The 62,773-nt window shown below is 37.6% G+C and overlaps 1 protein-coding gene across 1 annotated transcript; it reads right to left on the bottom strand.

Moving 5' to 3' along the window:
* Window positions 1–6,176: 6,176 nt before the first annotated feature.
* On the bottom strand, window positions 6,177–54,577 carry LOC121368381. The gene is made up of 9 exons (XM_041493076.1): window positions 54,505–54,577; window positions 27,483–28,045; window positions 27,205–27,255; window positions 24,687–24,814; window positions 23,724–24,011; window positions 16,574–16,672; window positions 13,522–13,557; window positions 12,475–12,537; window positions 6,177–8,398 (listed from the first exon to the last, which is right to left on the bottom strand). Exons 2-9 carry the CDS (start codon window positions 27,718–27,720, stop codon window positions 8,219–8,221), a joined length of 1,083 nt encoding a protein of 360 aa, XP_041349010.1. The 5' UTR covers window positions 27,721–28,045; window positions 54,505–54,577; the 3' UTR covers window positions 6,177–8,218.
* Between the last annotated feature and the right edge of the window lie 8,196 nt (window positions 54,578–62,773).

Genomic DNA, 62,773 nt, shown 5'->3' with positions numbered 1-62,773 from the left:
GTATCTAGCCTTTTTATACTCTTTCGTGTTAGTCTAAGTAGGTCAGGGGCCGGTCTAAGTAGGTCAGGGCCAGTAGGACGTTGCACACGGTACAGTAGTCCGTGACGTCATCAAGGTCAAGGCCAGTCTAAGTAGGTCAGGGCCACGGAAAGTAGGTCATGGGGCTATACAGGACGAGGTCCCGTGACGTCATCAAGGTCAAGGTCACGGAAAGTAGGTCATGGCGCCATTGGCGCCATACAGGCCCTGATACTACTCACCTGCATATTCCCAGATCTTACACAGTCGCCTTACAGACTAATTAAGCAAACTCCTATAACCTTAGTGAAACAGTCTAGTCTAATTCAACTGTTCGTTTCAATTCAACTTTACTCCATCAAACCAATCACATTGGTACATAATACATGTATACATTTTTAAATTGATATGCATACTGTAAATCGGGAAAATAACGCGTTTAAACTATATAAAAAAACCCACACCCAAGCGCATGTGATACACGTTTACAGTGTAAATATCGCATATATGATCGTAGTATGCGTAATAAGCCAGTACTCACGAATCGGAAATGAAACTCTAAATAATGTAAAAAAATAATACGGACAGGCTAACATAGTTGTCAAGTTTTTTCCTTCTTCTTCTACTATTAATTAATGACTAGAAATTCAGTGAGTGGCGACTTAGCGTTTATTGTTTTACTTTATAAACGGTTTTACTTCTAAAACGGTCTTAATTGTTAACAACTGAAGCTGTGAGCAAGATTATTCCAGTTTACAGTACATCAGTTACAAGCATAGATTCTCCATCATCACATAGTAGATAGATAATTTGTAATAAATCAATGTGAATATATGTTCTGTTCTTGTGGCTTAATAGTTAATAGCAGGTGAGTCCATTATTGCATACTAGGTAGAAGGTACAGGACTGGCAGTTCAGTCAACCATGACGTATGTTGTTATAAGGTGTGTAAGAAATGGGACGTGTAACAAATGGGAGGACACCCTCGGCAAACCCTCGCGTTTTTTTCAGCATTCTAACCTTCATAGGATAAAGCCGATATCATTCTTAAAGGAATGCTAAAGCAAGGCTTTTGGACTGGTATGCATATTCAACGATATATAATGTACATTATTCCTTAATATCAACAAATATAATAGTATAGTTAATTAATAAAACGGTTAAATGTGACCGCTATTATATATAACGGGCGCAGCTATTTTGTACCATCCCAGTGAATACGCCCTCTGGCGAGCTGGTGGTTATGTAATACCTAACGTGTCACGTCAGGAATTAGTCTTCGAATTGAAGAAACACAACATACCTGACTTTTGCGGATGCATCGCAATGTTCTGTAATAATATCCATCCCAGTAACACAGCAACGTGTATATGTGGTTTATTTTTCAATACAAAATAAACCACCATTGTCAAAGTGTTGAAATAACTGTATTATATTTTGTATATAAATTAACCCACGTACTGAAATAATAGTCGGAGTGTTTTCTTGGTTAATTGGTCTTTTCTTTCCGTGGCCTGTACCTGTGGTTCTTGATTGGCAGGTGTATATTTAGACGGTCCCTAGACACTGGGTGCCCAACTGTTTTCGCGACGCGAGTAGACGTGTCTACGTGCGCTCTCGAGTGGACATCGCGATTTGCCAGCCTCCAGGGGCGGTACCACCGACCTCCACTCCACGGACGCCGACTCCGGTGCAGCGGTCAATTATACCGACCGACTCCGGTGCAGCGGTCAATTATACCGACAGCTCCCGTTGAGTAGGCGCAGGGACATGTTGTTGTTGCGGCGGCGAAGCGGAAGGCGACATCACCGACCACCCAACCAGCCAAGACCAAGCCGCCGCCGGTAGCCCCGTCCCCTGACGACGCCGAATGGGTCCTTGCCATCAACGGACTTCGACGCCAACTGCACCAGTATATGCAGGGTGACACGCGGGATCCACAATGACTTCGGGGAGGATACCTCAACGCGGACTGGAGACCACTGGATGACGGCAGCAGCTACGAGCTACACAACAAGATCTTTAGTGGAATACGTGGAGTAGTCGTCACGCCCCGGAGGGACCAGACCTACAGACAGTGCATCTTGTTCGCCAAGATCGACAACAGATCCATACACAAGATGATCAGCTCAGTCTGCAGCCCCGGCTACTCCAGTGTAGTTCAGACACTACGTCAGCGAAAAGACCAACTGCCGACACTCCGGGAATCTCCAGCCTCCCCGAAGTAGAAACCAACCTAACGACCTTAACGAGGCCACTCACGTGGACATATATATCGGACTTTAAACTTTTAGACTTCGTTCAAAAGTTTATGTCGAAATTACTTTCTTTTTTTTAAATATTATTAAATAGTCCGATCCTCTCTTCTTTCTCTTATTTATTTTTGGACTGTCCTTCTAAAATGCTCCAAATTATATAAATATTCGACCGAGCAGTCAATTCTTTTTATTTATTTTTTAAATTCTATTAACATTTTTACTAATTGCTATTTTCAAAATTCTGCCCATTTTCAACTCCCCCCCCCCCCTCCCATCTTATCTAATTTCTTTTTGACCACCCGATCTAATCTAGCGACCAAATTTAATGAGTAGAATTTTCTTTATTAATTATATTAGAGATGCGCATCAAAATTTTAAAGGCTCACTATTTAATTTTTGGATGTAAATTTCAAAATTGTCCGCTTATTTTTTTTCTGTCCCGGGACAAGCCCCTGGCTATCCAGAGACAGGCCCCAGGACGGACCTGCTCGAAACTCTAGTGGTATATGAGCATGTAAAAATTATTCGCACTCGCGCACCCTAGACACTGTTTCTAGACACACTAAAAAGACGTGCCTCTTTTATTATCACAGGGTATTGTGTGATAACCTCAAATCGTAATGGACTTTACCAGCCATCCTGCTTTATTACTGTAAGTAATTCTGTAAAACCCTTGATTAAGTAGACTTTCCGGTCTAAAATCACAAACATGACCAATTGCGTAGTAACAAAGAAAAGAAAATTATCACTTGGTTATCGTGAGTGGTCGTTTTCGTTCGAACATATCCTACCAATAGCCTGAATAGGCCTAATAATATGTATTTTTTCTTTGGGTCTTTTAAAAGAAAAAAATACTATAATAACTCCATTTCGTTATATTGATGCAAATTGAAATATATTTAGTTAAATAGTTTATTATACTACCAAGTCATTTATGTGAAAGCGAAGCGCCTTGTCGTAAATTAGAGCGTTTGTTTACACTGTGCATAATAGAGAAGTTGGACCTAAGCTGACGTCACTTCGCCCCAAGCTATACCACCGGACGTCACAAAAACGAAACAAAATGGCTGCCCCCAGTTAGCAGGAATAATCATGTTTTTTAAAATTAATTCTAAAATTACGCGTTTTTCATTTGTTAAAGTGTCAGTATGTGTTGGTGGTCCGGGTATGCATCTTTCCAACACATAGTAGCCCATGAAGTGGCGACAGCGGGTTTTCTCCCTTAATATCTGTGTAGTCCTTAGCCATATGTCCGACATTTTATTTTACGGTTATATGGCGTCAGACATATGGTTACGGACAATACAGATATTATGAGAGGAAACCCACTGTCGCCACTTCATGGACTACTCTTTTCGATTAGCAGCAAGGGATCTTTTATATGCACTATCCCACAGAGAGGATAGTACATACCACGGCCTTTGATATACCAGTCGTGGGGCACTGGCTGAAACGAGAAATAGCGCAATGGGGCCACCGATGGGGATCGATCTCATACCGACTGCGCGTCGAGCTAGCGCTGTACCACTGGGCTACGCTCCGCCCCCTGTGTTGAGTGCGTCATTAAAACATTACAGTAAAATAACACAAGGAAAATATACACTTTTTTAATTGGTGGAGATCCGATGGTAAAATTTACCTCAGCCTACAGCCAAGCGAGTACATCAAGATCTACCTCAGCCTACAGCCAAGCGAGTACATCAAGATCTACCTCAGCCTACAGCCAGGTGAGTACATCAATATCTACCTCAGCCTACAGCCAAGCGAGTATATCAAGATCTACCTCAGCCTACAACCAAGCGACTACACCAAGATCTACTTCAGCCTACAGCCAAGCGAGTACATCAAGATCTACCTCAGCCTACAGCCAAGCGAGTACATCAAGATTTACCTAACCTTTACAACCAAACAAGTACAATAAAAATCTATCTGACCCTACAGCGAAGCGACTACAAGACAATCTACATGACTCTACAGCGAAGCGACTACAACACAATCTACATGACTCTACAGCCACGTAAAGTCAAGTACAACTAAACCGAGTATAATTGAACGAGTACAATCTTGCGAAAAAGAACTTTTTTCTAATCAATATGTAGAACTTATAGAGCAGCTGGAACAAACAGACATTCGTCAATGTTCGTGTCATCGAAAACCGAAAATCCGGACGACTAGGTTATCACGGAATTCTACAACACGGAACTTCCCAAGCGACAAGATCTGTCATAAAGGTAAGTGGATATTTAATACCTATCAATTTTTTATTGTTAATTATCAATCACAAGTAAATTAAAATTAAAATGTAAGCTTGACATTCATGTAGACTATTTCAACCACTGTATACGAACTTTATCTTAACAAAATTATTCTCTACACAAGAGGACGTGTCTTTCTTTGGACGGGGGAGAACCGTCATAGTGTAACATTTACAACTAGAGTCAAATGCAATTTATATATTTACCTATGCATGTACGATTCAATTAATTGTTATTCTGTCACCTGCCATTTGTACAACAACTTAGTCTTTAGTTAATTAGGGGATAGCAATCAGTTCAATTAGTGTGAAACTAAATTACAGAAATCAAGAACACTATGGAGTTTAATTGTTGCCCCCAGCTTAACATCTACGGATTATAAATTACGTATCTTATAATATATGTGTAACACAGGCTGTACTTTTTATCTTGGGCAATACAACAAGTCTGTGATTTGGTTCAAAGACGTTTATTCAAAACTGTTAGCCCCAATCTTGGATATGATGATCCAGACTATTTTAAAACCCTATTAATGAAACAAATATATTTTAAAGTACATATGCAATATTAATAATCATTATATATATATATATATATATATATATATATATATAATTTATATGTACTTCTGCTAAGTATTCATATATTCACATATACAGTTTAAAGGGACATTCCCGAATTTGCTGCATTGTAAGATGTTTCCGACTAATAAAGTATTTCTACGATTAAACTTACATATTAAATATATTTTCTTGTTTAGAATATCAGTGTCTGTATATTCAATGTGTTTCTGGTCGTCTTAATATTTGTAAGAAGCCCAAACTGAATTTTGTCTTTAAATAATTTCGTACGTACGAAAAAAATCTCTTTTTTTAGGAAATAAAATGAAATTTAACCTAGTACAAATATTAGAACGATCAGAAACACGTTTAATATACAGCCACTAATATTGTATGCAGAAAAATATATGTAATTACAATCGTCAAACAGGTCTTTGTTAGTCGATAACATCTTAAAAATTGCAGGAAACTGAGGAATGTCCCTTTAACTACTTACAATAATACAATATCAAAATATACCTCATATAGTAAATTTCACCAATCATAGAATGACATATTTACTAGTATTAGACATGGTTAAATAAATACAACATAACATTCAGTAAAGATTTTAATAAAATATTACCAACACAACATAACATCACATGATGTGCGTATATCATCACAAATAACATAAATACACATCATTTGATACATATTCAAGTTTATAAACTCTTTTGTAATATTAGTGTATTACAAATAACATACATAATAATAGATACATCGATAAAAAGCCTTTTTATAACTCAAATTGGCATCAAAAAGGTATTTCTCAGGTTAAAGATTTGTTTAACACACGTGGTAAAATTCATTCATTGTTAGAAATTCAAGATAACTTCGATACTGAATTGTCCTTTATAACTTATTATGGCATTGTTCTATCAATTAAAAAATACCTTAGACGACTAAAGATTGTTCAACCTGAGTCATCCTGCTTTCTGAATGATACCATTGTTATGAGGAAACTATTTTTAGTCAAACAAGGCTCTAAAACGTATTACTATATTTTAATATCTACAGTTAACAAAATAAGGACAAACGCAAAATGGGAAGAACTCTTTAATTCTGAAATCGGCTGGGCAACAATATATTCCAAACCTTTTAAGACAACCCAAAATACTAAGTTAAGGTGGTTCCATTGCAGATTATTGCATAGAATTATTACAACTAAAAAAATCACAAAGCTGAAACTAATCTTTGTACATTTTGTAAAAGCACTTTTTTCTGGGACTGCTTACCAGTCAAAACCTTTTGGAATTCTTTTTTACAATTCTTATTTGATAAATGTCCTTATATTCAATATTTATCTCTTGATGCCAAATTAATTCTACTAGGAGAAAATAATATTACAACAATTGACAAAATTTGTGATCTGTTTCTATTACTTGCTAAATTCTTTATCTATAAATTTAAAGTAACAGATATCTTACCAAGTATGAAACATTTTAAACATATTCTGAAATCTAGATATCCAACAGAAAGAAGTATTTATCACAGTAAAAGTTTACACAACAAATTTCAAACTAAATGGGCTATGTATCATAATACATAATACAATTAGTGCTGAACAAATTATGCAGTTTGTAATTATTATTTACTTTGGTGTTATATACATGTATATTAATATTTTACGACAGACAGCCATACCAGTCATAGTCAAATAATTCATATGTTTTATATAATAATAATACTTCATTTGTGAAGTCTTATGATGTCTGCACCTCATGAATCACTTGTGTGCGTGTCGGTGTGCGTATGCGTATGCGTATGCGTATACGTATGCGTAATTATATGTGTATATTTGAAGTTTGTTTATTGGTGGGATGGTGGGGGGAGGAGGGATGGTGGGTTTAGGTGGGGATGAGTGTATAAGTAGATACAATATAATAGAACATATCTCGCAGAACCCAATTTGTATAGTCAATTTTTTTAAAATTAATTTACATGTCATATCCAAAATTACAAACTATGAGAACTTGGGCTAAATAATATAAAATCTTTTTTCTATCTGTATCATTAATATTTAAACATACATGTATAACCTCGTGATAATAACAATTGTAAATACTGAATGAAAATTTCAATCTGTATACCTAAATGATAATGTTTAATTTTGTATTGTAACTCTGTCACTTCATCCCTGTGGTTGGGACAGATAACAAATGTAAACAGGGGTCTGAGAATAAATGTTTTAAAAACAAACAGTAATAGATACATACAACCTAATATATAGAGTCCATACGTTATCTTTGGGAGAAACGTTAGCCTGGTGCAAAACTGTGCAAACACTGTGCAATAACTTTAAAAAAAACCACTCAAGATCACCAATGACTCGTATCACAAACAGCAGCAGAATGAAACAGTTTGGGTGTTTGAAATAAAATAAAGACTCTTTTATCAAAAGCCAAGCTGGAACAACCAGTAAGAAGAAAGACACCTGTAGCTTGAGACACTATCAGCTTCTATCTCAGTACTGCAGAAACAATAGAAAGACACGCTATCATAGCCAGACTGGGAAGAAACAAAAGAGTAAACAAGTTAAAACATAAAGCTTCGATACTGAGTTGAAATTACATTTAGGCTCGTATTTAGATTTAGTTCACAATATTTTATGACAATAAAAGTGTTAAAAACCTAATTTTGGTGTTTGTTATGTTTATATTATTTTATGACAATAAAATGTTAAAATGTTAAAACCTAACTTTGTTGTTTGTATAAAAAAAACACAACTATATACACATTCTGCTAAATATGTATCTTATAAATATTTTCTATACACAAAAGAGAGACCCAATGAGGACAGCTCTGCTGTTCATACGCTTGAGGTTCTCAGTCGCAATGTCAGCTCTATCAGAAGACCTGTGTATCATTCACCCGAGAGCTGAGACCTATAGTATCTGTATTACTACGTTTTATGTTGGAAAAGAAAATACAACCTACAAGCTAACTTGTGACTTCTGTTATTCATTTAACATTCCGGTAAAACAACACAAGGACATCTACACTGTGTTAATACTGACGAATGCACAACTTCAAACACAATAGCTGCCGCATCCTAGCATCTCGTTTGTCAAATCCAGCTCTATAATCATATCATCTGTTCTGGCCACAAATCTTCTTCTATCATCTCACACAGACATTTTTTCCTCATCACGGTGGCATGACGTTCATGAATCGATTCGTCCAAGTCCTTCCACTGTAAAATTCGGTCGTAGTTGTTGCTTACAAACAGTCTTATGTGGTGGTCTGCCACACGTCTGGCAAGAGCCTGAAACAGTAATAAAAAGTAAAACATTTGTAAGTACGCACGCACGCGCGCACGCACGCGTGCGCGCGCACACACACACACACACACACACACAGCTTCCAGCAACCATCCAACCTCATCCATATAATACAGGCAAACAAACAACCCACAAAACACCAAATATGTTCTAATGGCCACCTCCGTTATAAATATACAAAATAGTGGTGATTTAATGGTTTAGTTTTTGGACTTAAAACTGGTACATACTGGATTCGCCTCCCGCTATCGGCTCCCAAAACGAGCGAGTTTAATGTTTCAAATGGGAGGTTTAACCACTATGAACTGGCCATCCACCTACTGTCCAGGCAGCTATATAGCTGAGGTGAGTGTCCAGAACAGCGTGCAAAGAGATTATTTTCTCTATTTGCAATTAATGGGCAACTGTTATGCAAAACATTAATTTAGGTTCACCAGCACAATATTTTACTTACAAACCATTAAACAAGAACGTCTCTTTTTTCTGTTGTTTAACAATCGAATGTACCGGTATACTGTATTGTGACGTTAATGAAAGTATGAACCACAGAACAATTTAGTGCATAAGTATGTAATGCCTTCTTAGTGTTGCTACCTTACTTACTTACTTACTTACTTACTTACGTACGTACTTATATGCCTATATTCAATTAAGGTTCAAGCACATGTTCATACCTCCATGAACGTCAAAAATAAAAACATTATCACGTTCAATTATTATAATTCCAAGTATATAACTATTTTGTCAATATAAAATACTACACGATATAATATAAACTAAACTTTCATCAATATTAAATACTATGAAATCGATCTTTTTACTGCTTTATTCATTGAAAATTAAAACATGGCACAAGGAAAAAACCCGTAAATCTATGACCGGGTAATTTAAATATCACAAAGGTTCACACACATATATATATATATATATATATATATATATATATATATATATATATATATATATATATATATATATATATTCGCGAAAAAAGTTCCTGTTCACCAAATAATTGCATATAGAATATAATTTACTTGAAATCTGGTCATAAAATGTTCAGTAAATGAACGTGTAACCACTCCCTTCGATATTCCAGCGGTGTCCTGTCAATTGCACGAGCTATTCATGCTTTGTGATCACAAGTTGCATTTCTAGCATTCTTGGTCACTGCTCCTGTTTCACGTCATTCTTTTTATCATTGGACTCTAAAACTATTGCATTGATTCTCATCAATCAGAAAACTATTTTTGTTGCTATCTGATCGTTGTCAGTGTGATGCCACGCCTCCCAGAAAATTAACGTCTTCAAACGATGGGTATGACTGAGGTTAGAATGGCACAAACACTGTTGCTAGTAAGTTTGGTGTTCATTGGTGTTCATCAGAACACTATGCAATATCTGCGGATATGTTCTCAACAGTTTAGGGGTACTAGGGATTTTTCATGCTTAGGGAGTCGACAAATGACGTCACGTCAGCAAATCGTCAATATTAAACAGGTAAACATATGGAATCATTTGGAAATGACACGTTTAACATCCCAATGCATCCGTAAGTTAAGGTCAATCAGTGGAAGGACTGTACGCAACTGATTAAGTGGTCATAAAGTACGACCATGACCATACATCAATACGTTGTTCTGTTACATCGTCACCGGCGGCGCACCAAGCATTGTGTAGACCTACTTCAGGTTCAGAAGGCAAGAGAGGATCACCGTACTTTTAAGAGATAAATATTTCATCTGTCTAAATCACAATATTTTTAAAAATTTAAAAGACTCACTGAAAGTTTAATGATGCACAGGAACATTTTTCAGTGAATATATATATATATAGATATAGATATAGATATTGAACCCCTTTAGAAACACACCACACAGTTAATCACCTAAAACAATGATTTATTGAAATTGTATCACTGGGATACTGTTTACCTCTGAACTTCATTCAATTGGTGAACACTATCATCGACACACATATGGGCAGAGATGAGTTTTTATACCAGACTGAACATCATAACCAAAAATGAATGGTTGAACATGCGATTGTCAAATGGATATCAATAGCGTGTGTGTCGTTCATTTGATGCAATACACGTTGTGCATCGATGCCTCATGGAGATAACCAAGTTCTGGAAGGAGGCTTGTGACAGTTGGTTCCATTCCTGCAATATGGCCGCATCAAGGTCACGGAGATTCTGGATTTGGCTGTAAAACTTCATCTCTCTACTTTATCGCATTCATCCGTCCTCTACAAATGTGCAGGAGGGTCCTGTGATCAAGAGTGAAGGTACCCCAAACCATCACTGCCACCACCCATCGATTAGTCTGGTGCACACATCAATCCGCATAACATTCTCTGCGACGTCTCCACACAAGATGACGACCATCAGCGTGATGCAGATGAAAGCGACTTTCACCACCGAATAGGACGTCTTTCCAATCATGTTGTAGATCTCACTGCAGTCGCTGTTGACGATGATGATTGGTCAGGATAGGGTTAATATAAGGACGTCGTGCACGAAGTCCTGCTGCAGCTAAACCGCAACTTTGTGGTGGATGCACACACTGGATCCCGTAGATTCTGTGTAACTGCAGCTGTATGGGTAGCTGGACGGAATCGATCACGCAAATGAAGGAGCCGGGTGTATCCATGTTGCGCTGGGGTCGTCAACTGTGGTTGCCCAAGGCGTTGACCATCTCGAGCTGATCCTGTTTGCCTGAACCTTCCATTTAACATTGTTATTGTGGAGTGATGACAATTGAATTGTCTGGCAACCGCTCGAATGGAAATTCCACCTTGTAGCAATCCTATTGTTTGACTGCGTTGGTTTTTTCTGACAATCGCGGCATCATTTACTCTGTTTTACGAATGTTTAGAGGGAAAATCATCACAGATCAGTGTTCAAATGATCTTTCATGACATATTGCTTCAAAAACATCTAAATTATTGTTCTCTCCTTGAGTACAGCAGGTACAAATAATGATTTTCATGATTTGCATGTGCACGTATTTGAGTTCACGCAAACTCTCAACGTTGTGTTCGGGCGCATTGTTTAACATGTTTATATTAAGTTTAAATTCATATTGTTACCAAAAATTGTAATGTTTAAAACATACGTAAGGAACTAGGTGGTGCGTTTCTAAAGGAGTTCAGTATACGCGCGCGTGCGTGCGTGCGTGCGTGCGTGCGTGCGTGCGTGTGTGTGTGTATGTGTGTTAATACTGGTAATACTTATATAGACACATGGAATGGCATTTTCGTATTTTAATTACTTTGTTGTTGTTATATACAGAGGATATACTGTACTCAGTTTGTTTTAGGAATGGTGGGGATTATCTTAAAATCTACTTTGTGGGTGGCTGCATATTATTTTAACAAGTTTATGTTCAGTGTGTGTGTTTTTGTTGGGGTTTTTTTGTTTTTTTTTAACCTCATATCATGTGATAAATCCTGAAACAGTCATAAAAATGCATAGAGAATAAGAAGTCAGTGACGAAATTCATCGACCTTATCCTGTGAGTGTAAGCATAAATCCTGAAACAGTCATAAAAATACATAGATAATAGGCCAGTGACAAAATTCATCGACCTTATCCTGTGAGTGTAAGCATTAACATTTTGTTTTAAAGGGACAGACCCTAGTTTCAACCCGTGAAAATTAACACTAAGTTTAGTTAATCTACAAACCTGTAACACATTTGGATAAAGTTACAACTGAGTGAAACATGAGGCTGTGACTTTGAAATGGTGAAATACCCTCTACAAATAGACTAAAACTGTTACTTGTCTGACGCACGTGCGTTTTTAAAAATATGAGAAATGCATTTTGTGATATTAAAAACACCAGGATGACCCAAAACACTTCGAATGTACGGAAATTGATAATCTAAACCATAAATTCTAAGTAAATTTGATTTCAGTTATCAAAAACGGCTATAATAGTCACAAATATGCCTTGGTATTTGAAAACTAGGGTATGTCCCTTTAAATGGTACTTGGATTATACAAACAATTATTTCAAGATAAAAAAATATATTAGTAATTGGACATGAAAATCAAACCTCTTTTTCGGAATTCTCTGCACTAGCATTGTACATTCTGAGAAAACAGTCTCTTAGATAAAGCTGGAAATATAAATATATCAAAATCAATATTAAGTATATGTGGTTTGATGTGATCCTTTCAAAATCCTTTCAAAATATTGTCTATGCAAGCGATGGAAGTGATGTTTATAGAAATAGAATATTTTTGATGTAATTTAATTTCATTACAGCTAAAATACTACAACTGTCCTGATTAGTTATTCATTTATAATAATTAGGGTACGGTTTAGAGTTAAAAGTAGGGTTACGGTCAGTTTTAGATTCTTGGAGTACATTATATTTTTTAATATAAATTTCGGTGGAACATATTTCTAGACAGACTGTTTACTAGTATACTATACTATCATATTCACAGCCAGGCGCGGATTCAGGACCCCCTAGTTTTGGTCAAACAATATATATTACAGAATACAAAAAAAAATGCAAACATATCCCGTCCACCTTTCAAGGACGTTTAAATTCCATTTTCCAAAACAAGAATGGATTAACTATTAAAAAATCATGGATCCGTTGGTCAAATATCTAAATATTGAGTCAAACGATGGTTAATTTCGAAACTCCTTTAGAAAAGTTATTTAATACATCCTCTGTGATTATATTAAAGTTTGTTTTGTTTAACGACACCACTGGAGCACATCGATTAATTAATCATCGGCTATTGGATGTCAAACATTTGGTAATTCTGACTCGTAGTTAACAGAGGAAACCTGCTACATTTGTTTCTAATGCAGCAAGGGATTTTTCATATGCACTTTCCCATAGACAGGAAAACACATACCACGGCCTTTGTCCAGTTGTGATGCACTGGGTGGAACGAGAAAAAAACCTACTAATTAGCTGAATGGATCCACCGAGGTGGTTCGATCCTGCGACGTAAACACCTCAAGCGAGCACTCAACCGACTGAGCTAAAACCCTCCCTCCTCCGTGATTATATTAAGGCACTGATAAGGGAAAACAATATCCATAACACTCGTCTGACTGGTTTTGTTAAATTGCTACACACCTGGCAGAGATCCGTGTCGTAGAACATGAACTGCAGCTGGAAACAGTCAAGGAAACCACATGTGTTTATTCGTATTCTTACACACCCGTTGGTGAGAACATCATTCGTTATTGTTGATAACACACAGTGTTAACACACATACGTGCGATAACATTTTAAAGACATACGACTGGCTGCTCGATGGATACGTTTTTAAACTACTCGTTGTAAAATAAACGCTATCTAACGGCCGCTCGAGTAGTATTCTCTGTTTATAGTACGTCTGCTTGAAAAGGAAACCAATGGATTGGCGTGTATTTTTACAGTGCTGAAACTTGTATAAAAGCATATCACTGTTTTAAACCCACACAAACTCTTAACGTTTTTCTTTACCAAAACAAAAGGATAACATTGTAAATAGAGAAAAGGTTACGTAAAGAGACTGTTCCGAATTTTCTGCCATTGTTAAGATGTTTCCGATTACATTTATAATGATAAAAGTTGCGTATTAAATACATTGTCTTGTGTAGAATATTAATGTCTGCATATTAAATATATTATCTTGTGTAGAATACCAATGTCTGCATATTAAATATAGTATCTTGTGTAGAGTACCAGTGTCTGCATATTTCATATATTATCTTGTGTAGAATACCAGTATCTGCATATTTCATATATTATCTTGTGTAGAATACCAGTGTCTGCATATTAAATATATTATCTTGTGTAGAATATCAGTGTATGCATATTAAACATATTATCTTGTGTAGAATACCAGTGTCTGCATATTTAATATATTATATTGTGTAGAATATCAATGTCTGAATATTAAAGATATTATCATGAGTAGAACATCAGTGTCTGAATATTAAATATATTATATTGCGTAGAATATCAATGTCTGCATATTCAGTGGGTTTCTGATAGCCTTAATGTGTGTAATAGCTCAAATTTCATTTTATATATTCAAAACACGAAATGTATAAAATGTGTAATTTCAATCGTTATAAGGGATCTTGTGACTACAAGTATGTCATAATTAGGGCATCCACGAGTCCAATATATTGGACTCGAGTACTCGAGGGTCAAACTCAACCCGGACCCGAGTCCTGTACCCGACACTTACTCTAGATGATAATGAGATTAAGGAATAAAGTAAAATAGCATTATGCATCTTCATTCCAGCGCTGAACATGGATGCTAAACCATGCCATTGTATTACATTCCACACATTCGAATTTTGTTTTTCCCTTCATGTCTCATATTCTTATAATGTAACTCGCGCCAAGCATATTATGACAAAATGCCTTAAACAATATAATTAATTGAGAATGCCCTTCCTTGCTCGGGTACTCGAGTCCTGTGAACGTGCCCGAGTCCTCGTGGATACCCTAGTCATAATGGCAGCAAACTCAGGACAGTCCCTTTAACAAAACCTACCTGCTGTAAAATTGTAGAAGATGAATCTCCCGTTTAATACGGGGGTGACGGCATTTGTTGGAATAGCAGAGATAACAGTAAAAACACTTTCAAGAGAACAATCGTGTAAAGCTTAATGAATTCTGTAGAACGGCAATAGCTCTTTAAAACAAATACTATGGAAGGTGTACGACTCTCTGGTCTTACAAAATACTCCACAATACTAATCTTACAAGTACCACAGCAGGTTATAGCATTTTTTTTTTTTTTTTAGACCAAAAATAATAGGCGTAATTTTCCACTATAGTAAACTTTAAAAAACAACAACAAACAAACCCAACAAACAAACAATAACACAAAAACACATATGAAAAAAACACACCAAGAAACCACCAAAATAAAACAAACAAACCTACAACCTAATGATGACGGATGTATACGCATAGGCTTACGAGCTTCCACTTTTGCTGGTTTTTGCCAGATTTAAATGAAAATGCCCGAATCTGGATAACAACATTTATTAATTTGAGCTTTGCTGTCAAACAGCTATATAGAGTTCCAACGTTAAACGAATCATTACGCAATTTTACATGGATTACAGCTACTCTTGCGGGTAGAATGACAGAAATACATCGTAAAAAGGTCTCAGGTTAGCACATTTTTCTCGAATATCTCTATCGTTTTTGCCCGAATTTGAGGATTTGCTCCAGCATCAGGGGGTAGTTATCCCCCTCCCCCCGCCCCTGCCGCCCTGTCTCGTACATTTAATAAAATCATGTATACAGCCATAGCTTCAATTTAATAATTAATTCCAAACAAAATTAATTAAAACTATATATATTAAAAGTCAATTAATATATATTTGCTAAATGACTATAATCACTAAATTCATAAATAATTACAAAATATCCGTTATATATATATATATAAAAAACTTTTATCAAAACAATAATTCAATATAAAAGGTTTTCAAAATAACCTAATTCCGTTTCCATCACGGCTTAACTTCCCCTGTTTTGACTACTGTATATATAACTATAGTAAAGTCCGCCTTCTCCGTGGGGAAAAATGGGAAACCCAACATCAATGCAAGAACAAATATTGAACCAAAAATAAGGCAGAGATGAATAGTACTTGTAGAATGTAGGAAAATGCGTTTTAGGACATCTAGTTTTCAATATTTTACGGGGGAACATACCTCCCGAACCCCCTAGAAACTTTGCTTTGCACCCTAGGTGGTAGTCAAGGGGGACACACGCCACACCCCCCCCCCCCCCCCCCCCCCCCCCAGTGTCCATTTGCTTCCGCTGTGCCTGTAATGACATTAACAAATTAGATAAACCCTCTTTTGACCTTTACATATATGAAAACTATTCGGTTATAGCATATTTGAAAGTAAAGGCTTTATGTATTATATTACAGTTCAATCCCGTTGGCTCGAACCCCGTTGGTGCTCGAAAAAGAGTTCGACCTAACCATTCGGTCAACATCGTGTACATGTAACTCGGGACGTCGTTTTTGATTCGAAGCGTTATACTGTATTCAACCCTTCCGAGTTCGACCCAGTGAGATTCTACATTTATGCATTTAAACAAAAACAATTCTCATTCAAGTAGTCTATTCTGATACCTTTGCTTAATATAATAAAGGATACAGTAGGAACTGATTCTTGGTTGAAGTAAAGTAAAAGTTTCGTCTTCTGCAACCACTCCAGAGATACTGCTTTCGCGATTTGCCGTGCTTTTTTGATCCCCTGTAAACAGGCACGGCAAAACTGGTACACAACACTGGTACACACGCACGCACGCACGCGCACGCACACACCGACAACAACACACACACACACACACACACACACACACGCACCAGAGACAGAAGACAGAGAGAGAGAGAGAGAGAGAGAGAGAGAGAGAGAGAGAGAGAGAGAGAGAGAGAGAGGCAGAGAGGAGAGACAGGTTACGAGAGAGAGAGAGAGAGAGGAGAGAGAGGGCAGGCAGAGGAAGGTCATTTGAGAGAGAGAGAGAGAGAGAGAGAGAGAGAGAGAGAGAGAGAGAGAGAGAGAGTATATAATACAGACTAAATAATACAAATTCATTAGGCTCAACACAATTTGGTTGACATATAACACCATAGATTGAATATTGATGTAGGCACGGCTGAAATGTATGTATTGACTGGATGTATTGACTCGAGGCACGTATGTATATATGTATGTATGTATGTATGTATGTATGTACTATGTACATGTATGTACATGTATATGCATGAAAGCAAAAATGTTGTTTTCGGGGTTTTTTTCTAAACCTTTATTACCCCCAGATCATTGGCAATGTCAAGGTTGGGGTGCCTTGAATCATCGTCTTACAATATACAGCAATAATAAAATTATATAACATGATTATATGTACCTTTATAACTGTACGGTAAAGGTGTTATATTTCATATTATATATATAAACAATATGTGATATGTATGGGAGTTATATTCATTACATTTCTTGTCATATACTGCACAACCGTATTCATATATATACATACATATACATACATACATACATACATACATATATACATACATATATACGCATTTTAAAATGATCTGAGGGTCACAAATGATAGGTGAAACGAGCTTGCATTGGAAAAAAAAAGGGAGGGGTGACAGAGAGGAAGGGGAAACAACATAAAGAAAGGTTTATCGACAACTAAAAGGTTTTGTTGTTGTTGTTATTGTTTTTAACTGTTTTAAGTGGGTGTCTAATGTAGTAAGGACAACGCGTTTTTAACGAAGAAGAGGAAGAGCATAAAAACAAAAACATTTCTTTTTTTTTAGACTTATGATAGGGGGACAGAAAATGGAGAGGAAGGATAAACATGACGAAAGAATAATTTGTATCCAAATGATGGGTGTTTCAAAGGTGTAAGATACGTTTACTAGAACTTGTGTTATTTGTAAGTACAACGGGTTTGAAAACAATAACAAGAGGAATAGAGAAATAAGGTCTTTAAATGACTAAAGTTGTAAATCAGACCATTTACTTGTGAACTGGTCTTCTTTTTCTGACAATATGAATCTTTCAATATTTCTTGATACTTTATTATATTTACAACTTCAATAAAATTTTGAGAATGATTTGTATATTTACAACTATAAATGTACCGTTTCACTATTAAAATTAAATGATTTAATAAAATACTTAAATGTGGACCTCCAAGTAGTGTAACACATATATCTAAATTCAAGGTAGTACCTGTTTTGATTTCAAACCAATTTTTAAAGTTTACCCACAACTGCCCTGTGTGATAACAAGTGAAGAATAAATGTTCTAACGATTCCGCTTCATTCGAACAAAACGTACATAGAGTATTTGCTAGTATGCCACATTTATTCAGGTAAGTATTCGTGGTTAATATACGGTGTATAAGTTTGAACTGAAAATGTTGCGTCTTAGTGTCGAAAGCAAAATGTTATTAATTACTACTTTTAGAGGAACATTATTACACAGAAGGGAATTATGACCTCTTGGCAGTAAAGGCGATAACAACGATAACAATAAGAATACATGGACTATAATTATTACATTTTTTGAAATAGAACACATGTAAAAGTTGCTTTCCAAAAATCTAAAAAATGTGTAGTGAAATTGCATGGTGTGTGTGTGGGGGGGTCACGAAAAGAATTAAAAGAAGCGATACAGTTTATCGAGGTTACCAAATAGAATAATATAACGAAAGTAAAATTCACGTTAGAGCTCATCAAATACGGGATTTTGCCGTAATTACCCCGCTCTGATGTAGGTCATTTGCAACGTATTACAGATCTATAGTTGATTAATATACTTAGTAGTCTTCTTCCGATAGACAGCAATCAGGGCACATTAATATAGAATTCTTCCAATAGACAAGAATCAGGCTACATTAATATATTTAGTAGTCTTCTGCCGATAGACAAGAATCAGGCCACATTAACATACTTAGTAGTCGTCTACCAATATAAAAGAATCAGGCCACATTAATATACCCAGTAAGCGCCTACCAATAGACAAGAATCAGGCCACATTAATATACTAGGTAGTCTTCTCCCGTCAGACAAGAATCAGGCCACATTAATATACTTAGTAGTCTTCTCCCGATAAATAAGAATCAGGCCACATTAACATACTTAGTAGTCGTCTACCAATATACAAGAATCAGGCCACATTAATATACCCAGTAAGCGCCTACCAATAGACAAGAATCAGGCCACATTAATATACTTGGTAGTCTTCTCCCGTCAGACAAGAATCAGGCCACATTAATATACTTAGTAGTCTTCTCCCGATATACAAGAATCAGACCACATAAATATACTAAGTAGTCATCTTCCAATAGACAAGAATTAGGCCACATTAATATACTTAGTAGTCATCTTCCAATAGACAAGAATCAGGCCACATTAATATGCTTAGTAGTCTTCTCCCAATAGACAAGAATCAGGCCACATTAATATACTTAGTAGTCTTCTACCAGTAGACAAGAATCAGGCCACATTAATATACTTAGTAGTCTTCTCCCAATAGACAAGAATCAGGCCACATTAATATACTTAGTAGTCTTCTCCCAGTAGACAAGAATCAGGCCACATTAATATACTCAGTAGTCTTCTCCAAATAGACAAGAATCAGGCCATATTAATATACTAAGTAGTCTTCTCCCAATAGACAAGAATCAGGCCACATTAATATACTTAGTAGTCTTCTCCCAATAGACAAGAATCAGGCCACATTAATTTATTTAGTAGTCTTCTCCCAGTAGACAAGAATCAGGCCACATTAATATACTCAGTAGTCTTCTCCCAATAGACAAGAATCAGGCCATATTAATATACAAAGTAGTCTTCTACCAGTAGACAAGAATCAGCCCACATTAATATAGTAAGTAGTCTTCTCCCAATAGACAAGAATCAGGCCACATTAATATAGTAAGTAGTCTTCTCCCAATAGACAAGAATCAGGCCACATTAATATACTCAGTAGTCTTCTCCCAATAGACAAGAATCAGGCCATATTAATATACAAAGTAGTCTTCTCCCAGTAGACAAGAATCAGCACACATTAATATAGTAAGTAGGCTTCTCCCAATAGACAAGAATCAGGGCACATTAGTATACTTAGTAGTCTTCTCCCGATAGACAAGAATCAGCCCACATTAATATAGTAAGTAGTCTTCTCCCAATAGACAAGAATCAGGGCACATTAGTATACTTAGTAGTCTTCTCCCAATAGACAAGAATCAGGGCACATTAGTATACTTAGTAGTCTTCTCCCAATAGACAAGAATCAGCCCACATTAATACAGTAAGTAGTCTTCTCCCAATAGACAAGAATCAGGCCACATTAGTATACTCAGTAGTCTTCTCCCGATAGACAAGAATCAGGCCATATTAATATACAAAGTAGTCTTCTCCCAGTAGACAAGAATCAGCACACATTAATATAGTAAGTAGTCTTCTCCCAATAGACAAGAATCAGGTCACATTAGTATACTTAGTAGTCTTCTCCCAATAGACAAGAATCAGGCCACATTAATATATTTAGTAGTCTTCTCCCAGTAGACAAGAATCAGGCCACATTAATATACTCAGTAGTCTTCTCCCAATAGAGAAGAATCAGGCCATATTAATATACAAAGTAGTCTTCTCCCAGTAGACAAGAATCAGCCCACATTAATATAGTAAGTAGTCTTCTCCCAATAGACAAGAATCAGGCCACATTAATATAGTAAGTAGTCTTCTCCCAGTAGACAAGAATCAGCCCACATTAATATAGTAAGTAGTCTTCTCCCAATAGACAAGAATCAGCCCACATTAATATAGTAAGTAGTCTTCTCCCAATAGACAAGAATCAGGGCACATTAATATACTCAGTAGTCTTCTCCCAATAGACAAGAATCAGGCCACATTAGTATACTCAGTAGTCTTCTCCCGATAGACAAGAATCAGGCCATATTAATATACAAAGTAGTCGTCTCCCAGTAGACAAGAATCAGCACACATTAATATAGTAAGTAGTCTTCTCCCAATAGACAAGAATCAGGGCACATTAATATACTCAGTAGTCTTCTCCCAATAGACAAGAATCAGCCCACATTAATATAGTAAGTAGTCTTCTCCCAATAGACAAGAATCAGCCCACATTAATATAGTAAGTAGTCTTCTCCCAATAGACAAGAATCAGGGCACATTAATATACTCAGTAGTCTTCTCCCAATAGACAAGAATCAGGCCACATAAATATACTTAGTAGTCTTCTCCCAATAGACAAGAATCAGGCCACATTAATATATGTAGTAGTCTTCTCCCAGTAGACAAGAATAAGGCCACATTAATATGCTTAGTAGTATTCTCCCAATAGAAAAGAATCAGGCCACATTAATATACTAAGTAGTCTTCTCCCAGTAGACAAGAATCAGCCCACATTAATATACTTAGTAGTCTTCTCACAATAGACAAGAATCAGGCCACATTAATATACTGAGTAGTATTCTCCCAATAGACAAGAATCAGGCCATATTAATATACTCAGTAGTCTTCTCCCAATAGACAAGAATCAGGCCACATTAATATACTTAGTAGTCTTCTCCCAATAGACAAGAATCAGGCCACATTAATATACTCAGTAGTCTTCTCCCGATAGACAAGAATCAGGCCACATTAATATACTAAGTAGTCATCTCCCAATAGACAAGAATCAGGCCACATTAATATACCTAGTAGTCTTCTCCCAATAGACAAGAATCAGGCCACATTAATATACTCAGTAGTCTTCTCCCGATAGACAAGAATCAGGCCACATTAATATACTCAGTAGTCTTCTCCTGATAGACAAGAATCAGGCCACATTAATATATTCAGTAGTCGTCTCCCATTAGACAAGAATCAGGCCACATTAATATACTAAGTAGTCATCTCCCAATAGACAAGAATCAGGCCACATTAATATACCTAGTAGTCTTCTCTCGATAGACAAGAATCAGGCCACATTAATATACTCAGTAGTCGTCTCCCGATAGACAAGAATCAGGCCACATTAATATACTCAGTAGTCTTCTCCTGATAGACAAGATTCAGGCCACATTAATATATTCAGTAGTCGATTCCCATTAGACAAGAATCAGGCCACATTAATATACTTAGTAGTCGTCTCCCAATAGACAAGAATCAGGCCACATTAATATACTTAGTAGTCTTCTCCCAATAGACAAGAATCAGGCCACATTAATATATTCAGTAGTCGTCTCCCGATAGACAAGAATCAGGCCACATTAATATATTAGTAGTATTCTTCCGATAGACGAGAATCAGGCCACATTAATAAACTTAGTAGTCGTCTCCCAATAGACAAGAATCAGGCCACATTAATGTAGTCTTCTCACGATAGACAAGAATAAGGCCACATTAATATACTAAGTAGTCTACTCACGATAGACAAGAATCAATCCACATTAATATACTTAGCGGTCTTCTCATAATAGACAAGAATCAGACCACATTAATATACTTGGTAGTCTTCTCCCGATCGACATGAATCAGGCGACATTAATATACTTAGTAGTCTTCTCCCGTTAGACAAGTATCAGGTCACATTAATATACTTGGTAGTCTTCTCCCGTTAGACAAGAACCAGGCCACATTAATATACTTAGTAGTCTTCTCCCGATAGACAAGAATCAGGCCACAATAATATACTTAGCGGTCTTCTCATAATAGACAAGAATAAGGCCACATTAATATACCTAGTAGTCTTCTCCCGTTAGACAAGAATCAGGCCACATTTATATACTTAACGGTCTTCTCACGATAGACAAGAATAAGGCCACATTAATATACTTAGTAGTCTTCTCCCGATATACAAGTATCAGGCCACAATAATATACTTAGCGGTCTTCTCACGATAGACAAGAATAAGGCCACATTAACATACCTAGTAGTCTTCTCCCGTTAGACAAGAATCAGGCCACATTAATATACTTAGTAGTTTTCTCACTATAGACAAGAATCAGGGCACATTAATATACTTGGTAGTCTTATCCCGTTAGACAAGAATCAGGCCACATTAATATACTTAGCGGTCTTCTCACGATAGACAAGAATAAGGCCACATTAATATACCTAGTAGTCTTCTCCCGTTAGACAAGAATCAGGCCACATTAATATACTTAGTAGTATTCTCCCAATAGAAAAGAATCAGGCCACATTAATATACTAAGTAGTCTTCTCCCAGTAGACAAGAATCAGCCCACATTAATATACTTAGTAGTCTTCTCTCGATAGACAAGTATCAGGCCACATTAAAAAATATATACTTAGCAGTCTTCTCCCTATATAGATTGTTGCCCCAATTAAACGAAAATGCCCGAATCTGGATGATAACATGTATTCATATTACTGCCAAACAGCTATAAAAAGTTGCATACGAATCGCTGCGCATCTTAACACGGAGTATAACTAACATTGTGGAGAAGGCCTAGTAAGTTGTGTAACTTGTGCCTAATCCATTTGTTCTTTAAAAAGCAATACAATATGTTTCAATCAAACATTGTGGGTAGAATGATGGAAATACACGGTGAAAAGATTTCAGGCAAGATCATTATGCTCGATTATTTATTTTTGTTACCCGAATTTTTAGGATTTGCTCCAGCCCTGTGTGGGGGGGGGGGGATAACCCCCCAATTTGCTTGTCGTGTACGCTGATGTGGAGGACACATGTCTCACCCCCCCCCCCCCCACACACACACACACTCGGTAATGACAGCCCTGCGATACGTTACCAGTTGCTTGATTTGTCTCCGAATCAGCATGTTCATTGGGATGTATACAATCATGAAAACTGCAAACGTCGATCCTATGGGAATGATGATGAGAACCAGCCAGTCTGTGTCGTACACATGAATCATCAACATTAAACAACCCGCTAACACGCTGAAGGAATACAACCCGAAAAAGACGAGCAAACTGAACCAATAGAGAGTAGCAGTGCGTTTCACCAGTCCAAAGATCCTCATATAAAACAAAGAGTTTAACTTCGTCACTGTAAGATCGTGCCAGTCTCTTGAAATCTGTAACGGAATGAATGAGTGAATGAATGAATGAATGAATGAATGAGTGAATTAGTTAATCAGTCACATCTATAATAAAGGAATCAATCAAGGGAAAAAATTGAAAGAAGGGAATCTTTGTTTGACGATATATCAGTACAGGCAACACATCACCATTTGTTGTGTCGGAGTGTGACGTAGCTCGGTGGTACAGCGCTCCCCTGATGCGCGGTCGATCTGGAATCGATCCCAGTCGGTGGGCCCATTGGGCTATTTCTCGTTCCAGCCAGTGCTCCACAAATGATGTAACAAAGGATATGGTATGTGCTATCTTGTCTGTGGGATTGTGCATATAAAAGATCTATTGCTGTTCAGAAAAATTGGCTTCTCTTTTCTGTTGTTTTTTACCCTATAGTTTGTAGCAGTATTTGAAGGACATTGTCATCTGCGTAATTTCTGATTTTGCCTGGTTCTAAATAACAAAATAATCATATAAAACACTAGTCCAGTTATTTACTTTCCTGCACAAGGTTGTGTTATGTGCTATCCTGTCTCTGAGATGGTGCATATAAAAGATCCCTTGCTAGTAGCGGGTTTCCTCTCTAAGACTGTCAAATGACCATATATTTGACATCCAATAGCCGATGGTTAATAAATCAATGTGATCTAGTGGTATCATTAAACAAATGCACAAACCTTTGATCCCATTTTCCTTAACAGCTGGTCTTGATACGTCGATAAACTTTTAAAGTACCAGGCTGTCCCTCGCACTGAAGAAGTGTTTTCTTTTTCAGCAGACACAAAGGTTTTCATTCCATTTTTATCTGAAATTAAACACCACCACGGAAGAAATATCATTAAAAAAATAAAGTATCAATTTTCGAAGATGTGTAAGGCATGGAACACAAAACATGGCAAATTGTCACAAAACGCGGACGGGTGAAGACGTTTATTAGGAAGGGGTGCAACGTTTTAAAAACGGCACTTTCAGTATCCAGCGGTTTTTAAAAGGTTAGGTTGTTTTATTTAACGACACCACTAGAGAACATTGATTTATTAATCATCGGCTGTTGGATGTCAACCATTTTCTAAATCGACATACAGTCTGAGAGAGGAAACCTTCTACATTTTCCCATCAGTAGCAAGGGATCTTTTATAGACACCATCTTACAGACAGAATAGCACATACCACGGCATTTGATATACCAGTCGTGGGACACCTACAGTATTCAAAAGTAAACTAAGATGCATTGCCTATATATATGGCATTTTCCCCAGAAACAGTAACGAGACCTCTGTCACCCCCTCTGAATCCGCCAATGAGAATATCCAACTAATTATTCTCAATGTTCTGAGGTGTCGTTAAAGAGACATTCCTTTCCTTTCCTCTCTTAGAAAGTTGACAGCGATCGTGCTGACACGTTCTCTGTAGACGAAGAGTTTAAAATGGAAGTAAAAAGGTGAATTGCATCCTGGATAAATGACTACAATCTGTGGTAGCAGACCCGTTTAGATACACACAAATTGCAAACGAGTCTCCCATGGGTTGTCCTGCCACGATCTGAACAGATCAGGCCCTTTTAAGGGCCAAATCGGCCCCTGTGGCGCAGTCGTTAAGTCATCAGACTACAGGCTGGTAGGTACATAGTTCGCAGCCCGGTACCGGATCCCACCCAAAGCGTGTTCTTAATTGCACAATGGGTAGGTGTAAGGCCACTACAGACAGCCTAGATAGCTGAGGTGTGCCCAAGATATAAAAACGAAAATAAGTTGAATTAAAATACTTAAATAAAACTATACGTATAGTAGCTCACTTTTTATATTTTGGCAAACCGTTGAAAAATGTGCCAATTTTCCTTCATGGAAACTGAGCAATCTTTCACTTTTGACTTAATCCTACTGGACATTCAAAATTCCATAGCACCAAAACTACCCCAGTCACTACCGTCCCCGGTCGGGCTGCTGGCGCTCTCTTCCACCTGCCAGTGCGGGCGGTCCCCTCTCCCACCCACCGCAACCTTTTTCCTGGCCTGGACAGAGGAGCGTTACAACGAGCGCTACAACAGCTTGTTCTGAATGTATACGTAACCCTATGACCTGAACTTACCTGACCTGGCAGCAGAAGATGGTGGGTTAATCGGCTATCATTTCTAATACGTACAGGTAGACATTAGGTAGTTTCTCAATAGTAAAGCAGTTTCAGCATTAAATTTTGTTGCATGTACCATTTTAAAATTCAGCTATGTATTAAAGTGAAAAACAATATTTAAAACATAATTAACTGGTTTTGTGTGCATGTATGCCAGTGTCCTGTGCTGTATAGTTTTTCTGCTACTGAACGTGGAACATGTTACCATGAATCACCGGATCTATAGGCCAACAAATACACATTAAAAACCGTTGAAGTGTAACTGAAATAGTTCATAGTTTTTGTGCATAATAAAGTATGATCGTAAAAGTTGAAGTTAGAGTTTGTTTTGTTTAATGACACCCACTAGAGCACATTGACTTATTAATCATCGGCTATTGGATGTCAAAAATTTGGTAAATTTTGATATATAGTCTTAAAGAGGAAACCCGCTACATTTGTCCATTAGTAGCAAAGGATCTTTTATATGCACCACCCCACAGACAGGATAGCACATACTACGGCCTTTGATATACGAGAAATAGCCCAATGGGCCCACCGACGGGGATCGATCCCAAAGCGGCCGTGCATCGAGCGAGCGCTTTACATCTGGGCTACGTCCCACCCCTATGATGGTAAAACGTCTGTTTGTTCATGTATCTAACCAAGGATCAAGCACGCTGTCCTGTGTAACTATTTTTGATGATATTGGGATCGCGGAGTTGTTGGTGGTTTTGTTGTTGGCCTCCACTGCGCGTGCTGTAACCTCACCGTGGTGCAGGGGTGTAACATTCTCTTTGAGAATGGCCAATACAGCACAAATTGAACTTTAGAGTAAAATTCGGTGTCCGTAAAATTCTGTGATATTTTTATTTATATTTTTGCACAGTTCTTTACACTGTTTTTGTTTAAACCTTGAATTTTTATATTGATGTTGATCATCACTTTATTTATTTGCATTACCATAGTTTGACACCCAATAGCCGATGTATTTTTCGTGCTGGGGTGTCGTTAAACATTCATTCATTCATTCATTCTCTTTGTTGTTGGCCTGTGTAATCTTCCTATCAAATAAGAAAGTCTTACCTTGCTGGTGATACTGAAGACCGACGTTTGGCAGAATGTCCTTAAGTTCACCTACAACAAAGAATTTATACAGCAAAAAGACACGCTAAGAAGATAGTAAAATATAAAAATATATGTCATCATCATAATCATGATCAACTTCTTCGTCGTCCTTGTTGGCGTGTGTGTGTATGTGTGCGCGCGCGCGCTAACATGTGTGTGTGTGTGTATGTTTGTGTGTGTGTGTGTGTGTGTGTGTGTGTGTGTGTGTGTGTGTGTGTGTGTGAACAAAAACTTACATTTTTGGTACAGTGCGTCTTTAATCTTGCAAACAGCATTCTCTCCCTTGGTGACGTCGATGTAGTTGACGGTTCTCAGCACGTCTGGTACGGGGCAGGGTTTCAGCATCACTGGAATGATGCCGTTCCGTCTCTCTTGGACAGACAAAACAAACGCCAGGTGTCTTTCGTAGGAACACCAGCCACTGTCGATGTACTCTGGCGACAAAACCATAACTATTCTCATAGCACGTGACATTCCATCTTCAATAAGAGAAGCAATCGGCTTCCCAGGAGTGAAATCTCTCGGAGGCCACAGACACTTGATCCCATAGTCTTGTTCCAGTCGCTCGACCCACTCCTGAACCTATTGCTGGTCGTCAGAACTGTGAGAGAAGAACAGGTGGTGTGTTTTCCCTTCTGGTAACGCCGTGGCTAAATTTTTAACAAACTGTGGTGGTGACCTAGGTGTGGCGCTCTCGTAGGAACTACAAAGAGTACTGGGAGTAGATAGAAGTGGCTCACTTTCTTCCTTGTATCTGTGCGCCATGGCTCGCTATAAGATCTTTCTTGGACTTAATCTTCTGAAAAATCAAAGCCAAATATATGCAAGATAATAATATTGGACACTTTGCCATGACACTAGGGCCTCCAAGAGCACTCGAGTACTCGGGCACGGGCCGTGTCTAGCAAAACTCGAGTACTCGGGCACGGGTCGGGTCTAGCAAAACTCGAGTACTCGGGCACGGGCCGTGTCTAGCAAGACTCGAGTACTCGGGCACGGGCCGTGTCTAGCAAGACTCGAGTACTCGGGCACGGGCCGTGTCTAGCAAAACTCGAGTACTCGGGCACGGGCCGTGTCTAGCAAAACTCAAGTACTCGGGCACGGGTGGAGTCTAGCAATACTCGAGTCCGTTCACAAGACTCGAGTACCCGGACACGGGCCGAGTCTAGCAAGACTCGAGTACTCGGGCACGGGTCGTGTCTAGCAAAACTCGAGTACTCGGGCACGGGTCGAGTCTAGCAAAACTCGAGTACCCGGACACGGGCCGTGTCTAGCAAGACTCGAGTACTCGGGCACGGGTCGTGTCTAGCAAGACTCGAGTACTCGGGCACGGGTCGTGTCTAGCAAGACTCGAGTACTCGGGCACGGGTCGTGTCTAGCAAAACTCGAGTACTCGGGCACGGGCCGAGTCTAGCAATACTCGAGTCCGTTCACAAGACTCGAGTACCCGTGCAAGGAAGAGCACTCTCATATAAAAAAAAAATCGAATGTGTGGAATGCAATACAATGACATGATATGTAATCTATGTTCAGCGCTGCAATTTTACTTTATTCCTTAGTCTCATTATCACTAAGTGTAAGTGTCGGGTACTCGGGTCCGAGTCGAGTTTGACCCACTAGTACTCGAGTCCAGTATTTTGACACAATAGGTATAGGGAACATTATAAAAATAGGGATAGTGGAAGGTACAAAATATATATTCTTTAAATACTATTACTACATAGATTCTCAAAAGAGTAATGTCCCTCAATATATTCCGCAGTAAATGTTTTGAGTGTATAGTGAAAGTGTGATTTGGTTAACGACTCCACTGGAGCACATTGATTAATTAACTATCGGCTATAGGATGGCAAACAATTGGTAATTCTGGACCCAATTTCACAAACGTAAATCTACGACTAAACCACAATTCTTATTACTAGTATAGTTCAACAAATATAGTTAGAATAACACATATTTCTTCTCTTTTTTTGTCTGTAATGATGTAATTGTCTGCGTGAAAACACATGCAAACGCACGACCTGTATAACTGGCAGTAGCAGACGTAAACTTACGATGTTTAGTGAAATGGGCCCCTGACTCGTAGTCATCAGAGGAAACACGCTACATTTTTTTTCGAATGCAGCAAGGGATCTTTTATATGCACTTTCCCACAGACAGGAAAGCACATAACACAGCCTTTGTCCAGTTGTGGTGCACAGGTTGTAATGAGAAAAAAACAATCACCTTAATGGATCCATCGAGGTGATTCGATCCTGCGACGCAAGCACCTTAAGCGAGTACTCAACCGACTGAGCTATGCAAAGGTGCGTATTTTTAAACAATTTAAAAATATATATTCTTGTTTTAGTTTTATATGCCGACACATAATGATGGTTTAAAATAAATATGACAAATTTTTAAAGATCACATCTTCAAAATTAAACGTATTATGATGATATAGCCTATTTTCGTACCTATACCCACGTGAAATTAATAAACGTGTCATTAGTTATGAATCGATTAGCCTATAAAACATTTATTTATGTTCACAGATTCCACCTCCTCATCAACTTTTAATTCCACCCTTTTTTAAACTTTGGCAAAGCAGTTCATGAAATATTGCTTAAAATGAAATTTAGAAAAGTCAAATACGCCATCTTGAAAATGGCGGCCACCTTGGAACAAACTGGGTTGATCCTTGAACACTCGGACCACAATTGCTCTACAGACACCAGCCTCCAACTATATTTCGAACAGAAAACTTTCGCATCAACTTGAATTGACTGTTTTTACGTTTGTTTTGTTTAACGACTCCACTAGAGCACATCGATGTATTAATCACCGGCTATTGGATGTCAAACATTTGGTAATTCCGACACGTGGTCATCAGAGGAAACCCGCTATATGTTTCCTAATGAAGCAATGGATCTATTATATGAACTTTCTAACAGACAGGAAAGCACATACCACGGCCTCTAATATACCAGTCGTGGTGCACTGACTAGAACGAGAAATTGGCCAATGGGCCCACCGACGGGGATCGATCCTAAACCGACAGCGCATCAAGCAAGCGCTTTACCACTGGACTACGTCCCGCCCTCTGACTGTTTTGGGGCACCCCACTAATAGAACTGAACGTCACTTTATTCATATGACGAGGCTAATCGCTTTCCCTTCCATGCAGAAACAGTGTGTCCTTCATTTCATTTCAACTTCATGTTCGTACAATATGTTTTGTGCTCACCAGAAATACTTACAAACACGTCTTGGGGGGGGGGGGGGGGGGGGGGGGGGGGGGGGTTGAGTGGCGGACCAAGAAAAATGGCACCTCAATAAAGTTTTGATATTTGCAAGTAATATGCATTTGTTTGTGTATATATATCACTGTGTACGAATGGAAGAGTACATTAATTTGACTAAATGACTAGCTGCGATTTTCTGTACCGCTAGCTGCATTATTAACTACGACCTATGCAGTAGTTAATAATGAAACTAACGATACAGAAATTCACTTCCTCGCCTAACGATAAGGTTTCTACTGTCTGACTCGCAAACAAATCGGAACAGCGAGTCCAGTATCATTGTCAGACGGACATAGTATAACGGACACAATTCCATGTGTAATTTAATAGTTACGATCGACTATCTACCTGCAATTATTAATATTATGAACAACCATTAAGCATTCCATATATATATATATATATATATATATATATATATGCATAAAATTAAATGTAATTAATAAGCAATTATAATTTTATACACTAAAGCAATTAAATATAATTTATTTAGATTACATATTTTAGAATTATACATATACATTAATACTAGTGTTTAATCTATGAAGTAGTTATATTAATTTGGATTAAGATTTTATATAGGGGAATAAATGTAATAATTAGTTTATAATAAGGCGTGTAATGGTGTAATTGCGTTCATTTGATATAGATTATTATACTAGCTTAGCTTGTACTTAACAAATAGAAGAGTACTGTGTTTTCTATATTTTAGTATATCAGATATGGACGGTGATTTATAAGTGTTTTATTTGTTTTATAACTGCTGATATCTACATTTCCTGTTAACGACCTATGGTCTGTCGTCCTATCGCCCACAGCGAAAGGTAGACTATGGAGTATTGCTCAGGGTACATTCTTGTTTAAGGCCCGTGCAGTATTCTTAATGCACGTGCAGTTCATGTACTTGTAAACAGAAGCCTAGTTTTAATTATATCATATTGTAAATATTTATATTGTATAGCTTAACCTTAAATTGTGCTGAACTTTATGAAAAGAGATGTGGACTTTAGATTATTTATTAATCCTTTATTAATAAATATTAGATAATATATAGTGTATTTATAGCATTAATGAGTAGCATTAATTAAATTCCTTGGTATGTATATTTGGATAAATAGTATATTTTCTTTAAATATACTGCAGAGAGTTGTGTAGTTTTTATGCTTTTGTGTATGATTTTGTTATTTATGTATTTTAATATTCTTGTTATTATTTTTATAGGGTTTAAAACAACACCCTTCTGTCAAATAAAGAACCTTTACACACTGCGTCCGTCTTTGTGTTGAAATCCAGTGTAACATATACATATATATATATTCACTGGCGTAGGGGATAAGGGGGCATGTGTCCCCCACTTTTCAGATATTTTGTTTCATAATAGTGCAAAAGTGTGTAAATATAAAAGTGTGGCCCCCTCCCCACACTTTTTGGCACCGTGCTGCGCCACACTAATATATGTATATATGTGTGTGTGTGTGTGTGTGTGTGTGTGTGTGTGTGTGTGCACGCGTACATTCCTCCCCCCCCCCCCCCCCCCCGTCTTGTCACCTTCATACGCCACTGGTATATGTACATAGATAAAAAAGAAAATTCAAATGTGCGTGTTAGTCTGTGTTATGTGTTTGGTTGTGCGTGTGTACTGGTGTGTGGGCTTGTTTTGTAGGCTATTGTTTATTTGGGGGCAGATTTGTTGTTGTTACTGGGGTTTCCTTTCTGGGGGGAGGTAAAATTGTTGAGGGTGGGGGGGGGGTATTTTTTAAATATTAGGTTTTTTGTTTTGCCTGCCACTTTCGCTTATAATCATTTATAGAACAATGTCTTCATTTTAACATATAACCTTAAATAATCGGCATGCAAGACTAACAGAAATATGTTTACATAGATATTTTGATGTAAACAAAACAAGTATAGTTACTATAGGTAGATGTTCTTTATTACAGCAAAATTTACACTTTATAATGCAATGTATATAGGCCTAATTAATTTACAGCAAACGAAATATTTAGTCAAACAGCGCATGTGCAGGAAATTGTGTAGAGGAAGTCTAGACTGGCTAGTGGTGTTTTTAGGGGAGGGGTCGGGTCATGCGTCCCCAGAAATACACTGAGAAAGCAAAACAAACATAATATAGCACGTGGGGAAGGGGACTGTTCTAATTGGAATATTATATATAGTCCGTCCCATCCTACAAACATGTTGTCTTGTTGTTTTTGTAAATAATTTTAGTTTGGTTTGACGTAAAAATAAAAATAAAAGGTTTTTGGGAAATAACAAAAATATACTATTTTTGTGTGTAATTTAGAAAACAATCGGCTCAGAAATAAATAACTTGTAGTAAATTCCATAGTATGAAAAAATGCGTTCCCCGTGGGACGCACTATAAAAAGGTTTCTATTATCTATTACAACTGTTACTGTCACACACAATTCACTAAAACTGCAGGTGTGTTTGTATGTTTAAACGAAATTATGATAATTAATTTGAGGCGAGATTGCAGCTTTGAAACAAACAAAAAATTCCATGCAAAAAAAAAAAAACGGCTCGCTGGATTCATCTTCTATATTTAACACATGGTCAGTTATAAGAAAACGCAATTTCATCAACTTAATTTTTACTGTATCATTCTTTTATTCTTAAAGCATAGGTGGGGACATTTATGATGCCAGGGACTGGCAGGCATAAATCTCAGCTGAAGATTAACAAACAACTGTGGCCATCGGTCATTCCTGAAGTAACCGGAACGCACCGGAGTGGTTAATGGTTAGGGGACGTAACTCTGTCTATTTTTTTTTCGCGAATTTCTAATAGAGGCTATATTAAAGGCAGTAACAGGTCCTGTGTTGCCTGTGGGAAAGCGCATATAAAAGATTCCTTTCTGCTAACGGACACTTGCGCCCATGGCAGGCGTGTGCTACAACAGCTTGCTTTGAATGTGCACGTTAAAACCTATGACCAGATATTATGGAAAAAATGTAGCAGGTTTCCTTGAAGACAATTTAAGAATTATCAAATGTTTGACAACCAGAAGCCGATGATTAATGTATCAAGGTGCTATAGAGGTATCATTAAACAGAACACATTTAAACTGTAAACTCGTTATGTGAACTCCGTTGCCAGTGGTGCCGCCGAGTTTCTACATGCTCGACAAAATGTTTACCAAGGTACCTTGGCATCATACAACATTGTGTAGTGTGTTTGGATTAAACCAATACTTTCATGTTTAGAATATTTAGAATAATAATTTCGAAGTGTTCTGGCGTCTATCGAATTTTCCAGAGTATTGAAAAATAGTACATACAGGCATGCACATATGAATGTCCGAACGCAAAATCCATTCCATTTTCCATGCCCATTATGTCTGTCTTTTAAATGGATAATTCTGCAGTCAGTGATAAACAACAGTTAATACGTGTTGTAAATTATACATGACACGATATATTATTTTAAACTATAAAATGTTCAAGGTAACACAAAATAGCAAATAAAAAAGTGTCAAACTACTCAAAGTATATTATTTAACATTCAAGATATTTTCAGATAGTATTCAAATTATGTTATATACAGCATTCATATTTACATTGTTGTCCTTTACACTCAAACGGAAAGTTATTGCTATGACAGTATGGGCAGTCTGTCGTGTCGTGAAATATAGAATATCAAACATCTGAATTTGGTAACACTATGTCTTATATGATCCTCCTCTTCTGTCATCAATATTCCTTGTCTTTCCAATCCTCCCGTAGGCATTTTTCTTGTATACAATGCGTCCCAGTTGTATCACCTTATGGACTGTCATTAATTCCATCAAATAAAGATCAACCCATGAAACGATTTATTGCAAAGACAGTTGGAACTGATGACAATTCATCTTCCTCGCGGCGAAACTGTTCAGCACGGCCAGCTAGGTAGGGACGACTTGGCATTGGGTTCAACACGGCCAGCTACGTAGGGAGGACTTGGTACGAAATTTTCACTGTCGTCACTCTGTCCAATACGGTTAGCTTGTTTGGGACGACTTGGCACGAAATCTTCATTGTCGTCAATTTGTTCAATACGGCCAGCTAGGTAGGGACAACCTGACACGAAGTCTTCACAGTCGTCAAAATGTTCAATACGGTCATCACTCGTCATTGCACGACAGAATCATCATGGTGGGTGTATCATGGCCATCGATTGGCTGTTCCCATCCAGCCACGTCCTTGAGGTGTGTATCAGCGTGGTTTATTGGTTGTCGTCCACTGCTAGACTCTAGGGCAGATCGCGCGCCTCTCATCACGGTCGTCTGGTTAGGATCTTGATGAAGTAATTGCTGGAAGTAATGAATGATATACAATATTTATTACCATAGCCGTCCAATAGCTTTCATAATTTAATTGGGGGGGTTTTCCTATAAAGATATAAAAACAAAATCTACTTTTTAACAAGGCAGCCTATTGTAGAGCGTCATTCATCACTTTGTAGCAAGACAGAGTGTAACATATGTATAGGATAATGTCCTCAAGATAAGTTGCGCTCGTGAATCTCCGGCCGGCATTACGGACCCAAACGAGATTCACCCGCGCATCTAATCGTAACATTTCGGACATTATCCTATACATAAAGCTATATCATTTGTCTTCCGCTGGGAGTATGACACCCAATGACATAGGAGTTTGTTTTCAATGACTGGATTAGTTGAAACTAATTTTGAATGTAGTATTGCATTAATATTAAATTTTAAGAAACTTATACAGCAGAATCACATACCGGTGTATTAATGCAATTTATAAATAGGTACACTATAATATAATAAAAGTTTTGTTGTTTTTATCTTATGAGTGGTGGAGTCAACAGCATGCCTTTTTGGGTATGGTCATGTTATGGTTTGTTAGTATCTTCCATGGACTATTTGTACAATTTTAAACAATAATTCCTTTGTAGTCATTATTATATCAGAATAAATTCCATATCAAAATGAGTTTACATCAATAACAAAGACGTTTAGTGGGTTTATATATTTTTAAAGAGCATAATGTTATAAAGATATTCCAATGAGAGCTCATTTTAATGGTGCCTTAACAACGTATAACTTCAAATTCACTTTAAATGTAGGACCTAAGTAGTATTTAGCAGCCCAGTGTAGATTTGTGTGCAATAAAATATCGTTAACAAAACATTTGAGTATGTCAACCTAAACTTCAAGTGATATTAAAAGTGAGATGTGAGACCCCAACCCTCTCTGCTTTTATTTCTGTAATGTATATTCCACCAACTTGTTATTCCATTATTTTGACCTTGTCCATTTTAATAAATATTTTATAATCTGTTTTATTTAGTCACTCTATTAACGTGACAGACCCTAGTTTTTAAACACTACGACGTATTTTTCACTATTAATGATCATTTAAATTAGAAGTACCTACATTTTATTATTTAGAAGATTAATTTTCGTACACCTGAAGTGTGAAGTAGTTCTGGTCATTCAGGGTTTTGTAATACCCCCAAAATGCATTTATCATAATTCTGAAAACGCACGCTCGTCTGAGAAGCTCTGGTTATTTTTGACGGTATTTCCCCGTTTAAACATAACATACTTTATCTTCTCTCTGTTATAACCTTATCCAGATGTGTTGCAGGTGCGTAGATTAACTAAACTTAATGTTAGTTTTCACGGGTTGAAACTAGGTTCTGCTCCTTTAATAATCCCATTGAAATATTGCTGTTCAGGAAATAGGGGTAAGGTTATAAAATGTGTAATTACACAGAAATTCCTGCAACAAAACTTTATATATAAGATGCCAATACTAACGGGATGTCAAAATGAGCTTCATGTATATAAAATCACCCCTTAGCAATTCTGTAAACAAAATAACTGCCGTGGAAATGGGGGCAGGATAACAAAACGGGTAATTACACATAGAAATCTGTGAGCCCTGCAATCTAGCGTACATGTTCCATCTCTGGGGATGTAAGCCTTGACAAAAATCACTGTGAGCATTCATCCCGTCTTTGGCTAATGGACTAATTTTGGTATTAACAGAATTAATAGTTGTCCACACGAAAATATATCTGTTCACCTCTACACCTACTCAAATGGTACCATTAAGCTAGACATATGTAGTTTAGTTATTTGCTCAACTTGTAACTTCATCAAAATAACTGGCTTAGCAGATAGGCTGAATCATATAATACTACTGGAAGCTACGTTATCAAGTCCAGAAAAAGAGGAACGCTGTAAATAGGCAGTTACACTAATAGTCAGCTGATTCTTACAGGTTTACTATTTATGGGATAGTATTTAATAATTTAGCCTTAGTTGCATGTTAAAACATAGCCACCTACAATCGCCAAAACGATTATGACGCTATTGACCATTTTCGTTCCACCACCAGTTATGATTAATTTTTAATGGCTCTTACGACATTAATTGTTTGGTAGCGTATTAATTGGCCGATAACCTACCTCTAAGTCTTCCGCTGGCTGTTCAATCCTTGTCCTCGTCTTCTTGGGATTATGCAATAAACAGATGCAAGATAGGGTAACGATGAGCAGACAGAAAGCTGACACTCCTGCAATATAGGCCTCCGTCTCGTAAATCTGACAATATCTGGTCTGGTGCCAATAAGTTCCCGTCCCAAATGGGCAATCTTTTAAGCATTTGTTGTTGTAGATAATCCGACCAGCGTCCCAGCATTGCCTTTTGTTGATGCAGTCAGTGTTTTTCACCAGACCTGGATTGTGAAAGGGTGAAGATGACGGGCAATCGTTTATGCATGTGTTGTTCCATGTCATCCAGCCAGCCTTGTGGCAGTCTTCACCCGAGATGCATACACTGCTGTTTGCGAATGGGGAACTTGGACATTTCTTATAACACAGGCCTCTGTAACAGAACGGTTTTGGGGCCTCCATGCAACGGATTTCCATACAGTTAGTCATAACAAAGGTATTGTTAATTGATTGTTTCTTTATGTGTGTGTTTATGCGCTGTCTCTTTTACACGTGTTGGGCGTAGTAGGTACTGCAAACAGAGAGAAAACAAAACTGACTCGTAGGTCACGGTATGCAGTAATTCTGTATTTCATATTTACAATAAAAGAGGACAACTGTCCAGTACAAAAACCAAGGACAAGGATGACCTATTTATAGACACCCGTTGAAGCCCAAAATGTCCCAACTGCCCAAGATGTCCCAAATATGATATCTTAGGCCGGTGTTCAGCCCAAGATGTCACAATTCTAAACATTATGTATCACGTCGGCCCAAAATGTCCCAGCTGCTGAATAGTGTGTTGAAGCAGAACTATAAACGAATAACAGTACATATACGTATGTTGTACGTATGTATGCATGTATGTATGTATGTATGTATGTATGTATGTGTGTATGCATGGGTGGATGTGTGTCTGTGTGTGTATATGTGTATGTGTGCATGTGTGTGTGTATGTATTTTTATATTTTGAATATCTCTATTGTATGTATGTCGGCTTTTGACTTAAACATACAAATATTCAATGACGCACTGGCACAGGGGATATTAAAATCCTTTATTGCCTTCACAAATTTCCGCATGCCGTTACCGAGACCCGAACCTGTGGCACCCAATCGCCCGCAATTGTTGGGCCGGAACGTTACCAATCAGACCAACTACGTTCCACTAAAATAGAACGATCGTTAGTCGACCATATTCGTACCGGTCTGTGACGGAACATGCTCTTAATTTTGTTTTCGCCTGTGGCGATATTAATTGTTTTAGAGGGCCGTGTGCAGTCTCAATATGCACTTAAGCCCAGGTGGGCACTTTGTTACGTAATACCTTCGCGCGACCGTGGTCGAGCTGTGCCTACTACACACCCAGCCCAGATGTGGAGGCCATGTGGCCAGTAGTTACGTAATACCTCCGCTAGATCGGTAAGAGAGTTAATGGTTAGTCCCATGGCAGAGAAAGTAAACCCGTATGTGTCCACTGGTATGGTTTGTGATGTGAAACAAGAATTGAGTCCTAAGGCAATATCAATCTATCGAGATACCGGGTGTAGTCAGTCACTGATCACGTCGGAGTGTTTAGCTGGTATAGAGAATTCAGATACAGGACGTAGTTTGGCTTTAACCTCGGTTACTGGAGAAAAAATGGTTGTCCGGTTACATAACGTTTTCTTGTGTTCGAAGTTTGTGACGGGACCAGTCATTATGGGTGTTGTAAAGGACTTGCTTGTTGAAAACATAGGAGTTTTGTTGGGTAATGATTTGACTAGTCAGTGTTGTCAGCCGAAATGTGACCAATTGTTAATTAAAGACAGCCGTTTACCAATAGAAGAGAGTGAGTGTGATGAGACTAGATATCCTGCGTGTGTAATGACTAGGGCAATGGCCAGAAGGGTAACACGAGACCCAGAGGATATTTGTGATTTGTCTGATACGTGTGTGAGCCATGAAATTGGAGTGGATGAGGTTATCAGTAAAATGATAGATACGTCAACTGAGGAACTAAATGTGGTGGAACCTGTTGATCTCCCGCAAAGGGTAAATGAACCAGTTGTGTTTGACTTACCTTGTAATAAACAAGAGTTAATTCTAGAGCAGGGGGCTGATCCAAAATTGTTAGCAGCTCGCACTACATTGTTGACCGAGGGAGTATTAATGAATAAGAGAGTTAGAGATAGAAAGGCTAGGAAGCAACTGAGCCATGCTCAGAGCAAAATAAAATCAGTGTTTGATACGAAGACTAAGAGTCGGGAATTTAAACCAGGGGATAAGGTGCTGCTGTACCTTCCCATTAAACGGGGTTCATTGCAGAACAGGTATTTCGGGCCCTATGTTGTGCACAAACGGGTTAATGAGACAGGGTATGTGATAAACACTCCTGATAGGGTTAGGAAAAGTAGGTATTGTCACATCAATTTGCTAAAAGGTTATTTTGACAGACTGCCGATAGTTCCAGAGTTACCGGTCCAAATTGAGAGTCACTCAATTTCCTGTGATGACGTCAAGACTGCAGAGAGAAAATTAACCAACAGCCAGATTCTAGCAGACTTGATCCCCCAGCGAGCAAAGTTGACAATGTTTCCAATTGTCAGGACTTTCCAACGGTTACCAACACCTTAAGCCAGGATGTGCGCTTGGAACCCAACGCTACACCGATTCGACAGCATGCCTATCGGAGAAAACCTGGAAAACGTGCGACACTGAACAAGAAGGAAACGAAGTTCCAGTGGTCAGATGAATGCGAGAAATCATTCAACCGTCTTAAGCAGATGCTCTCCTCGTCTCCCGTGATGGCAGCACCAGACTACCGAATGCCTTTCAAGCTGGCTGTGGATGCCAGTGACGTGGGAGCTGGAGCTGTGCTGTTCCAAGAAGACGAAGACGGACTGGACCATCCTAATGAAAGCCTCCAACCAGAGAGTTTGAGATGGAGTCTGCTTCTGCAGGAATTCCCAATTACCACTGAGCATATCAAGGGCGCATCCAATGTAATCGCTGATGCCCTGTCCCGAAGTTGAACGTTATGATAATGTGTTGACATTCTTGATTTCTGTTTTGTTTTTATATATTTTATTTGTATACCAGGGACTCAGAGACTCAGTGTGATTACTGGTAGTCACCTTATTACTATGTGTTATAAATGCCCGGATGCGTCGGTTAACGCACCTTTTGTTTTAATGTAGTATATTTCCCTATTCCTAGAGTAGAGGAAATATCCTTTTTGAGGTGGGGGTGTGTGACGGCACATGCTCTTAATTTTGTTTTCGCCTGTGGCGATATTAATTGTTTTAGAGGGCCGTGTGCAGTCTCAATATGCACTTAAGCCCAGGTGGGCACTTTGTTACGTAATACCTCCGCGCGACCGTGGTCGAGCTGTGCCTAATACACACCCAGCCCAGGTGCGGAGGTCATGTGGCCAGTAGTTACGTAATACCCCCGCTAGTTCGGTACGATCGGGGTATTGCTGGCGGACTAGGCGTCAGCAAGTCTTGGCTTCTAAGAAAAATATGCCGGCTTGGTCGCTGTGGAAATATAACTTGATAGGGGAAGGACCGCGTTGTGCCCCCCCCCCCCCCCCCCCCCCCGGCGATATTCAGCTTGTATGATAAATAGCTAGGGTTCTAGATATATCGGGGAGAAACATAGGAAGGCTGCAGGGGAAACGGACGTCGTCCACTGAACGAAGTATATAAGTTCAGTCCGGACGTGGTAATTATATATTATTTCTGCTCTGTGTATAACCTTGATGTGATTGATGTGACTTTAAATATTTTAATACTGTATTATACCAATATTATTTAGACGGTGCTGCCAGTAATCTGACGCAGTAAACTGTAGGCTCACTGTTCTAAATAATTATTAAAGCTTAGCCAGTCATCCTAGAGGACCTAGGTAAACTGTAGGTTATTGTCCTTATTGTGATAGGTACCAGTATTAAGTCTGTATTACAAGGTTACTGAATGAGTAGTTAAGGGTTAATTAAAAATTAACCAGTTAGGAATAGAGTTGTAATTCCTTTATTAATTAAGTTCCCCTTGCAGCGTTTCTCAATTATCACACGTTACTGAATGAGTAGTAAGGGTTAATTAAAAATTAATCAGTTAGGAATAGAGTTGTAATTCCTTTATTAATTAAGATCCCCTGGAAGCGTTTCTCAATTATCACACGTGTGGGTGTTGTGTCACGGTGAAGTGATTAGCATATTGTGTAAACTAGACACCTAGTGAATAACTAATTAAGTGATCAGTTCTGGGTTGTTATTATTTGTTGTTGTTAATTAACTACTGCGGCAGTACATTTGTCAGCGTAGTATTAATACAGATTCCAAAGAGTATTGTGTTTTGTTGTGTTTTTTAGTGAACTAAACGTGCTATAATAATATATACTTTATATAAGATCTTATCTCTGATCATATCTAGACGAGCCACGCGGGTATAACTGCCCGTTACAGAGAGATCTAATAGATATACAGTTAGGAGAGATATTTGAATAATCGTGTTTTATTCGGTTACGGGTATTATAGGATCCCCGTGACACGGTCCAACAACCACGCGGTTCTAAGGCCCCATGGCTTGGCAACGTTTGACTTACATGCAGATGTGGACAGACCTGGCACTGGCTATATATGTATTTTTATATTTTGAATATCTCTATTGTATGTATGTCGGGTTTTGACTTAAACATACATATATTCAATGACGCACTGGCACAGGGGATATTAAAATCCTTTATTGCCTTCACAAATTTCCTCATGCCGTTACCGAGACCCGAACCTGTGGCACCCAATCGCCCGCAATTGTAGGGCCGGAACGCTACCAATCAGACCAATTACGTTCCACAAAAATTGAACGATCGTTAGTTGGGTAGAAACACAGGGTAGGTGTCTATGGAAAACGTACACAAAAGGGTCCGATAGATTCATATTCAACCCCCATTACCCTGTTTGTACTTAGTATGTATTCCTCTTGTTCCAAGTGTTTCGGCAATCAAATACATATTAATAAGTTAGCGCCTATATACATTTGTGCTGTTTATAGGCAGCCCTCGTTAGCGGAGGCCATATACACGGCCGTCCTATGTATAGCCACTTCGTATATAAACACCGTCTAGTTCACAGTATTCTTTAAAAATGTAGTAATTCCTATTCCAAGCCATTTGTAATTACCCATGGGGTTATGGCATATGTTATATAATAATAAATTTGACAAACTGAAAAATGAATGCGGTGTTTAGGTGTTTAGATTTTTCCGCGAACAACAAACGATAAATTTATCTGTACATGCAAAGGCCTAACTAGTCGAATCGTCGCCGTTTAAAATGCTTCTGTTGCTAAAATAAAGTAATGTATAAACTTATTATCATTCAGTACATGTTTATATATCTTTTTATAACTTATTTTCATTGTTTTTCATTGTTTTTCCTTCGATTTACCCTACGTTGCATAGGACGGTCAAGCGTTCTCGTTACACCAGCTTGGCAAATTGTTTTGACATTACAGTTATTCGGGGGTTGCCCATCACGTGACTACAAAAATAATACGTCACACCTCTTCGCTCCAAATAGCCATTGTTTGTTTCTAGAATTATGGACCGTGGACATAATTCAATTATTTTAACTAAATATCAGTAATTAGTGGGTTATGGTAGTTATGTAGATGGTTAAATAAAATACTTTTAGCGACAAATCAAATGTATATATTTTAAGATAATACTTTGTTAGGTCATTAAGTAGGTCAACCATCCGTGACAGAGCGCCTTTAACCAGTGGAGCTAATTTTAATTAGATTGAGCGGCACTGGTCTCCAAACTAAGCTGTATAACAAAAGGGATAATTTCAACTTTCCAATAGTCAATTTTCCCTTTATGCCGAGTAATGTACCTTCTGCTCCAGCTTTTGGTGCTTACATATCACAACTTCTAAGATACCTTAGAACATGTTCATTGTCTGCAGATATGAAAACGCCATATCATTCTGGCACAGAAGTTGGTCCATTAGGGTTATGATGTCCAGGAAACTCTGAGGGTATTCAAAAAGGTTTATGGTAGACATTTGGAGGCTATATTTAATTATGATGCATCACTGACCAAAATTATGGCTGATGCTATTCCATATTTTGAACTTGTGCATACTTTTCTATCTTTTTAGTGAAACTCTTGCACGACTTGTCACGACTTATTTAGAACAAACAAAGTACAGTATAGTGTTAGTTATGTCTACTCAGTATACTTGAGTAGTATATTTTGTACGTAGCGGGGACAACAATGGAAATACAATGGAGTCGCCTCCAATACAATGGATATGCACCTCCGGAACAATGGGTCCCCAATCCGCAACAATGGGTGTGCACCTATTGTCTTTCCGGTTCAGTGGAGCGTATAATTGTTTTTTCCTGTTCAGTGGAGCGGATAATGGGGTTTTCCGGTTCAGTGGAGCGTATAATTGGTTTTTCCGGTTCAGTGGAGCATATAATTGGTTTTTCCGGTTCAGTGGAGCATATAATTGGTTTTTCCGGTTCAGTGGAGCGGATAATGGGGTTTTCCGGTTCAGTGGAGCGTATAGTGGATTTTTGAACAAAAGAAGTGCACCTATTGTGTTGAGAGGATGACTGGCAATTTTTCAAATTTTGGCTGGAAGGATATCTTTTGGCGGGAAAACAACGCCTTCTATTGAAAGAGGGTTTTAACAGGTATTTTTAAACGTCGTTGTGACGAGTGCGATGGGGTCGCTCCGAAAGTGCGCTGTGACGTCATCGAAGTGGGTTTTTCGCTGGATTTATTTATAAACGTGTTGCAACACGTCTTTTGTTGACGAAAACCGCTCGAAACCGGTTCCAGTCGTTTTAGCCAATCGCAATCGCGCAGTTCAACGAACGCGTTTGAATGTAGCCTACCGTGTCGGTTTTATTCCACCCAGCAGCTAGTATAAAGCTTCCTCTTGCATATAGTAATCTTCATTTGAGTAAATGCATTCGAGATGAGCAAACAGTATTCGTGGATCATTGTGGCACACCCACGACGTGAACCAGAGAGAGTGATATCGAAGGATTCCCAGTGGTATAAAAGCAAGTCTGAAGCTGTCGACTCACTCAAACGTGTTATAGCTCGTGGTGTTGACATTCCAGATTGTTGGGGAGGACCGTACTATTTTATAGTAAGTCGATCTGCGTACGTTGTAAATTATGACAGACTTGATTAACGAAACTGTGAGTTATTTTTCCCTTCTTAAGGATGGAACTATAAAACGAAGACGGTTGTATTGATTCAAGCATCACTGAAACAGGCCAAGGCGTTGATAGAAACGTCACCTGAATAAAATCCATGATGGGGTCAACATCATGCCCTGAGTGTGGGGACACTTTTTCCAGATATAACAATATGCAAAGGCACCGGATGCATCGACCAAACACCCTCCCTCCTCCTCCTCCTCCTCCTCCTCCTCCTCAATTCTCCCCATATACTCCTCCTCCTCCTCCCCTTCCTCAAAGGCCAGTGATACAATCAGCAACCTTGGGATTACAAGCTGAACAATACGGAGAGCCTTTCAAATTTACTATACCATCTAATGCTGTTTTAGTGGGTCCGAGTGGATGTGGGAAAACTATGTTTATGTACCAAATACTCCAGAAAGGACTCATCAAACCTAAACCTAACAACATCATTTGGTGTTACACTGAGTGGCAGCCACTTTACGATGCTATTCGTGAAACAATGCCCCAAGTCCAGTTTGTGAAAGGTATCCCCTACAACCTACAGGACGACAACTTCTTTGATGCACGCAACAACAATGTTTTAATTCTGGATGATCACATGACCGAGGCCAAAGATGATAAACGTATTTCTCAGTTATTTACAAGAACTTCGCATCACAAGAATGTAGCTAACTTCCTGCTGTTACAAAACCTGTTTCCAAGAGGCAAGGAGTCACGTGATATTGCTCTCAACTCTCACTACGTGACCTTGTTTAATTCGCCCATTGATAGACATCAAGTAAACTTGTTTGCGAGAAGAATCTATCCAAATAACAGTGATCGTTTTATGTCGGTTTATGAGACTGCTGTTCAGAGACCTTATGGGAATCTTACTATAGACTTGCGACCATCAACTCACGAGAATGAGAGACTTAAACCCAATGTTTTAGATTGCCCATCAGAAATACAACGAAGGCAGCCCACTCCACCTACACACCATGAAAATAGTTATAAAAATAATGCTTTAAATAACGTGTCGTCGCCGCCCGATTGTCAGATACATTCAGACACCCGACCCGTGGACACTGTTGATCCTGTGGATTCTGAAACCAAAAACAATTTGGAAGTGGAATATACAGCCGAAGACGAGAGCGAATCCAGTGACGAAGCAGATCCCTTTGTTATGGCTACTGCTTGTATCGACTGCGGCGTTTTATTTGGCAATATGACGGATCTACAACGCCATATTAAAACATGGTGCCCAGAGAACGGATTTATGCCCTCCAGAAAACGCGCTAAGATTGATGAAGAAGATGCCTACAATCATGACATTTTTGACACGCAGAAAGGAGGAGAAAAGCGCATGTATGATAAAAGAGAACAAGAACTGACTGTAGAATGGCAGAATGTTGGCTTACAGCGAGTATGGGGTCGTGTTCGGACCATGCATATAGAAGACATGAAAAGCAGACGTAAGTAATATCTACAACAAGGGAAGACACAAGAGTGGATAGACAGAAAACTGCAGCGACTGTGGGAAAACGAATTGCTCAAAACACTAAGTATTGTTATTGAATTTACAAAGTATTTTTCAGAAGCACCTTTATTTCGATCTATATTGGATAGTTTAAACAAAACTGACCCTCACACAGATCAAATGCTAATAAAGGACAAAATCAAGCTACTGCTGAAGCCCATCATGAAAGAAATAATACCGTATGTAGACCTGACGGAAGAAAGTGAATCGGAATCTGATCATTCAGATGTTTCTGAAACGAGTGAGCAGGAATAGAATACTTAAGTTTAAGCAATACATTTTTATGTTCACATTTGCATTGAGCATAGATCAGACCGGACGTTAAAACCTCTAAACTTATCAGTATGGCTGTGAAGAGGAAGCGATCAAACCTGATTCGCATAATCAAATCACATCCGATCACGATGAAAAGTGAACAGAAGAAACCAGTCGTTTTGTTTGTGAAAAGACGGGCAGACCTTGGACCACCTGGGAAGAAATTACTTCCAAAATACTAACACAATATGAACGTTTGTTGATGTACATGATCAAATGTAACATGTCTTTTGTGCTGTTTTTACAAATGCTCTGCAATAAATAATACGTACTACTTAAATGCATTTTTTTGTGAATTCTGTTATCGAATGCAGATTCTTAAACCTGAGTACACCTACAGCAAACGTTCAACCAATTGCGAGGGTCCCCTCCCGTTTAAAAAAAAAAGAAAGTTCAGGGTTATATTTTCAAGTACCATGATTTTCATTTTTTTTTTAAATAATAATAATAATTATTATTATTTTAGTATTCTCTACACGTTATGTGATACAGACGTTCTTAGTAACTCCGATTTCTCTGTAAATAAAAATTGTAATCAGAACAGAAACTACCCACTCTCTAGGGAAATGTACTTTACGTTTCTAGGTTAACACTTTCTAAATGTATTTTCATTTTTCTTTAGAGTATAAAACATCAGTCGAACAGAAATATAGCAAATAGCCACGCACGGTAGACTAAATTGAATACGTTTTAGTGTTAAGTATGACCTAAAAATTCCGTGTCCAATGTGACAAACTTAATGATACAACAGTTTTCTCTTACCAAACGCTACACAGATTTGGACAATGTATTATTGCCCTCGAGGATTTTTTTTTTTTTTTTGACCCTCCACTGCATTCATTTAAAAGTATTTTGCTCTGTTCAGAAATGTATTGCGAGTTATGGTCTTTAATGTGTCAAAAGACTATAATTTAGTCATTAATTTGTTTTATATAGGCAACCATTCCTAGTACACTTTAATGTACTTTGTATTAATATATAAAAATCACTAATATCTATAAGTTAAAATATTCTTTAAAGTAAGCTAGTGTCAACGCATTCTGAGTTTCTAGGTTACCACAAGTATTTCATCCTTTAAAAGTAAGACACAGTAAATTGCGAACAAAGTACTGTTTGTATATAAATGTAGCAAAGAGTCTCACTTGACACACTCAACAGAATAGGTTTTATGTTTGAAGTATTAGTACTGTGGTCAGTACGTACTTGCAAAAGAAACATACTCTCCTGATTGAAATTATATTACTTAAGGTCATAGATGACACCTGTTATTTCTATAGGTAAACCATCTCTCACAGACTCCACGAAATCTGGAGTTTCTATGGTATAATAAAATAGTCTCGCATGGTTGAAAATTCAGAATGTGTTTTATATTTGGAAAGTAAGCGTTTAATCCAAAAGTACTTTGACAAAGAAATATAATCCCATCACTGAAATTTAAAAAAATATATTTGAGATTCAGATATCTGCTGTGATTTCTATAGTGAATAGAAACTTAACCATGACATAGCAATTTTTAAATGTATGTTAATAGTCCACAGAACGGCAAAAAAATGTCAAGTCAGTAACTCGTGGGTACCGGTTCAAAGTTAAATCTCATTGGTCAATAGTAACCTGTCAATAATTTTGAAGTTGATAGTTATTGTTAACCGTTTCCAACAAAACTGGGGAACGCAAGTATTTTCACAGCATAGTATATAATTTTCAGTATCTTAAACAAATAAGGATAAACTAGTATTTGCCATTCTTAATTTTAACATTAGATTGTCTTTTAGATATCCTTTCAAGAAAATTATTTGAATCACCTACTGTGCTTTATTTGGATTTTATACGGGCTTACCTAATGTTGTTTCAATTTGGATTACCTACTGTTGTTTCACTTTGGATTATATACTGTTGTTTCAATTTGTATTATATACTGTTATTTCAATTTGGATTACCTACTGTTGTTTTAATTTGGAATACATACTGTATTATCTGTTTATTATTATATCGGATTACACTCTAGTTATATCACAAATAATGACAATAAAGAAGTAACGAATTAAATTAAGCTTGCAGTGTATAAGTAATATGTATTATAAAGGTAGGAGTTACAGGGTCAGCTCTGGGTGAGAAAACCATTTTGCCAAATGATATTTAAATTAAAATTACATAAACCTTTTTCACTATTTTTAAAAAACAATTTTAAATAACATTTTTAAAAGGTATTTACCAATTTAAATAAATTTGTTAATGTTTTAAAAATTATTTATGAATTTAAACAAAATTTGTTAATGTTTCAAAAATTATTTTTCAATTTAAATAAAATTTGGTCATGTTTTAACAATTATTTTTCAATTTAAATTAAATTTGTTAACGTTTTAAACAAATATTTTACCAATTCACAGTTGCCAGAATTGTCTACTTTTCACTATGGTGCATTACTTTGCCATATCCACCCATGATTATCTACTGCCGTGATTTTATATTTGGAATACCTACTCTGAATATGTACCAGGAAACACCCTAGTTCATGCAAATAAAAAAATTAAAATATTTCTTACAGTGTTTTGTTAGATATATAAAGAGATATAACCAGAATTACCTGTGGGTACACAATTATACTGCTATCTAGTAAACTAGTATAAGACTAATGTTTAAAAATATAACAAACCAGCGTTTTGTGACACAATCTATTTATTTCAAAACGTTTGTATAACAACACATAAAGTGGATACATGATTGTGTACAATATTTAACATATTAGTATGTGCAGGAAATACAAGGCGGGCTACAATATCTAAAATATTTACATATAAAGTTATAAACGAATACACCATTCTGTAATGTATCTTTACTAAACTGATTCACAATATAGCTCATCATCAGGTCAGTTTTACACTTTTGTAACAAGTAATACAAACAATAGAATCCACATGTTTTAGCGTTCACGGTTTGAACGGATTTGTTATTGTACACGTAAGATGAAGAATGTCTCTTTAAAAAATCTACAAACATTGGATTGTAATCTTTGGGTGGTTTACCAAAACTATCGAAAAACTCTGCTTTATTATTATTATCAAAATAGAACGCCACCCAGTGATGACCAGGTAGGTGAGATGGGTCTGTGTTCACGATACAGCCCCAGGGATTTAACCGTTTCGTGCGTGGTAGTGTGTCGCTCGAGTAAACACCTGCAATGCGTGAACCTAAATCTGGGTCACAGTCAATCGCACACTTAATCTGCTTTCCATTCATGATATTCTTTATTTGACATACACGTTTCGGGTCTGGTCGATTTCAATCAGGCTAGGAAATTCACCATACACTATACAACTGACAGTTTTTGTCAAAGCTGATTTAAACTGTACTTCTAACCGTAAATTACCACTCTTAAGCAAACATAAATAATCAGAGTCCACGAAAACGGGTTCGAGACTGAACACAAACAGACCATTTCCAAGCTCAAATTCAGTTCTTTCGATGTAGTTTCCAGTGTCTTGACCCTATCTGCTGACTCCCTCGAACAAATTCACGTAGGCACTCACGTCGTCTGCTTCGACTGGTCGACCGGGAACACTGACGCCGTCCAAATACAACGCCACCATTTTTACAAACGAACTCTGAAAATTAAACGGGTTCTTTGTATACGACCCGCTCACGCCGTCACCGTTGACAAACCCGACAACCAGTTTTGGTCAGACGTGTAATTTTCAACTTGGACTCATTTTTTTCCTTCAAATTCCGACCACCTAAAACTTACCTCTTCCCTCCTGTCCCGGAATTAGTCAGAGGTTAAGTCTGGGATGGGTGTGCCTGAACCTTTATTGGATGGGGGCACGTAAATAGAGTTCCCGTTCCAGACAAGTCTGTTGATTTTTGCAGAATTATTAAATCAGACATGTGACGCAATGTTCTGTAATAATATGCATCCCAGTAAGCCAGAAATAAGTATACATTATTTTCCTATACAAAATAAACCACCAATGTCAAACTGGCTACAAAACAAAATGAAATAACTGTCCAACGATGGATCATCTTTAGTCCATGAAGCAGTGGTTTTTAGTTCAGAAACCTACACACTGAAATAATAAAATGTCTGTTGCTTAATTAACTTGTGTTTTCTTTTAGGCGATGCCTTCACCTGCGATTTCTGTTTGGCAGGTGTGTCTTAGGTAATTAAATTACCGCTGCCTGGCCATTTTGTTTTTATCAATCTGATGTGCTATGACATGTTCTAATATTAGTCTTTGTTTAATGGTATGGAGAAAATGTGTTATCAGCATTTAAAACACAGCTCTCACGTCATCTTTTGTTATTAGTGTACGTTATCTGGGCTAAACCGGCCTCGGTGGCGTCGTGGTTAAATAAAACATTTCTTTCTTTTTTTATCTGGGCTATTGGTGTGTAAATGACTCCAGCTTACCCTTAACTGTCCACTATTTTAAGAATAGACACGTATAGGGAAAATAGTGAACATCTATTGTTTACTTAATGGACAGATGCACGTATTGCAGTACTGCTATATTTCAAGTAGGAAAAAAGCCTCAAACTGTCTATTCTGTGGGAGGGGGAAGAGATCATTCTCGCCCCTCACGAAATGGACAGTTTTGAGGCCTTTCTGTTTTACCGTGTCACTATATGTATATTGCTCAAGGAAATTAAAACGTTTTCCAACAGATAACCTATAACCTCTAAAATGCTAATGGGCATTAGCAACCGATATTATTATTGTCGATTGTCGATCACGGGTGGTAATTGTTGCTCGAACGTACAAGTTGTTAACCATTACGCCGTTGTTTTTCGCTATTAAACCCATTTTCTAGCAAATAAAATTACACTTTACTTACATTTTATTATTTAGAATATACATTTCCATTCACCTTAAGTGTTTTTTGGTAATTCTGGTAATCCTGGTGTTTGTAATACCACAAAATGCATTTTTCGTATTTCTTAAAAACGCGTCTGAGAAAAAACCGTTGAGCACACAAGGTCTAATCTATTTTTAGAGAGGATCTTCCCGTTTCAACGTCACAAACGTTGGTATACCACGTGACCATTATCATTTTGGTTCGGTTTGTTTTCTCGTGCACGGTTCGCGCAATCAACATCCGATTTTGTTGTCGTTTGCTTGTCGTTCATTTGTGATGTGTGCACTCTGGGAAATTTGTCGTGACATTAGCCCGAGTACTCTGACTGTAAGAGAGCTAGACGGACATTTGGACATAAACACGCTCTCATTACAGTCAGAGACCAACCTATGTCTTTTTTTGGCAATTCCTGACTACCAAACGGTAGGCAACGAGTCCCGCTCTAATACCACAACAATCCTATGTTTGACGTCAAATACCTTTACATCAATCATTTTCGAGTTAAGTGATACAAAAAAATCCACATATTAATCACTAATACACTTACTACAGAAAGAAACCCGACAGCACCCACATTCAGCTACGCTTCGTGACACTCCGTCGCAACAATTGCAAAGCTCGGCGATCTATTTCGAGACGTAGACCACGTGATCGCGCACTGGGCGATTCCGCCTTGTGCAGCAGTTACAGGGGCCGTCTCATATCAAGCGAAGTTACAACATGGAAGAGTTGGCTAATGCCGTTTTGGATGAATTTGGATTTCATTACGTCATTAAACCAAAACAATTACACATCATTGATTCCATTTTGAATTTGAAGGATACATTTGGGGTGTTATCGACAGGATACGGCAAAAGTATGTGCTACGTACTGCCTCCTCTTATGAGACGACCCCTTAACTGCTGCACAAGGCGGAATCGCCCAGTCTCGAAATAGATCGCCGAGCTTTGTAATTGTTGCGACGGAGTGTCACGAAGCGTAGCTGAATGTGGGTGCTGTCGGGTTTCTTTCTGTAGTATGTGTATTAATGATTAATATGTGGATTTTTTTGTATCACTTAACTCGAAAATGATTGATGTAAAGGTATTTGACGTCAAAGATAGGATTGTTGTGGTATTAGAGCGGGACTCGTTGCCTACCGTTTGGTAGTCAGGAATTGCCAAAAAAAGACATAGGTTGGTCTCTGACTGTAATGAGAGCGTGTTTATGTCCAAATGTCCGTCTAGCTCTCTTACAGTCAGAGTACTCGGGCTATCGTGACATAGGCATTTCTGTGTTTCGAGCGACATCTACAGGTGACATCAGAATACTAACTTTCAAAATTATTTCAAATTATTGGGTCACGGGGATTCCCATGGTATTTATCGATATAAAACCTGCTTTTTCACTCTATTTTATAAAAACGTGTTACAGTTTTTATAGTGTGTTACAGTTTTGTAGATTAACCAAAATTAGAATTAATTTTCGCGGGCTGAAACTAGGGCGTGCGACTTTAATACATATTGAAATATGTTTGGTTATATACAAATTATACATTCGTGTAGGAAGCGGAGGGGGTGGGGGGTGGGGGGCAAGGGGGCATATGCCCCCACTTTTCAGATCTTTTGCATTATATTTGCTTTATAATAGAGTAAACGTGTGTAAATATAAAAGTGTGCCCCCCCCCCCCCCCAAACACTTTTTGGCACCTTCCGACGCCACTCTTATACTTTATTAAATTATATCCATCTCCCGATCCAGCCAATGCACCACGACTACAAGTCAAAATTACCAAATGTTTGACATCCAATAGCCAATGATTAATAAATCAATGTGCTCTAGTTGTGTCGTTAAACAAAACTAACTTTAATTTTTTTTTAATTAACTGATCATTTTACAAATTAGGCTAATCAAAGTGGATTCTCAAGCGACTTGCCTTAAATTAATACGTTTATTTACTCTATGCAAGTTCAAGTTCTTTATTGCTTTAAGTTTTTACAACTTATCAGCATAATACAGTGTACAACAAAATAATAAATATATACAGGATATGTACAGGATTATGGTGGAGAGTGATTTAGTCAACAATAATATTAATACTAATAATAATAATAATAATAATAATTAATAATTAATAAATTAAGGTTCCATTGACTTATATTATTTAATACATATAAGTCATTATTAAGTATACTGAGAGATAAATGTATTATTGGTTTAATATATCTGTAATCGAATAGTACTATACTGAATTAATAGAAGTAATGTTAATATTAACCAGTTTGCTCCAATAGCTGATCTCTAACGGCATTTGCTCTAAATAAATATTTTCCGAGATTATTAAGTTCTTTAGCATTGTCAGACGCTAATAGCGGGGTAAGTTTAAAAACGCTTGGACGTGTATGGTAATATGTTTTAATAAATTGCATTCTTAAATCATTATATCGTGGGCACTGGAGGATATTCGTCTTCTATTTCAGTTTTGTCACATAGTGTACATTTTCTCTCTGATCTTTCAATATTTCTATACCTGCCAAATTCTATATTTAATTTATGTGCACATATTCTGAATTTAGTTATTTATTTTAAATGGCGAACGTCCAACGGTTTTTTAAGATAATCTTGTAATATGAAATTATATAACAAGTGTTTGTATAGACTTCCCTTTGGAGTTATCATTATTCTACTGTAACATTGTTGCTTGAATATGTCCGTTATCCTTTCTCTAATTACATTGTAAACATTGTTATCAACATGTGTTAAGTTCCATATATAATTTAAACCTAGTTCGTTTAGTTCCTGTTTGACCTTCATTAATTTTTATACTGAACTATTTCCTCATATATATCTCTTAATATACTGTTATTTGTGTTACGCAGATTTATCCAATATTTAAAACTCCGTAATTTTCTTATAATTTGCATTGGGAATTGTCCTAATTCACTATAAACGAAATCATTACAAGTTCTTTTGTGTACCCGTAATAGTCTTTTACAGAACTTTACATGCATTTTTTCAATGTCTTGGCCAGGATGAAAACCCCACATCTGTAACTAAGAATACTATTAACATAGATGTGAAAACACAGATAGCATTGTTTCAATATTAAAATAATTATTATTACACACTTTCAGTACTAAAAATAAAGCTTTTCAACCTTGTTCTGCTACTCTCTTCTGTGTACGACTAAATTTTCCATAAGCATGCAGGGGGAGTATACAGGAGTTGACTTCATTTCAAGCTGGAGTAGGCGGGGTGTCAATCAAAAAGAAACAAGAAGGCTACCCCAAGTTAGCAGGAAAAATCATGGCTTTTTGTTGTTGTTTGTTTGTTGTATTAATTCTAAAATTACGCGTTTTTCATTTATTAAACTGTCTGTATAGTCCGGGTATGCATGCATCTTTCCAAAACATACGTCTCATATTTGACCTGACTGAACAGAAAACGAAACAGGATTCCATCCCCCTTTATTTCTTTTCATTGGCAGCCATCTTTGCTGGATAGTTTTTGTTGGTTTTATTTTCATTTTTAGAATAATCTTGCTCCCTAACCCATATAGCATAAGTAGAGTAGATAATTATTTTAATAATACTTAAGAAACACCACCCAGAACAACTTAAAATGATCTAGACATAATATTACTTACCCGGCCGGCGTTAAACCTTTGTGATATTATATAGCTGTGCACGTAGGGAAGGAAGCAGACACCAGCGCGTCGCTATATGTTGTTTAGAATGAGTCAAATCTAGGTTAACTTAAATATAGTAAACTAAGTCAGGTGTGGTTACGCCTATGGTCACAGTTGGCCTCAGATTACAGTTATCTTCCCATTTGGTTGTCCAAAATCCGGAAGTTTCACCGCGCAAGTAGTCTGCTGTTTGACTGTGATTATTTCATGGCAGACAGCTATGAAGTGGCAACTGTTTGACTGAAGTGACAGGGGATAGCATGTAGTTTGTAAACATGTGTAACTTGTTGACATTGAAGACTTGTTTGTGGTAATTCCGGCCCATGCAAAAGTAGTGCTTTTTGTGTAAAATGGGTGTACTCCGGCCTGGTTTAGAGGGTGTGTCTGTTTAAACCAATATGCTGGGAGAAAGAGCTGGACAACAGGGGTTGTCCTTTTCAGGGTATGTGTCCCCCATGCAGGCAAAGGTACATACAAAACTTCACGGGCCTGCTGATATTAATAAAAATGTTATAGCCACTAAGGCTATATAGAAACATATAGCGAAATTAATTGTGGTCTGAGGCCTGATATAGTTCACACATTACACCGGTTAAATGCTTGATTCTGATGAAAGTATTATAACCAGAGAGGTGAAATTACACAGACTGATTGTGCATACCACAAGGAATATGAAAACTAATTTATTTATTTTCTAAATATTTTATTAAATTAAAAAACATTTTTTTGAATTTATTAAAATTAAAATTAAAATTTTCAACTTTTAAATTTCAGTATCCTCCAAAATAGCATAACATGACCTCTGATGTTACTACAGGTTGTTGCAATATTTTTTAACAGTTTTGAGCTAATAATTTGGTAAAAAAGAGCAAAAGTTGGATTTTGTTAGTCAATATTGAGATTTTAATTTTTTTTACATATTGAATTTTAAAGAGTTTCTCAATTATTGCAATTGGACAGAAGATCTAAATATAATGAATATATCACTACTAAATGTAATTAAACACTTTAAATAAATAGTATACAGTTTTTAACAAGATTAAGTACTCTAATAATACATTTCACCTACATTTATGTAAATTACACACTTCAGTCATTTTTCAAAAATGGTCTTTTAACCTTAGAAAATCTAATAGGCTAATATTCTATGCTGTCTGAATGTATTTATTGTGTTCAGTAATCAGATGCTGGTATACTTGTCAAGTTTATTGCAGAAAATGTGCCAAAAAGGTTAACATTTGGCTTGTAATACATATGGCAGAATAATCCATAATGCATATTCAGTGGTCATTACTACAAACATCCTTCCAATCAAGAAATACTACACTGAGGTATCCCAGACACTGGCACATGACTACACTTGTTAACAGTTATCACTGGAAACTGAAAAATATGGTGCAAGTACCTCTTGGTAGGATTTATATCAGCATTTTGTGACAAAATCTTCATTTTCAAAGTTGTCGTCAACAAAAAAGATATTATGGTGTATACCTAAGTAATATCTGTAGGGCATATTCATATTAATATGCATTTATATGGACTGTTTTGCCTTTTACAAAGTGGCTACATGTCTAATACAGTAAATGAAGTAGATTAAGTAAATACAGCAGGTCAAAATTGAATATGAGGCCTATCATGTCTAATTTTCCCTGAAATTAGTGTGTAAACATTTGTTGCAAATGGCCCCAATTTTGTGACTTTCACCATCCCTCTGACACATTTCTAATAATGTATCATGAATTCAGTCACCATGTCTTTACTAAGCCTCCACTTATCATATCTAAAATACAAAATTTTACAGTTTTAGATTTTTTTGTTTCTCAAAAATTTAAATTTAAGTTTAATATTTAATTAAAAATGAAGTAAAATCTAATGATTGATTTTTTTTCCTTTAAATATTTCAAAATCTTTCCAAGACAACACTGTGCAGATAGAACATATGTAGAAGAAAAAATAGCTGCTCATTGTATGAAGAAATTCCAAAATTTGATAAAGTTATTACATTTTGAAGTTGGTGTCCCTCAAGTTTCCATTGCTAAAATTGGCCATGGCAAGGCACTGTGGTAGGTGTTTTAACACAGCCTCTGTATACTCTCAGTTTAAAGGTGACATACCGATACTTACCGAGCATTGCTTTAATATGTATATCATTGGAATGCATTAGTGTGGGCCAGTTTTTAGGGGAAAAAAAATGGACTGATAGGCCTCAGATTACAGTTATCTTCCCATTTGGTTGTCCAAAATCCGGAAGTTTCACCGCGCAAGTAGTCTGCTGTTTGACTGTGATTATTTCATGGCAGACAGCTATGAAGTGGCAACTGTTTGACTGAAGTGACAGGGGATAGCATGTAGTTTGTAAACATGTGTAACTTGTTGACATTGAAGACTTGTTTGTGGTAATTCCGGCCCATGCAAAAGTAGTGCTTTTTGTGTAAAATGGGTGTACTCCGGCCTGGTTTAGAGGGTGTGTCTGTTTAAACCAATATGCTGGGAGAAAGAGCTGGACAACAGGGGTTGTCCTTTTCAGGGTATGTGTCCCCCATGCAGGCAAAGGTACATACAAAACTTCACGGGCCTGCTGATATTAATAAAAATGTTATAGCCACTAAGGCTATATAGAAACATATAGCGAAATTAATTGTGGTCTGAGGCCAGTTGCCTGGGTACAATTCTGGGAATTCGCTTCGTTTTCTTTATTTCCACAAAATCGGGGCGTAGCGTGATCTGAACATGCGGGTCCATTGGGGGAAGTGTTCGAATATTAAAGTTTGTTTGTTTTGTTTAACGACGCCACTAGAACATATTGATTTAGTAATCATTGGCTATTAGATGTCAAACATTTGGTCATTTTTGACATATAGTCTTGGAGATGATACCCGCTACATTTTTCCATTAGTAGCAAAGGGTCTTTTATATGCACCGACCCACAGACAGGATAGCATACACCACGGCCTTTGATATACCCGTATATATCAATTTAAAGGCGTCTGATTGTCTTATTACATATAAATCCAAACCATCCACTGAGAGTACGGCTACAGTGTAAGATATAATGTTACGACACGACGAACTGATACATGTTGGATATCTGTTTAAAGGCGTCTGATTGTCTTATTATATATAAATCCAAACCATCCACTGAGAGTAAGGCTACAGTGTAAGATATAATGTTACGACACGATGAACTGATACGTGTTGGATATCAATTTAAAGGCGTCTGATTGTCTTATTACATATAAATCCAAACCATCCACTGAGAGTACGGCTACAGTGTAAGATATAATGTTACGACACGTCGAGATGATACATGTTAGATATCAGTTTAAAGGCGTCTGATTGTCTTATTACATATAAATCCAAACCATCCACTGAGAGTACGGCTACAGTGTAAGATATAATGTTACGACACGACGAGATGATACATGTTGGATATCAATTTAAAGGCGTCTGATTGTCTTATTACATATAAATCCAAACCATCCACTGAGAGTAAGGCTACAGTGTAAGATATAATGTTACGACACGTCGAGATGATACATGTTGGATATCAATTTAAAGGCGTCTGATTGTCTTATTACATATAAATCCAAACCATCCACTGAGAGTACGGCAACAGTGTAAGATATAATGTTACGACACGACGAACTGATACATGTTGGATATCAATTTAAAGGCGTCTGATTGTCTTATTACATATAAATCCAAACCATCCACTGAGAGTAAGGCTACAGTGTAAGATATAATGTTACGACACGTCGAGATGATACATGTTGGATATCAATTTAAAGGCGTCTGATTGTCTTATTACATATAAATCCAAACCATCCACTGAGAGTACGGCAACAGTGTAAGATATAATGTTACGACACGTCGAGATGATACATGTTGGATATCAATTTAAAGGCGTCTGATTGTCTTATTACATATAAATCCAAACCATCCACTGAGAGTAAGGCAACAGTGTAAGATATAATGTTACGACACGTCGAGATGATACATGTTGGATATCAATTTAAAGGCATCTGATTGTCTTATTACATATAAATCCAAACCATCCACTGAGAGTAAGGCTACAGTGTAAGATATAACGTTACGACACGACGAACTGATACATGTTGGATATCAATTTAAAGGCGTCTGATTGTACGACGCGAGCGATTTATTTTAGAAACCATTGATTTCCATTGCTGCATCCTAACCGCACGGCGCGACAGATTGATGTAGTCGAGCGCGCGATCAGTGGCGTAGCCGGGACATTTAGGTGTGATCAGTGGCATACTCGATATCATTGTTTACTAGGCTGCCAGGTCCCCCCCCCCCCCCCTCCAATATAAAATCCTGCCTACGCCACTGCGCGTGACACAATACCGATAGGAATTATTTCTATTTTTGTATCGCGCGACTAACATATATTAACTAACCAAACAACTTTTACTTGGCGGTTTCAACTATTGATGACAAATTTAAAAAGAAGACTGTCGTTATGTTCGTGTCTGGTTAGGATAGAAATAATGTCGCGTCGCTCGCGCAGCTGGCATCGCTCGCGTCGCACGCATCCGGTTAGTATATGTAACTTTACCGGCCGCGAAGGACGCGAGCGATTATTTTAGATATCATTGATTTCAATTGCCGCATCCTAACCGCACGCGTGCGATGCGACAGATAAATATATAACGTCGCACGCGTCCGGTTAGGATACTGCAACTGAAATTAATGGTTTCTAAAACAATCGCTCGCGTCGCTCGCGTCGCACGCGTCCAGTTAGGATACAGCTAAAGGCTACACACGTCGATTTCTATTGTCAGATGATGTACATATCAACAGTGTATATTACGTAAACACGAGCGCCGTATATAACTTGGTTCAGAATACGTTTTAATTTCTCTTAAACCTGTATTTTAAAGAAAACGATATGTCAGAAAAAGAATTCTACACTCGTGTCTTCAGCTCTTGTGTCAGTTCGTAGCCAGGATTTTATATTGGTGGGGGACCACAATGTCATGGAGAGTCAACCACATTCTTTTTTAGATTGTCAATAGTGAAGGCAGGAAGGAAGAAACATTTTTATTTAAGGTTATATGGGGTCGGACATATGGCTAAGGATCACACAGATATTGAGACAGGAAACCCGCTGCCGCCACTTCATGGGCTATTGCACCATCCTGCAGACATGGTATTACATACCACGGCCTCTGTTACATCAGGAACATTGGCTGGAATGAAAAATAGCCCACCGACGTGGATCGATCGTGCATCAGACGAGCACTGTATCACTGAGCTACCCGATCCCATATTAATAGGGTGACTGACAAATATAAACAATGTAGTTGGGGGGAAAAGATGTATGCTTGAGGAGAGCATAATCCCCTTTTCGTCCCCAGGTAGCAGTGAAGTAAATCATAACATACTGTCCACCATATTAATAAAATAAAAAAATTAAAAATAGAAAAAGGGAATTTTCCCAGGTGAATCACACATGTAGTGATGATGGCCAGTCCTTGTTTTGTGCAGCAAGTATGTCTGAACTGAGTGATGTCAACCTAAATCTGGAAATAATCTCTTATTTTTGAAGGCACCCCCGAGTTTGCCATTTCACGGCTGCTAGGAAGTCTCTCCAACCCAACCATGTATTCATACTCGGTATGTACAAATCACTCATGGAAAGTGAGATCTCATTCAACACAACTGTGCACCATAAATTCCTGTCAAAGATCTAATTTCTTACCTATTTTCAAACTCATAAATTATTTTATTCAAATATGGGGTGTATTTTAAAAGCACTATCTTCGTGGGCAACACGACGCTGATTGGTCAATTTACTTCTCTGCAACCCCCAGGCAACGCCAATGTTTGCTCCTTAGGTACGGTTTGAAGCTAAACGGTACGTAACGATCTTTCATGTAGTTTTCTATGCTCATACAAGAACATTCTACAGTGGTCACGATTTAAACGCTTGTTGATGCTATTAGTATTAACATATAATTATATAAATAATATAACCAAACTAATTCCCCTTTTAAGAGTGGATATTTGAAAACATAAGCCACACCTAGATAGGCCAGAAGTATAATACAGGCCACACCTGGATAGGCCAGTAATATAATACATGAGTTGACAAAAAAGAAATGTCAGTTTTTAATTTATTATTAAAATTACTTTATTCAAAGCCAACAGTTAAAGCTTCTGTATCCGGTTGCCATGCTATAATGTCGAATACTAATGCAAAACTCTGCACCTTTATTACACTCGTCCGTCATCGTTATAGAAAGATATCGTCAAAAACCTACTACTATACTCAATTCGCAAGACATAAAAGTGCAGTTATGTCTCTATTTTGATTTCGTAATCGATGTTATAACATGGTAACCGGATATAGCAGTTTTAACAAGGACTACAACACACAAAACGTCCGACAAAATCCACACTGTTCAACAGTTAATAATGTTTTTAGCCCAAAACGACTTCACCGCAAGCTTCTCGAACAGCATAGGTAGCTGCTGTCCAATAGACTTCCAACGTACACCGCCCATTATTGTAAGACAGTGCCCCACTTTTCCCTTCGAGTGTTTGGTGGATTTCTACTGCGTGGTGCTGCCGCCGCTGAAACCTGCAAAAGTTGCTGGTCCCCACAAAATACTATATCCAAATAATTCCATGTACTACCATTTTATAAATGTCTTTATGGCAAAAACTAATAAGGGTGGCCCATGGGTTAGCACGTGTCCATTTTTGTTTTCAGTAATGTGTGTTGTAATAAATATACGGATGTCCAAAAGAAACTATACCAAGACTTGAGAGACTACTGAAGAAAAATCAAAATATAGTTCATGTTCCAAAGCTATATAATAAAGTAAAGTTTGTTTTATTTAACGACGCCACTAGAGCACATTGATTTTTTTATCTTATCATCGGCTATTGGACGTCAAACATATGGTCATTCTTACACTGTTTTTTAGAGGAAACCCGCTGTCGCCACATAGGCTACTCTTTTACGACAAGCAGCAAGGGATCTTTTATTTGCGCTTCCCACAGACAGGATAGCACAAACCATGGCCTTTGTTGAACCAGTAATGAATCACTGGTCGGTGCAAGTGGTTTACACCTACCCATTGAGCCTTGCTGAGCACGCACTCAGGGTTTGGAGTCGGTATCTGGATTAAAAATCCCATGCCTCGACTGGAATTCGAACCCAGTACCTACCAGCCTGTAGACCGATGGCCTAACCACGACGCCACCGAGGCCGGTCGAAGCTATATATTAGTATACATGTGTGGTGTTTTGGCATGATGTGAACAAAATTTCCATTATCCAAATCATACACATATTAGACGTAGTAAAACATTAGCCTATGTTCACGGAGTACAGTGTTTCGGATCAATGAAGCTTCAGACTACTGAACCTTCGGACTATTAAACCTTCGGACTATTGAACCTTCGGTCTATAAAAAATAATATGGACTATTAATTAATGACTAGAACTTCAATCATTGGCGACTTAGCGTTTAATGTTTTACTTCATAAAAGGTTTTACTTCTAAAAGGGTGTTGATTGTTAACAACTGAATCCGTGAGCAATATTATTTCAGTTTACAGTACATCAGCTACAGGCTTAGATTCTCTATCATCACATAGTAAATAGATAATTTGTAATAAATCAATGTGAATATATGTTCTGTTCTTGTGTCGCCATTGTTAATAAGGGCAGGACGTAGCCCTGTGGTAAAGCGCCCGCTCGATGCTCGGTCGGTCTGGGATCGATCCCCGTCGGTGGGCCCATTGGGCTATTTCTCGTTCCAGCCAGTGCACCACGACTGGTATATTAAAGGCCGTGGTATGTACTACCCTGTCTGTGGGATGGTGCATATAAAAGATCCCTTGCTGCTAATCGAAAAGAGTAGCCCATAAAGTGGCGACAGCGGATTTCCTCTCTCAATATCTGTGTGGTCCTTAACCATATTTCTGACGCCATATAACCGTAAATAAAATGTGTTGAGTGCATCGTTAAATTAAATATTTCCTCCCTTCATTGTTAATAGAAGGTGAGTCCATTATTGCATACTAGGTAGAAGGTACATGGTTACCAGTTCAGTCAACAATGACCTATGTTGTTATAAGGTGTGTAAGAAATGGGATGTGTAACAAATGGGTGGATACCCTCGGCAGACCCTCGCGGCTTTCGGCATTCTATCCTTCGTAGGATAAAGCCGATATCATTCTTAAGACAGTGAC

Source organism: Gigantopelta aegis, chromosome 3, assembly GCF_016097555.1.
Source record: "Gigantopelta aegis isolate Gae_Host chromosome 3, Gae_host_genome, whole genome shotgun sequence".
In the NCBI taxonomy this organism is placed as follows: domain Eukaryota; kingdom Metazoa; phylum Mollusca; class Gastropoda; order Neomphalida; family Peltospiridae; genus Gigantopelta; species Gigantopelta aegis.
The sequence above is the reverse complement of the archived record's forward strand: the minus strand, read 5'-3'. Positions and strand labels throughout refer to the sequence as shown.

What these genes read in the sequence shown, in the direction of transcription:
- LOC121368381 (XM_041493076.1), bottom strand. Translation starts at nt 27,720, where the DNA reads ATGTCACGTGCTATGAGAATAGTTATGGTTTTGTCGCCAGAGTACATC. An exon ending in TCTTCAGTATCACCAGCAAG is followed by an intron (nt 24,815 to 27,204) that starts GTAAGACTTTCT and finishes GTTTAATTTCAG; the next exon opens with ATAAAAATGGAATGAAAACC. An exon ending in GGAGACAAATCAAGCAACTG is followed by an intron (nt 16,673 to 23,723) that starts GTAACGTATCGC and finishes GCCTGTTTACAG; the next exon opens with GGGATCAAAAAAGCACGGCA.